We start from the raw sequence: 72,089 nt of genomic DNA, 5'->3' as shown, positions 1-72,089 counted from the left end.
CGTGGCCAGGGAGTGACAGCACCTAGCGAGGGAGTGACAGCATGTGGCGAGGGAGTGACAGCACATTAATTCCATAGCGTCTGGTTCATAGGAAAAGGTCAGAAATTTATGGAAACACCACCGAAATGGTTCGGGAACAGCACGGGGAGGATGTCTGGATGCATCTTGGACTCCCAGGTCACTGCTGGGAACGATGCTGTCCAAGTAGTACGCCACTTTTACAGACTGATAATGATACGCACAAAACCGAAACATTCTTTCCTGTATATTTATTTGTATATAAAGTGCAAGTGCTGCCAAAAATTACAAGGAAGAGGCTCCGATACAACCTGTATATCACATAAAGGAGGGCCTCATTCATATCGTGGTACAATAGTTCAGGTAGTGGGACTCCTACACTCATAAAGCCTATGCACTAAGTGAAAGGGCTGCCAAAAATTACAAGGAACCGGCGCTCCAATACACCCTTTGTTACACATAAAGGAGGGCATCATACACAGCCTTGAAAAATTATGATTGATGGCCTGCTGGTGACCCTTAAAAACATTTGGAGCAAGGGCCTGCTGATCTGACTATCTAAAACATTATGGGTGAGGGCCTGCTGCCGCTTTGGTGACTTTAGATAACCTGGGGCCGATCGCACGTCCCCGTGACAGTGACGATCCATTCAGACGTCTGGCCTATCAACTTTCGATGCTAATGTCAGCGCAAACCATGGTGACTATGGGTAACAGGGAATCAGGGTTCGATTCCGGAGAGGGAGCCTGAGAAATGGCTACAGCTACCACACCCAAGCAAGGCCTCATGCGCGCAAATTACCTATTAGGTATAATTAGGTGAGGGCCTGCAGGTGAGCAAACCCTGTAAAAGATTTTAGGTGTGGGCCTGCTGGGGAGCTGACCCTCCAAAAAATTATATGCGAGGGCCTTCAGGTGAGCTGACCCTGTAAAAGATTGAAGGTAAAGGCCTGCTGGTGAGCCGACCCTGAAAAAAATTATATGCGAGGTGCTGCTGGTGAGCTAACCCTGTAATACATTATATGCGAGGGCCTGCTGGTGAGCTGGCCCACTAAAAAATTATATACATGGGCCTGCTGTTGAGCTGACCTTGTAAAACATTTTAGGTGAGGGCCTGCTGGTGAGCTGACCCTCTAAAAAATTATATGCATGGGCCTGCTGTTGAGCTGACCTTGTAAAACATTTTAGGTGAGGGCCTGCTGGTGAGCTGAGCCTCTAAAAAATTATATGCATGGGCCTGCTGGTGAGCTGACCTTGTAAAACATTTTAGGTGAGGGCCTGCAGGTGAGCTGACACTGTGAAACATTATATGCGAGGGCCTTCTGTTGAGTTGACCCTGTAAAAAATTATGTGCGAGGGCCTGCAGCTGAGCTGACCCTGTAAAAAATTATATGCGAGGGCCTGCTGGTGAGCTATGTGAGGGCATTATATGCTATGAATAAGCATGTTGATATGATGGAAGTGGAGGAGGAGGATAAGAAAAGGAAGATTGAACCATATACCCTTGTTTGTGGTGGAAGGGTTGCATGGGAATACAGTGTATTCAGTACATTATAAACAACACATTTAAAGTGCCTTCATGTTCAGCCGCATTTCTCTGGTGGAGTCGAGAGGTCATGGTCATTCCAGGCCTTGTTCATTTTTATAAGAGTCAACCTGTCAGCATTTTCAGTTGACAGGCGGATACGCTTATCTGTTATTGCCACCAGCAGCACTAAATACCCGCTCAGACAAAACGCTGCGGCAGGGCAGGCCAGCACCTCCAAGGAGTAGAGAGCCAGTTTGTGCCACGTGTCCAGCTTGGACACCCAGTAGTTGTAAGACACTGAGGGATCACTGAGGATGCTGCCACGGTCTGCTACGTACTCCTTCACCATCTTCCAAAACTTTTACCTCCTTGTGACACTAGGCCGCGCATCAGGGTGAGGGTGCTGGCGGGGTGTCAAGAAACTGTCCCAGGCTTTGGAGAGTGTTGCCCTGCCTCTGTTGGATCTGCTGTGTGTTCCCCTTGTCTCCCCTCCTCGGTTGGCCAAGGAACTACGGACTCTGCCGCCAGCGTTGTCAGATGGAAAGTTTTGGAGCAATTTTTCAACAAGGATCTTCTGGTATTGCACCGTTTTGCTCGTCCTCTCCACCACAGGAGTGAGAGATGAGAAGTTCTCTTTGTAGCGGGGGTCGAGAAGGGTGAACAACCTGTAATCCGTGTTGTCCAAAATGCGTATAACGCACGGATCAAGGGAAAGGCAGCCTAACATGAAGTCAGCCATGTGTGCCACAGTACCAATAGGCAAGACTTCGCTGTCCTCATCAGGAGGATCACTCTCAATCTCCTCATCCTATTCCTCCTCTTCTGCCCATGCACGCTGAACAGATGGAATTAAACTTCCATGGGTACTACCCTCTGTAGATGAGGCAACCGTCTCCTGCACCTCCTCTTCTTCATCGACCATTTCGAGCGGATAAGACGAACTGAGGGTGGTCTGGCTATCACCCTGTGTAATGTCTTCACCCATTTCCACCTCTCCCACATGCAAAGCGTTGTCCTTAATTGTGAGCAGCGGGCATTTAAGTAGACACAGAAGTGGGATTGTTACGCTGATAATAGCGTTATCGCCGCTCACCATCTGTGTTGATTCCTCAAAGTTTCTTATAACCTCACAGAGGTCAGACATCCATGCCCACTCCTCACTTGTGAAGAACGGGAGCTGACTGGAAAGGCAACGACCATGTTGCAGGACGGCCACGTATATCAGGCTGCGGAAGGCCCTAAATGGCAACATTTCTAGAGCCAGTAATTTGGAAAGGTGCGCATTTAGTGCTATGGCTTGTGGGTGTGTGGCTGGGTATTTGCGCTTGAGTTCAAATGCCTGGGGTAAGGACTAGGGATGAGCGAACTCGAACTGTATAGTTCGGGTTCGTACCGAATTTTGGGGTGTCCGTGACACGGACCCGAACCCGGACATTTTCGTAAAAGTCCGGGTTCGGGTTCGGTGTTCGTCGCTTTCTTCGCGCTTTTGTGACGCTTTCTTGGCGCTTTTTGAAAGGCTGCAAAGCAGCCAATCAACAAGCGTCATACTACTTGCCCCAAGAGGCCATCACAGCCATGCCTACTATTGGCATGGCTGTGATTGGCCAGAGCACCATGTGACCCAGCCTCTATTTAAGCTGGAGTCACATAGCGCCGCCCGTCACTCTGCTCTGATTAGCGTAGGGAGAGGTTGCGGCTGCGACAGTAGGGCGAGATTAGGCAGATTAACTCCTCCAAAGGACTTGATTAACTGATCGATCTGCAGCTGTGGATCATTGAGCTGCTGATCCTCAATTGCTCACTGTTTTTAGGCTGCACAGACCGTTTGTCAGTCACATTTTTCTGGGGTGATCGGCGGCCATTTTGTGTCTTGTGGTGCGCCAGCACAATCTGCGACCAAGTGCATTTAACCCTCAATGGTGTGGTTGTTTTTTGGCTAAAGCCTACATCAGGGTGAAGCTGTCACACCAAGTGCATTTAACCAGCAATAGTCTGTTCATTTTTTGGCCATATACAAAATCAGGGGCAAGCTGCGCCTGTCACCAAGTGCATTTAACCCTCAATGGTGTGGTTGTTTTTTGGCTAAAGCCTACATCAGGGTGAAGCTGTCACACCAAGTGCATTTAACCAGCAATAGTCTGTTCATTTTTTGGCCATATACTAAATCAGGGGCAAGCTGCGCCCATCACCAAGTGCATTTAACCAGCAATAGTCTGTTTATTTTTTGGCCATATCCCAGTCTAATTCTGTCACTAAACCCATACCGGTCACCCAGCGCCTAAATACTAGGCCTCAAATTTATATCCAGCTAAATCTGTCCCTAGTGCTGTAGCTGGGCGAGTTATTTAGTGTCCGTTCAAGCACATTTCTTGTTCTGGGTTGAAATACAATTCCCAATTTAGCAATTTCATAATTTAGTGGTTTCTGCTATATCAGAGCTATTTGAAATCTATCCCTAAAGGGGTATATAATATTCAAGGTGCACATTGGGTCATTCAGAATAACTTCACACACACCCGCTACTGTGTATTTCCAAGTCTAATTCTGGCACTAAACCCATACCTGTCACCCAGCGCCTAAATACTAGGCCTCAAATTTATATCCCGCTAAATCTCTCGTTACCGCTGTCCTGTTGTGGCTGGGAAAGTTATTTAGTGTCCGTCAAAGCACATTTTTTGTTCTGGGTTGAAATACAATTCCCAATTTAGCAATTTCATAATTTAGTCGTTTCTGCTATATCAGAGCTATTTGAAATCTATCCCTAAAAGGGTAGATCATATTGAAGGTGCACATAGGGTCATTCAGAATAACTTCACACACACCCGCTTCTGTGCATTTCCAAGTCTAATTCTGTCACTAAATCCATACCGGTCACCCAGCGCCTAAATACTAGGCCTCAAATTTATATCCAGCTAAATCTGTCCCTAGTGCTGTAGCTGGGCGAGTTATTTAGTGTCCGTTCAAGCACATTTCTTGTTCTGGGTTGAAATACAATTCCCAATTTAGCAATTTCATAATTTAGTGGTTTCTGCTATATCAGAGCTATTTGAAATCTATCCCTAAAAGGGTATATAATATTCAAGGTGCACATTGGGTCATTCAGAATAACTTCACACACACCCGCTACTGTGTATTTCCAAGTCTAATTCTGGCACTAAACCCATACCTGTCACGCAGCGCCTAAATACTAGGCCTCAAATTTATATCCCGCTAAATCTGTCCTTAGTGCTGTAGCTGGGCGAGTTATTTAGTGTCCGTTCAAGCACATTTCTTGTTCTGGGTTGAAATACAATTCCCAATTTAGCAATTTCATAATTTAGTGGTTTCTGCTATATCAGAGCTATTTGAAATCTATCCCTAAAAGGGTATATAATATTCAAGGTGCACATAGGGTCATTCAGAATAACTTCACACACACCCGCTTCTGTGCATTTCCAAGTCTAATTCTGGCACTAAACCCATACCTGTCACCCAGCGCCTAAATACTAGGCCTCAAATTTATATCCCGCTAAATCTCTCGTTACCGCTGTCCTGTTGTGGCTGGGAAAGTTATTTAGTGTCCGTCAAAGCACATTTTTTGTTCTGGGTTGAAATACAATTCCCAATTTAGCAATTTCATAATTTAGTGGTTTCTGCTATATCAGAGCTATTTGAAATCTATCCCTAAAAGGGTATATAATATTCAAGGTGCACATTGGGTCATTCAGAATAACTTCACACACACGCTTCTGTGCATTTCCAAGTCTAATTCTGTCACTAAATCCATACCGGTGACCCAGCGCCTAAATACTAGGCCTCAAATTTATATCCCGCTGAATTTGAATACAATACATTGGGCCAAATAATATATTTGTTGTTGTGGTGAACCATAACAATGAGAAAAACATCTAGTAAGGGACGCGGACGTGGACATGGTCGTGGTGGTGTTAGTGGACCCTCTGGTGCTGGGAGAGGACGTGGCCGTTCTGCCACATCCACACGTCCTAGTGTACCAACTACCTCAGGTCCCAGTAGCCGCCAGAATTTACAGCGATATATGGTGGGGCCCAATGCCGTTCTAAGGATGGTAAGGCCTGAGCAGGTACAGGCATTAGTCAATTGGGTGGCCGACAGTGGATCCAGCACGTTCACATTATCTCCCACCCAGTCTTCTGCAGAAAGCGCACAGATGGCGCCTGAAAACCAACCCCATCAGTCTGTCACATCACCCCCATGCATACCAGGGAAACTGTCTCAGCCTCAAGTTATGCAGCAGTCTCTTATGCTGTTTGAAGACTCCGCTGGCAGGGTTTCCCAAGGGCATCCACCTAGCCCTTCCCCAGCGGTGAAAGACATAGAATGCACTGACGCACAACCACTTATGTTTCCTGATGATGAGGACATGGGAATACCACCTCAGCATGTCTCTGATGATGACGAAACACAGGTGCCAACTGCTGCGTCTTTCTGCAGTGTGCAGACTGAACAGGAGGTCAGGGATCAAGACTGGGTGGAAGACGATGCAGGGGACGATGAGGTCCTAGACCCCACATGGAATGAAGGTCGTGCCACTGACTTTCACAGTTCGGAGGAAGAGGCAGTGGTGAGACCGAGCCAACAGCGTAGCAAAAGAGGGAGCAGTGGGCAAAAGCAGAACACCCGCCGCCAAGAGACTCCGCCTGCTACTGACCGCCGCCATCTGGGACCGAGCACCCCAAAGGCAGCTTCAAGGAGTTCCCTGGCATGGCACTTCTTCAAACAATGTGCTGACGACAAGACCCGAGTGGTTTGCACGCTGTGCCATCAGAGCCTGAAGCGAGGAATTAACGTTCTGAACCTGAGCACAACCTGCATGACCAGGCACCTGCATGCAAAGCATGAACTGCAGTGGAGTAAACACCTTAAAACCAAGGAAGTCACTCAGGCTCCCCCTGCTACCTCTTCTGCTGCTGCCGCCTCGGCCTATTCTGCTGCTGCCGCCTCGGCCTCTTCCTCCGCCTCTGGAGGAACGTTGGCACCTGCCGCCCAGCAAACAGGGGATGTACCACCAACACCACCACCACCACCTCCGTCACCAAGCGTCTCAACCATGTCACACGCCAGCGTTCAGCTCTCCATCTCACAAACATTTGATAGAAAGCGTAAATTCCCACCTAGCCACCCTCGATCCCTGGCCCTGAATGCCAGCATTTCGAAACTACTGGCCTATGAAATGCTGTCATTTAGGCTGGTGGACACAGACAGCTTCAAACAGCTCATGTCGCTTGCTGTCCCACAGTATGTTGTTCCCAGCCGCCACTACTTCTCCAAGAGAGCCGTGCCTTCCCTGCACAACCAAGTATCCCATAAAATCAAGTGTGCACTGCGCAACGCCATCTGTGGCAAGGTCCACCTAACCACAGATACGTGGACCAGTAAGCACGGCCAGGGACGCTATATCTCCCTAACTGCACACTGGGTAAATGTAGTGGCAGCTGGGCCCCAGGCGGAGAGCTGTTTGGCGCACGTCCTTCCGCCGCCAAGGATCGCAGGGCAACATTCTTTGCCTCCTGTTGCCACCTCCTCCTTCTCGGCTTCCTCCTCCTCTTCTTCCACCTGCTCATCCAGTCAGCCACACACCTTCACCACCAACTTCAGCACAGCCCGGGGTAAACGTCAGCAGGCCATTCTGAAACTCATATGTTTGGGGGACAGGCCCCACACCGCACAGGAGTTGTGGCGGGGTATAGAACAACAGACCGACGAGTGGTTGCTGCCGGTGAGCCTCAAGCCCGGCCTGGTGGTGTGTGATAATGGGCGAAATCTCGTTGCAGCTCTGGGACTAGCCAATTTGACGCACATCCCTTGCTTGGCGCATGTGCTGAATTTGGTGGTGCAGAAGTTCATTCACAACTACCCCGACATGTCAGAGCTGCTGCATAAAGTGCGGGCCGTCTGTTCGCGCTTCCGGCGTTCACATCCTGCTGCTGCTCGCCTGTCTGCGCTACAGCGTAACTTCGGCCTTCCCGCTCACCGCCTCATATGCGACGTGCCCACCAGGTGGAACTCCACCTTGCACATGCTGGACAGACTGTGCGAGCAGCAGCAGGCCATAGTGGAGTTTCAGCTGCAGCACGCACGGGTCAGTCGCACTACAGAACAGCACCACTTCACCACCAATGACTGGGCCTCCATGCGAGACCTGTGTGCCCTGTTGCGCTGTTTCGAGTACTCCACCAACATGGCCAGTGGCGATGACACCGTTATCAGCGTTACAATACCACTTCTATGTCTCCTTGAGAAAACACTTAGGGCGATGATGGAAGAGGAGGTGGCCCAGGAGGAGGAGGAGGAGGAGGAGGAAGAGGGGTCATTTTTAGCACTTTCAGGCCAGTCTCTTCGAAGTGACTCAGAGGGAGGTTTTTGGCAACAGCAGAGGCCAGGTACAAATGTGGCCAGCCAGGGCCCACTACTGGAGGACGAGGAGGACGAGGATGAGGAGGAGGTGGAGGAGGATGAGGATGAAGCATGGTCACAGCGGGGTGGCACCCAACGCAGCTCGGGTCCATCACTGGTGCGTGGCTGGGGGGAAAGGCAGGACGATGACGATACGCCTCCCACAGAGGACAGCTTGTCCTTATCCCTGGGCAGCCTGGCACACATGAGCGACTACATGCTGCAGTGCCTGCGCAACGACAGCAGAGTTGCCCACATTTTAACCTGTGCGGACTACTGGGTTGCCACCCTGCTGGATCCACGCTACAAAGACAATGTGCCCACCTTACTTCCTGCACTGGAGCGTGATAGGAAGATGCGCGAGTACAAGCGCACGTTGGTAGACGCGCTACTGAGAGCATTCCCAAATGTCACAGGGGAACAAGTGGAAGCCCAAGGCCAAGGCAGAGGAGGAGCAAGAGGTCGCCAAGGCAGCTGTGTCACGGCCAGCTCCTCTGAGGGCAGGGTTAGCATGGCAGAGATGTGGAAAACTTTTGTCAACACGCCACAGCTAACTGCACCACCACCTGATACGCAACGTGTTAGCAGGAGGCAACATTTCACTAACATGGTGGAACAGTACGTGTGCACACCCCTCCACGTACTGACTGATGGTTCGGCCCCATTCAACTTCTGGGTCTCTAAATTGTCCACGTGGCCAGAGCTAGCCTTTTATGCCTTGGAGGTGCTGGCCTGCCCGGCGGCCAGCGTTTTGTCTGAACGTGTATTCAGCACGGCAGGGGGCGTCATTACAGACAAACGCAGCCGCCTGTCTACAGCCAATGTGGACAAGCTGACGTTCATAAAAATGAACCAGGCATGGATCCCACAGGACCTGTCCGTCCCTTGTCCAGATTAGACATTAACTACCTCCCCATAACCATATATTATTGGACTCCAGGGCACTTCCTCATTCAATCCTATTTTTATTTTCATTTTACCATTATATTGCGATGCTACCCAAAGTTGAATGAACCTCTCCTCTGCCTGTGTGCTAGGCCTAAATATATGCCAATGGACTGTTGCAGTGGTGGCTGACATGAAGCCTGATTCTCTGCTATGACATGCAGACTAATTCTCTGCTGACATGAAGCCAGATTGTCTGTTACGGGACCTCCCTCCTCTGCCTGGGTGCTGGGCCTAAATATATGACAATGGACTGTTGCAGTGGTGGCTGACATGAAGCCTGATTCTCTGCTATGACATGCAGACTGATTCTCTGCTGTCATGAAGCCAGATTGTCTGTTACGGGACCTCTCTCCTCTGCCTGGGTGCTGGGCCTAAATTTATGACAATGGACTGTTGCAGTGGTGGGTGACGTGAAGCCTCATTCTCTGCTATGACATGCAGACTGATTCTCTGCTGACATGAAGCCAGATTGTCTGTTACGGGACCTCTCTCCTCTGCCTGTGTGCTAGGCCTAAATATATGCCAATGGACTGTTGCAGTGGTGGCTGACGTGAAGCCTGATTCTCTGCTATGACATGCAGACTGATTCTCTGCTGTCATGAAGCCAGATTGTCTGTTACGGGACCTCTCTGCTCTGCCTGTGTGCTAGGCCTAAATATATGCCAATGGACTGTTGCAGTGGTGGGTGACGTGAAGCCTGATTCTCTGCTATGATATGAAGACTGATTCTCTGCTGACATGAAGCCAGATTGTCTGTTACGGGACCTTTCTCCTCTGCCTGGGTTCTGGGCCTAAATTTATGAAAATTGACTCTTACAGTGGTGGGTGACGTGAAGCCTGATTCTCTGCTATGATATGAAGACTGATTCTCTGCTGACATGAAGCCAGATTGTCTGTTACGGGACCTTTCTCCTCTGCCTGGGTTCTGGGCCTAAATTTATGAAAATTGACTCTTACAGTGGTGGCTGACGTGAAGCCTGATTCTCTGCTATGATATGAAGACTGATTCTCTGCTGACATGAAGCCAGATTCTCTGTTACGGGACCTCTCTCCTCTGCCTGGGTGCTGGGCCTAAATTTATGACAATGGACTGTTGCAGTGGTGGCTGACGTGAAGCCTGATTCTCTGCTATGACATGCAGACTGATTCTCTGCTGACATGAAGCCAGATCCTCTGTTACGGGACCTCTCTCCTCTGCCTGTGTGTGTGCTGGGCCTAAATATATGCCAATGGACTGTTGCAGTGGTGGCTGACGTGAAGCCTCATTCTCTGCTATGACATGCAGACTAATTCTCTGCTGACATGAAGACAGATTCTCTGTTACGGGACCTCCCTCCTCTGCCTGGGTGCTGGGCCTAAATATATGCCAATGGACTGTTGCAGTGGTGGCTGACGTGAAGCCTCATTCTCTGCTATGACATGCAGACTAATTCTCTGCTGACATGAAGACAGATTCTCTGTTACGGGACCTCTCTCCTCTGCCTGGGTGCTGGGCCTAAATATATGCCAATGGACTGTTGCAGTGGTGGGTGACGTGAAGCCTGATTCTCTGCTATGACATGCAGACTAATTCTCTGCTGACATGAAGACAGATTCTCTGTTACGGGACCTCTCTCCTCTGCCTGGGTGCTGGGCCTAAATTTATGCCAATGGACTGTTGCAGTGGTGGGTGACGTGAAGCCTCATTCTCTGCTATGACATGCAGACTAATTCTCTGCTGACATGAAGCCAGATTGTCTGTTACGGGACCTCTCTCCTCTGCCTGTGTGTGTGCTGGGCCTAAATATATGCCAATGGACTGTTGCAGTGGTGGCTGACGTGAAGCCTCATTCTCTGCTATGACATGCAGACTAATTCTCTGCTGACATGAAGCCAGATCCTCTGTTACGGGACCTCTCTCCTCTGCCTGGGTGCTGGGCCTAAATATATGCCAATGGACTGTTGCAGTGGTGGCTGACGTGAAGCCTGATTCTCTGCTATGACATGCAGACTAATTCTCTGCTGACATGAAGACAGATTCTCTGTTACGGGACCTCTCTCCTCTGCCTGTGTGTGTGCTGGGCCTAAATATATGCCAATGGACTGTTGCAGTGGTGGCTGACGTGAAGCCTCATTCTCTGCTATGACATGCAGACTAATTCTCTGCTGACATGAAGACAGATTCTCTGTTACGGGACCTCCCTCCTCTGCCTGGGTGCTGGGCCTAAATATATGCCAATGGACTGTTGCAGTGGTGGCTGACGTGAAGCCTCATTCTCTGCTATGACATGCAGACTGATTCTCTGCTGACATGAAGCCAGATCGTCTGTTACGGGACCTCTCTGCTCTGCCTGTGTGCTAGGCCTAAATATATGCCAATGGACTGTTGCAGTGGTGGGTGACGTGAAGCCTCATTCTCTGCTATGACATGCAGACTGATTCTCTGCTGTCATGAAGCCAGATTGTCTGTTACGGGACCTCTCTGCTCTGCCTGTGTGTGTGCTGGGCCTAAATATATGACAATGGACTGTTGCAGTGGTGGGTGACGTGAAGCCTCATTCTCTGCTATGACATGCAGACTAATTCTCTGCTGACATGAAGCCAGATTCTCTGTTACGGGACCTCTCTCCTCTGCCTGGGTGCTGGGCCTAAATATATGCCAATGGACTGTTGCAGTGGTGGCTGACGTGAAGCCTGATTCTCTGCTATGACATGCAGACTGATTCTCTGCTGACATGAAGCCAGATTCTCTGTTACGGGACCTCTCTCCTCTGCCTGTGTGTGTGCTGGGCCTAAATATATGCCAATGGACTGTTGCAGTGGTGGCTGACGTGAAGCCTCATTCTCTGCTATGACATGCAGACTAATTCTCTGCTGACATGAAGACAGATTCTCTGTTACGGGACCTCCCTCCTCTGCCTGGGTGCTGGGCCTAAATATATGCCAATGGACTGTTGCAGTGGTGGCTGACGTGAAGCCTCATTCTCTGCTATGACATGCAGACTAATTCTCTGCTGACATGAAGACAGATTCTCTGTTACGGGACCTCTCTCCTCTGCCTGGGTGCCGGGGCCTAAATATCTGAGAATGGACTGTTCCAGTGGTGGGTGACGTGAAGCCAGATTCTCTGCTATGGGACCTCTCTCCAATTGATTTTGGTTAATTTTTATTTATTTAATTTTTATTTTAATTCATTTCCCTATCCACATTTGTTTGCAGGGGATTTACCTACATGTTGCTGCCTTTTGCAGCCCTCTAGCTCTTTCCTGGGCTGTTTTACAGCCTTTTTAGTGCCGAAAAGTTCGGGTCCCCATTGACTTCAATGGGGTTCGGGTTCGGGACGAAGTTCGGATCGGGTTCGGATCCCGAACCCGAACATTTCCGGGATGTTCGGCCGAACTTCTCGAACCCGAACATCCAGGTGTTCGCTCAACTCTAGTAAGGACATTTGTATGCTGCGCTGGGACACAGAAGTGGATGTGGTCGCTGATGGTGCTTGCAAAGGTCCAGGTGCAGGGCCTATGTCTTGGACTTGGCCAGCACGTAACACAGGGGAAAAGGAGGCAGTGGTGTGACCCACAGACACTTATTGTGGAACCAGGCGTTCGGCCCACCTATTATGGTGCTTTGATGCCATGTGGCGGATCATGTTGGTGGTGATGAGGTTGATAGTGTTCACGCCGCTGCTCATTTTTGTATGGCACAGGTTGCAGATTACAATTGTTTTGTCGTCCAAACTTTCCTCAAAAAAGCGCCAGACTGCGGAACACCTACCACTTGGCAAGGGAGATTTCCTCAAGGGTGTGCTCTGGGGAACAGACTTCCCTTTGGCCACCCCACTGCCTCTTCCAGCCTGTTGCGGTGCAGCAGATCCCTCCCCCTCTGTACTGCTGTCCTCGCTCGGCTTTCCACCTTCCCAGGTTGGGTCAGTAACTTCATCGTCCACCACCTCCTCTTCCACTTCCTTACTCTGCTCATCCTCCTGACTTGTTGACCTAACAGCTACCTCAGTTATTGACAACTGTGTCTCATCCTCTTCATCAACCTCTTGAGACAGTAATTGCCGTCGAGTTATTGGCAACTGTGTCTCATCATCATCATCCACCTCATTAAACTGTAATTGCCATTCCCCACCGTCATCTTCTTGTGATTGTGGATGCTCAAGAGTTTGGGAATCAGGGCACAAGATCTGTCCATTTTCAAGCGTGCTTGGCGAGAGGGCCAAATCAAGGAATGGCGCAGAAAATAGCTCCTCGGAATATCCAAGTGTGGGATCACTTGTTTGCCCAGACTCTCCATGGTGGGAGGGTGAGGATTGTGCTTAGCAGACTCTTGGCTGCTGAGACTGGACTTGGTGGAAGACAGGATGGTGCTTAACTGACTGGAAGCATTATCTGCTGCAATCCAACCGACCACCTGGTCGCACTGGTCTGACATCGAGAACGCTATCCTGCGGCGACCTGCAAACTAGGACATGAAGCTGGGTCTCGTGGATGAGTGTGTTTCTTGTGCTCTGGCAGCAGACACAGTGTCACCGTGCCCAGGGCCACGACCTCTGTGTGCACCATCAGCAGCGCGGCCACTTCCCCGTCCCTTACTGCTCGCCTTGAGCATATTAAAAGTTATATACGATTGAAAGTCTGTCACACGTACAGTAGCGTATGATTTGTAAGTGTATGCGCAAACATATTTAAAAAGGTATTTGGGATGTGGACACGTCACACAGGAGATATCCCGCAGATAATGTCAATGCTGTCACCAGCGGCTAATGAAAAATTACAGGGAATGTCACAGTGTCACAGGTAATTGGGATGAGGAAACGTTATACAGGAGAGGTACCACCGGTAATGTCACTGTCCGCAGCGTCTACGCAAAAAAAGTACACTGTATATCATAAATAAATTTGAAGCGCACACGTTACACTGCAGATGTGGCCTTGGTTAGGTCACTGTCAGAAGCGGACACTGTCTGTGGAAAAAGTGCACTGTATGTGAGATACTTTTTATGAAGCGCACATTAAACAGTAGATGTGGCACTGGTAAGGTCACTGTCCGAAGCGGACACAGTCTATTGAAAATGTGCACTGTATGTCACAGATATTTTTGGGATGTGCACACTTTACACTGGAGATATGGCACAGCTAATGTCACTGTCCACAGCGGACACCGTCTACGGAAAAAGTACACTGGATGTCACTGATATTTTTCGGATGTGCACACTTTACACAGGAGATGTGGCGCAGCTAATGTCACTGTCCGCAGAGACCTATTAGACAAGAAAAAAGCAGCTAAGTAAAGAAAAACGAGTGGCCATCATTACTTTAAGAAATGAAGGTCAGTCAGTCCGAAAAATTGGGAAAACTTTGAAAGTGTCCCCAAGTGCAGTCACAAAAACCATCAAGCGCTACAAAGAAACTGGCTCACATGCGGACCGCCCCAGGAAAGGAAGACCAAGAGTCACCTCTGCTGCGGAGGAGAAGTTCATCCGAGTCACCAGCCTCAGAAATCGCAGGTTAACAGCAGCTCAGATTAGAGACCAGGTCAATGCCACCCAGAGTTCTAGCAGCAGACACATCTCTAGAACAACTGTTAGGAGGAGACTGTGTGAATCAGGCCTTCATGGTAGAATATCTGCTAGGAAACCACTGCTAAGGACAGGCAACAAGCAGAAGAGACTTGTTTGGGCTAAAGAACACAAGGAATGGACATTACACCAGTGGAAATCTGTGCTTTGGTCTGATGAGTCCAAATGTGAGATCTTTGGTTCCAACCACCGTGTCTTTGTGCGACACAGAAAAGATGAACGGATGGACTCTACATGCCTGGTTCCCACCGTGAAGCATGGAGGAGGAGGTGTGATGGTGTGGTGGTGCTTTGCTGGTGACACTGTTGGGGGTTTATTCAAAATTGAAGGCATACTGAACCAGCATGGCTACCACAGCATCTTGCAGCGGCATGCTATTCCATCCGGTTTGCGTTTAGTTGGACCATCATTTATTTTTCAACAGGACAATGACCCCAAACACACCTCCAGGCTGTGTAAGGGCTATTTGACCATGAAGGAGAGTGATGGGGTGCTGCGCCAGATGACCCTGCCTCCACAGTCACCGGACCTGAACCCAATCGAGATGGTTTGGGGTGAGCTGGACCGCAGAGTGAAGGCAAAAGGGCCAACAAGTGCTAAGCATCTCTGGGAACTCCTTCAAGACTGTTGGAAGACCATTTCAGGTGACTACCTCTTGAAGCTCATCAAGAGAATGCCAAGAGTGTGCAAAGCAGTATTCAAAGCAAAAGGTGGCTACTTTGAAGAACCTAGAATATGACATATTTTCAGTTGCTTCACACTTTTTTGTTATGTATATAATTCCACATGTGTTAATTCATAGTTTTGATGCCTTCAGTGTGAATCTACAATTGTCATAGTCATGGAAATAAAGAAAACTCTTTGAATGAGAAGGTGCGTCCAGACTTTTGGTCTGTACTGTACATGCATGCTCGACCACACAGAGGACGAGGTGTGAAACGTGAAGGCTGAAATAGTCACAGAACTGAAATCTCTTCCGCTAGATGAACAGCCAGTGTCAAAGACAAACCTAATGTGGAACTTCTGGAAATAACGAGCGCTGCAGATGTGAGACTCCTCCTGCCCAATCTAGGCAGCCTTTCTAGCTTAGGACAGATATAGGATTATCCCCTCCAGGTTTATAGATTTATCAAAGATGGTGAAAAGGAAAACTGGCTTAGTGGTCGTAGCTCTAAAAAATTAAAGGTGGAATCCGATTGGTTGCTGGGGGCAAATAAGCCAGTTTTTCTTTACACCAGTTTTGATAAATATCCCCCACTGACAGTGGATTCCCTTCCATGCATCTACTACCCTTTCAGTAAGACGACAGGCTTCGAGGACATGCTCGATTAACTAAACTAAACATGTTCTGCTCTTCCTCCTCAGCTCCTTTCTTTCTCAGCCCCTGCCCTTCTTTCTCAGCCCTGCCCTTCTTTCTCAGCCCCTGCACTTCTTTCTCAGCATCTGCCCTCCCCTCCTCCATAGCCCCTGCCCTCCCATCCTCAGATGCTCTTTCTCAGCCTCTGCTGTCCCTCCTCAGCCGCTTTCTTTCTCAGGCCCTGCCCTTCTTTCTCAGCCCCTGCGCTCCCTCCTCAGCCCCTGCCCTTCTTTAACCCCTAGCCCTCTTTCTCGGCCCCCGCCCTTCCTCCTAAGCTGCTTTTTGTTTCAGCCCCTGCCCTCCTTCTTCAGCTTTCTTTATCAGCCCCTGCCATCCCTCATCTGCTGCCTTTCTCATCCCCTGCCCTCCCTCCTCATCTGCTGCCTTTCTCATCCCCTGCCCTCCCTCCTCATCTGCTGCCTTTCTCATCCCCTGCCCTCCCTCCTCATCTGCTGCCTTTCTCATCCCCTGCCCTCCCTCCTCATCTGCTGCCTTTCTCATCCCCTGCCCTCCCTCCTCATCTGCTGCCTTTCTCATCCCCTGCCCTCCCTCCTCATCTGCTGCCTTTCTCATCCCCTGCCCTCCCTCCTCATCTGCTGCCTTTCTCATCCCCTGCCCTCCCTCCTCATCTGCTGCCTTTCTCATCCCCTGCCCTCCCTCCTCATCTGCTGCCTTTCTCATCCCCTGCCCTCCCTCCTCATCTGCTGCCTTTCTCATCCCCTGCCCTCCCTCATCTGCTGCCTTTCTCATCCCCTGCCCTCCCTCCTCATCTGCTGCCTTTCTCATCCCCTGCCCTCCCTCCTCAACTGCTGCCTTTCTCATCCCCTGCCCTCCCTCCTCATCTGCTGCCTTTCTCATCCCCTGCCCTCCCTCCTCATCTGCTGCCTTTCTCATCCCCTGCCCTCCCTCCTCATCTGCTGCCTTCTCATCCCCTGCCCTCCCTCCTCAACTGCTGCCTTTCTCATCCCCTGCCCTCCCTCCTCATCTGCTGCCTTTCTCATCCCCTGCCCTTCCATCCTCATCTGCTGCCTTTCTCATCCCCTGCCCTCCCTCCTCATCTGCTGCCTTTCTCATCCCCTGCCCTCCCTCCTCATCTGCTGCTTTTCTCATCCCCTGCCCTTCCATCCTCATCTGCTGCCTTTCTCATCCCCTGCCCTTCCATCTCAGACCCTGCCCTTCCATCTCAGACCCTGCCCTTCCATCTCAGACCCTGCCCTTCCATCTCAGACCCTGCCCTTCCATCTCAGACCCTGCCCTTCCATCTCAGACCCTGCCCTTCCATCTCAGACCCTGCCCTTCCATCTCAGACCCTGCACTTCTTTCTCAGCCCCTGCACTTCTTTCTCAGCATCTGCCCTCCCCTCCTCCATAGCCCCTGCCCTCCCATCCTCAGATGCTCTTTCTCAGCCTCTGCTGTCCCTCCTCAGCCGCTTTCTTTCTCAGGCCCTGCCCTTCTTTCTCAGCCCCTGCGCTCCCTCCTCAGCCCCTGCCCTTCTTTAACCCCTAGCCCTCTTTCTCGGCCCCCGCCCTTCCTCCTAAGCTGCTTTTTGTTTCAGCCCCTGCCCTCCTTCTTCAGCTTTCTTTATCAGCCCCTGCCCTCCCTCCTCATCTGCTGCCTTTCTCATCCCTATCCCTCCCCTCCTCATCTGCTGCCTTTCTCATCCCCTGCCCTCCCTCCTCATCTGCTGCCTTTCTCATCCCCTGCCCTCCCTCCTCATCTGCTGCCTTTCTCATCCCCTGCCCTCCCTCCTCATCTGCTGCCTTTCTCATCCCCTGCCCTCCCTCCTCATCTGCTGCCTTTCTCATCCCCTGCCCTCCCTCCTCATCTGCTGCCTTTCTCATCCCCTGCCCTCCCTCCTCATCTGCTGCCTTTCTCATCCCCTGCCCTCCCTCCTCATCTGCTGCCTTTCTCATCCCCTGCCCTCCCTCCTCATCTGCTGCCTTTCTCATCCCCTGCCCTCCCTCCTCATCTGCTGCCTTCTCATCCCCTGCCCTCCCTCCTCATCTGCTGCCTTTCTCATCCCCTGCCCTCCCTCCTCATCTGCTGCCTTTCTCATCCCCTGCCCTCCCTCCTCATCTGCTGCCTTTCTCATCCCCTGCCCTCCCTCCTCATCTGCTGCCTTTCTCATCCCCTGCCCTCCCTCCTCATCTGCTGCCTTTCTCATCCCCTGCCCTCCCTCCTCATCTGCTGCCTTTCTCATCCCCTGCCCTCCCTCCTCATCTGCTGCCTTTCTCATCCCCTGCCCTTCCATCCTCATCTGCTGCCTTTCTCATCCCCTGCCCTTCCATCCTCATATGCTGCCTTTCTCATCCCCTGCCCTTCCATCCTCATCTGCTGCCTTTCTCATCCCCTGCCCTTCCATCTCAGACCCTGCCTTTCCATCTCAGACCCTGCCCTTCCATCTCAGACCCTGCCCTTCCATCTCAGACCCTGCCCTTCCATCTCAGACCCTGCCCTTCCATCTCAGACCCTGCCCTTCCATCTCAGACCCTGCCCTTCCATCTCAGACCCTGCCCTTCCATCTCAGACCCTGCCCTTCCATCTCAGACCCTGCCCTTCCATCTCAGACCCTGCCCTTCCATCTCAGACCCTGCCCTTCCATCTCAGACCCTGCCCTTCCATCTCAGACCCTGCCCTTCCATCTCAGACCCTGCCCTTCCATCTCAGACCCTGCCCTTTCATCTCAGACCCTGCCCTTCCATCTCAGACCCTGCCCTTCCATCTCAGACCCTGCCCTTCCATCTCAGACCCTGCCCTTCCATCTCAGACCCTGCCCTTCCATCTCAGACCCTGCCCTTCTGTTAGCTTCTAACCTTGCATGTTTATTTTATGCTGAACTCTTGTAGAGACATCTGGTGGTAAGTAGAGGGTGCCACTTTAACAGCAGGTGGAAGCTGCAGACAGAGAAGACACGCACGCGCCCGATCTGTCGGGTTAGGCTTTTATTTCATTAGATTGGATATAACAGAGGATTTTAGTGTTAACAATGACAGTAGTGCACAAACAGGGGTTCAGCTGCCACTCAGGTGCGTGTTCCAGGACACCGCACACACCATTCATACCCTGGCAAGCTCTGGTATACCAGCTCATCACATAGACCAGTCATACATCAGTGTGTTCCAGAACTAGGGTATATCGGCGTTTCACGCACAACAGCTTCTATATGACACACGTCTGATCGCTCACATACATGGTCTAAGCAAACATGGGAGAGAGGGTCAGCTGGATCAGAAACCGTTTCCAAACCTCAATCTCACAATGTATTAAATTATATAAAGAGAAAAGGTGCAATAAATACAACTACAACTGTAAATAACCTTATGGGGCTCTCATATGTTACCCTCTGCCGCGGGAACCTTCCGCTGGCAGAATTCTAGAGGCGTAGAGTTATAGTACACGCAGCATGAACAGAGACAGGGGTTTGCTTCGATGTAGTGTTATCACACACGGAGCAGCAGCTACATGGTTTAATGCCGCGTTATCCTCCAACCACGGCGAGGTGACTGCACGCTGGGGGTGTTAATGACGCACCACCACTGTACCAAGGTGCAAACCCAGGTCACAGCTGCATGGGTTCACACCAAGTAGAGTGGGGTCACATCACAAATGTCTTGATGCTAAGAACGGCAAGGTCAGGATCAGCACCAGTAAGGGACTCATTGGGACTGCAGAATGAAGTCAGATTTTGGTCATCACTGGCAGGTTCCCACATCAGGCCACGATTGAAATCTGCTATGCTACTGGCTTCTAAGATGCGGAGCAATATAGCCCCCATTCTGCTCTGCATGGCGTGCTGAAGAACTACATGTCATGCACCAGAAGAGGGACTGCTCTGCGCCAGGCCAGAGGTCATCGATGGAAGGTGGACACTGTGCTATCACAACTACGAGGTCATGACTGCTCCAATAGATGCCACGTGGGAGCAGTCCAGAACACGGAGTTTTCAGGCTGCACACGCGTGATATTAATGTGTTAGACGTTACACCACACAGACACATTATATACACAAGCACAATAACAACCTCCCAAAGACAAGGTCCCGGCAGATTTCTGTCGCCTTATTGCTCTTCAGAAGGCCTCATACAGGGTCCTGGTATTCCAGAGGTAACCCCATCACTAGAGTGTCTTTCTGCCCTTCCAATAGCGGGATACAAGACTAAAGAACATACATGCTGCACCCAGCAGACCGCGCAGGGCGGGCGCAGATGTCACTGGAGAGTCAAGGTGTCTGTCCTCCAGGACGCTTGGTTTTGAAGGAGCCGATCAGGGACTGCACTCCTCTTCGGACACTGGAGCCGACGCGGCGGGCAACTGAGTCAGGAGGAGCGGGCAGACAGGAGACGCTCTGAGGCCGCGCGTCCAAGCACTTCTGATATCGCAGCTGAGGAAAACGGAGAGAAGGTTAGAGATAAGCGGGAGGGAGCAGAGACCGACCCTGGGGAGGCAGAAATGATGAGGACTGTAATCCTATAATGATTACTACAAGGCAGGACCGGGGACAGCCAGAAATGATGAGGACTGTAATCCTATAATGATTACTACAAGGCAGGAGCAGCGACAGCCAGAAATGATGAGGATTGTAATCCTATAATGATTACTACAAGGCAGGAGCGGGGACAGCCAGAAATGATGAGGATTGTAATCCTATAATGATTACTACAAGGCAGGAGCGGGGACAGCAGCAGATACAGCCAGAAATGATGAGGATTATAATCCTATAATGATTACTACAAGGCAGGAGCGGGGACAGCAGCTGTATATAACATTTACATCACAATACCCTAATGATAGTGGATGTGATATACGTTGTGTTATATTCCCCATCTTGTATGTATTTTAAAGTAGGCCGAAAGAGGTTCCTGGAGAGGACACGGGTCACATCATCTCTTCTCTGTAGATGTACCAGTCCGAGCAGAGTCGTTCTGATCTCCTTACAGATTTATGACTGCCACCCAATACACAGCAAGGAAGGCCCGGTATGAAGCTGTCCGTCAAAGCATCAATGATATACCCAAAATCTAAAGAGCAGGACGGCGATTGTATGATACAAAGGTAACACATGTTATATGAAAATAAAATCACATATATATATTAGCAGCATTACATTCACAGGGATAATACCCTCAGGACTGCCCCTCCGGATACAGGATTACTCCCATAGGCAAAGGATATCCGTAAACGTCAGCCATAAATAAAGTGCAGACAGTTCCACAAGACGAACCAGTACACATAGTAAAATATACAGTCCTGAATCCCGACACGTGTTTCGCGGTCGTTTTCTCAAGGTATCCCGTTATTGTCTCCTATGTGTACTGGTTCGTCTTGTGGCGCTGTGTGCACTTTATTTATGGCTGAGGTTTACGGATATCCTTTGCCTATGGGAGTAATCCTGTATCCGGAGCGGCAGTCCTGAGGGTATTATCCCTGTGAATGTAATGCTGCTAATATATATATATATGCGATTTTATTTTCATATAACATGTGTTACCTTTGTATCATACAATCGCCGTCCTGCTGTTTAGATTTATGACTGTGATAAGGATAGACACATCTGGTACTAATTACCCCTGTGGTTTAATGTCTATTGATGAAGCAGGAAATCTGTGATGGGTATGTATAATGGACATTACCTTTTTAGTATAAGATAATCAATAGGACGTATGTATTGTTTTATATTGTTGACCATTATGAAAGACGTCAATGCATCTATTATCTTATACATTTCTCACTAGGAACGCATGTACTCCTAAAGCGTAGACTGTGTTAATGAGTCCTGGTTCAGGGAAGATGGCGTTATTTTAACTAACAATCAACCAAGCGTTGGAGTAACCGAGGAGACACAAACATCTGTGATAGCACAAGGTCCATTATATTCTTATCTGTACATCAATTTGAGAGTATGGAAAAAGTCAAATGGTGCCCAAATGTCTGTATATATTATGTGTATAGAATGTAAAAGAAATCAGACCTGGACAGTTAACCCTTAATAGTGATGATGCTAGTAGCTTATGCAATAGTGCCACCTAGGTATGAATAGGTAACATTACAACAACAGCTCAAATGCATTGTGGGTGATGCAGTGACATCACAGTCATTATCATATGTACACGCCCTATGATTACTACAAGGCAGGAGCGGGGGCAGCAGCGGATACAGCCAGAAATGATGAGGATTGTAATGCTACATGATTACTACAGTGGATTAAAGAGGATCTTTCACAGCTCCTGACATTAGCATATAAAGACCTGGCTATGTTTTTTATAAATTTTTATTGTTTTCATCAAAGTTCACCAGGAAGAAAAGGAGATTATTCCGGATATAATAACCCTCGTGTGGAGGGATGTGGCCCTTCAGCCCTTCTCTAGCACACCATTCTGAATACTGAAAAGCTTGCCTGAGGGACACACGGTCAGCTTGTGGCGTACGTCTGCTAATAAACGCCTTCCATCTACGGAAGAAACCAGCCGTCTTTTTATCTTTTTGTGTCTAGACATGTAATGTGTCATCAGATACCAGTGGAACAGTTGGCTTCAACCAATGTAAGAGACCCCTTCGTGTCTACCAACAAGGCCGCTATCAGAGGGGGTTTATGATACTCAGTAAGGATATGGAAGAGTATCGCCTCCGGAGAGAAGGATATCCCTTGCCCCTGTGTATCAGAAATCCAATCTACCACTTCTCTCCAAAATGTCTGCATCTGAGGCATTGCCAAATGCAATGGGGCAGGTCGGCCTCTGTCGGCCCACATTTCGGGCGTGCATCTAGATGACTGGGGTTCCTAGAAACGCTGGGTATGTTAAAGGGATATAAATGAAAACGGGATTTCCTCCACCTGTCCCTGCTCTACACGACCTACTCCAATCCTTTAAGACAGGCATGCTCAACCTGCGGTCCTCCAGCTGTTGCAAAACTACAACTCCCAGCATACCCAGAGAGCCTACTGCTGTCAGCCTACAGCAGGGCATGGTGGGAGTTGTAGTTTTACAACAGCTGGAGGGTCGCAGGTTAGGCATCTCTGCTTTAAGATGTCTGCTGTTCTGGATACTTTGTGAACAGGATAGTCTTGGGTATTTCCAGTTTCCCTAAGTGACTGAGTAGTGACCTCACCAGGGAAGTGGTGCTGCCCTCTGATGGACATCTCCTCCGCGTCGCCATCCTGCACCTCCTATCACTTAATCCAGCTGTTTTACGGACTTCGCTCCATGCTATCACGGTATCTCCTGTAATTACTGAGGACTGCGATGGTACCAGTGACCATGGGGGTGCTAGAGTAATAATCCAATCTAAGCCGTGTCTATATAAACAGGCTGAGCGTTGGCACGTTTAGTCCCCCCTTGCCTCTACACAACATAAGTTTAGTCAGGGCTAAAGACAAAAAGCTGAGTGAAGCGCGTTAATACCCCGGTGCGCTAACACCACTGCTAGTGTCTGGAGAGGATAGCGTAGCTCCAGGGAACATAGGGGACACCGAAGATTCTGCCATCTCTTTAGCTATAGTTTTTGTAGGGCATATCAATGACATGAGTTATCACTTATTATTATTTTTTTTCCGAATGGGCTGCTCCGTTTCCTCGCTGTGCCCCCCGTTCTGGTTTCCCACCCTGTATGTAAATCCATATTATCGGTACAGGGAGGAGGAGACGGCTATGTTTCTCAGCTTTTCTCTCTCTGCTGCGATTGGCCAGCTCACACCCCTGGAGAAGGACACGCCCCCTGAGAAACTCGGCCGTCTCCTCCTCCCTGTACCGATGGTATGGATTTACAGAACGGGGGGCACAGCGAGGGAGCGGAGCAGCCCATCGGAAAAAATAAATAGAAAATAAGCAGCATCACATGTCATCAATATGGCCTCCACTGCCAGTGATGACTATGGGGGAGATGGCTGGGACGTGACAGCAGCCATCATCCCGTCTCATGACCTCCTCTTACCATGCAGGCAGCTTGAACAGCCTCCGACAGATGAGCAGCGTTGGGTTCGCACCAGAACATGTGACAGATGAAGATTCCCGGGGCTTCTGCCATGATGAAAGCAAATGTGTGGACGTCACGTCCGACCCCCATGAAAGAAAGGAATCGGACGCGGCATTCACTGAGAGTCGCCTCCGTCTGAAAGAAAATGCACACTATGTAAGAACTCCCGCAGTGACTGGTGGAGTCATGTGACCTACGTCTAAGGATCCTGACACGTCTCAGGGCGACACCATCATATCCGTGGTGTGACAGGTAGCTCCGACCCGATATACAGTCCAATTACCCGTATACTCCTCATTAACCCCTTAATGACAGCCCATTGTTTTTTAATGGAGGGTGGTCCAGCTGCTCGCTCAGCAGCGACATCTTCTGGTGGACAGAGGAAGGCCCCTTATGAGCGAGCAGTTACAGATTCCTATTCCATAGCAGGGACCAAAGGGAACCCCTCAGACTGGGTCACCGACCAGGGGACCTCTCCACCGTTCACCTGGGCACATACGTGTAGAAAGGCATCGCTGCCATCTCCTCTAAATGTCTGATAGGACGTGTCCCTATCTTGGTGGGACGGAGGCAAGAGGACCCCTATTCTGGAGATAGGATGGTGCAACCATCTAAGGTACTATCCTGTCAGATGCCATAATGTTTATGATGACATTACCCCTTTAAGGACAACGGGCAGGATACATATTGAGATGCTGGTGGAGGGTCCAGCTACCACCTACGAGTCCCCATCTGTGAGCCGGCAGCCAGAACTGTCTGCAGTAGAACACCCATCATCTTCTCAATCTGGCCACACTAGGCAGCTCTCTAAAAGCCTCCTGTCTGGGCGTTTCTACAATGGCAAATCTCAGACGCACTTATTAGACTGAAGGCATACACGAGGCTGGAGTGACATGAGCCTCCATGCATTAGACGGGCAACAGCCATCGAATACACTGGTGACCAGAGAGCTGGGAGAGGCGTTACCTGCTGGTGTAAGACGGTTACGGTCGCTGAGGCCACATTAACAATGACGGGGGTCCAGTCCGCACGGTCGGTGCTCATTGCAGTCTGCAGGGTGTTGTTTATCAGGTCCATTCCTACAGGAACAGAGGTACGCTGTCAATAGCCCCTGCCCCCGGGATGATGGATATGTTCAGTACACCCCCTGCCCCCGGGATGATGGATATGTTCAGTACACCCCCTGCCCCCGGGATGATGAATGTGATCAGTACACCCCCTGCCCCCGGGAAGATGGGTATGGTCAGTACACCCCCTGCTCCGGGATGATAAGTATGGTCAGTACACCCCCTGCCCCCGGGATGATGATATGTGTCAGTCAGTACACCCCCTGCCCCCGGGATGATGTATGGTCAGTACACCCCTGCCCCCGGATGATGGGTATGGTCAGTACACCCCCTGCCCGGGATGATATATGGTCAGTACACCCCCTGCCCCCGGGATGATGGGTATGGTCAGTACACCTCCTGCCCGGGATGATGTATGTCAGTACACCCCCTGCCCCCGGGATGATGGGTATGGTCAGTACACCTCCTGCCCCCGGGATGATGGTATGGTCAGTACACTCCCCTGCCCGATGAGAAGATGGTCAGTACACCCCCTGCCCGGGATGATGTATGGTCAGTACACCCCTGCCCACGGGATGATGGTATCAGTACACCCCCTGCCCCGGGATGATATATGGTCAGTACACCCCCTGACCCCGGGAATGGTATGGTCAGTATACCCCCTGCCCGGGATGATGTATGGTCAGTAACCCCCTGCCCCCGGGAAGATGGTATGGTCAGTACACCCCTGCTCCGGGATGATAAGTATGGTCAGTACACCCCCTGCTCCGGGATGATAAGTATGGTCCAGTACACCCCCTGCTCCGGGATGATAGTATGGTCAGTACACCCCTGCTACCGGATGATAAGTATGGTCAGTACACCCCTGCTCCGGATGATAAGTATGGTCAGTACACCCCCTGCCCCCGGGAAGATGGGTATGGTCAGTACACCCCCTGCTCCGGGATGATAAGTATGGTCAGTACACCCCTGCCCCCGGAAGATGGGTATGGTCAGTACACCCCTGCTCCGGGATGATAAGTATATGGTCAGTACACCCCCTGCTCCGGGATGATAAGTTATGTCAGTACACCCCCTGCTCGGGATGATAAGTATGGTCAGTACACCCCCTGCTCCGGGATGATAAGTATGGTCAGTACACCCCCTGCTCCGGGATGATAAGTATGGTCAGTACACCCCCTGCTCCGGGATGATAAGTATGGTCAGTACAACCCCCTGCTCCGGGATGATAAGTATGGTCAGTACACCCCCTGCTCCGGGATGATAAGTATGGTCAGTACACCGAAAAACAAAAGGGTGGTCCCTAGAGGGAGATAGTGTACGAGCACTCTCCCAAGGTATACTGCTCTGTAACAAAGAATGTATAGAAAGAGTGAGGGGCAGGTAACGTTTTAAAACTAAAGAGTTTATTTGAACTATTTTAAGATGAGCCCCTACCAAACAAACAAGACAAACGACAATTAACAGTGTGGGATCCACATTAGTGAATCACCGTTGTACGAACCGCTGGTAATATTACAGTACCCGCGGGACCGAACAAAAAAAGCAGCACCATATGCAGTCTTTTGGTGGGGTACCGCAGACTAATGAAAATGCCAGAGGCAAATAAAAGGGTGGATCTTACCGGTGGTGCCAGTTGGGACTTTGTAGTCCAAATCCTGGAGGATGAGGGGCTTCTCGGGTCCGAAAAACACGTCCTCTTTTGATTTCACCTGGTGCCAGGGGCTGCAGGGAGAAACTATCCCTGTTTTTGCCCTACTTGGCCTGTAAAACCCTAGGTGCCTCCTAATACGGGGTCCTTTCCCCGCAAGGGGTGGCCTCGTCCGGAACCTAACCCTAATAAGTGAACCCTAATTGGCCCTATAGGGACAGCGTAAATTGGCCCCAAAGGGTGATGATGGCTGGTAGGGTAGAAAGATAACTAGATTCTGATAGATTTATTCTGCGTCCCTACGCGTTTCATCTAATAGAGAATAAATCAGAACAAAAAAATAAATAATAAAAAAATGTGCCTCCACTTCATAAAGAATGAGGACCCCCCGACTCATCAGGGGACAGGGGTCGTGGGTGGAGGATTCGGTCTATACCCTTGTCCTATTGTGATAAATAATGGGAAAGGGGTCAGCCAAAAAAGAATTGCGCAGACCTGACTAGACCAGTGTGGTCCCAAATCAGTCCGGATACCTGTGGTGTAATAGTAAAACAAAATCCATTCAGATATTGAACCCACCAGAAGCAGTGTATTTATAACATGAAAACAGGGAGGTGTACTTACTATTAAGGTCATGGAAACCGTGTTGCTGGTGCCATGAGAAGCGGGAGTGTGGTCTGACGCCCGCATGTGATGTCAGCGTCTGTCAGCGCTGATAAGTGCGCCAATGCGTTTAAATGGAAGAGGGGTATGTGGTGCGCATGCTTCTGGTGGGTTCAATATCTGAATGGATTTTGTTTTACTATTACACCACAGGTATCCGGACTGATTTGGGACCACACTGGTCTAGTCAGATCTGCGCAATTCTTTTTTGGCTGACCCCTTTCCCATTATTTATCACAATAGGACAAGGGTATAGACCGAATCCTCCACCCACGACCCCTGTCCCCTGATGAGTCGGGGGGTCCTCATTCTTTATGAAGTGGAGGCACATTTTTTTATTATTTTTTTGTTCTGATTTATTCTCTATTAGATGAAACGCGTAGGGACGCAGAATAAATCTATCAGAATCTAGTTATCTTTCTACCCTACCAGCCATCATCACCCTTTGGGGCCAATTTACGCTGTCCCTATAGGGCCAATTAGGGTTCACTTATTAGGGTTAGGTTCCGGACGAGGCCACCCCTTGCGGGGAAAGGACCCCGTATTAGGAGGCACCTAGGGTTTTACAGGCCAAGTAGGGCAAAAACAGGGATAGTTTCTCCCTGCAGCCCCTGGCACCAGGTGAAATCAAAAAGAGGACGTGTTTTTCGGACCCGAGAAGCCCCTCATCCTCCAGGATTTTGGACTACAAAGTCCCAACTGGCACCACCGGTAAGATCCACCCTTTTATTTGCCTCTGGCATTTTCATTAGTCTGCGGTACCCCACCAAAAGACTGCATATGGTGCTGCTTTTTTTGTTCGGTCCCGCGGTACTGTAATATTACCAGCGGTTTCGTACAACGGTGATTCACTAATGTGGATCCCACACTGTTAATTGTCGTTTGTCTTGTTTGTTTGGTAGGGGCTCATTCTTAAAATAGTTCAAATAAACTCTTTAGTTTTAAAACGTTACTGCCCCTCACTCTTTCTATGGTCAGTACACCCCCTGCCCCCCGGGATGATGGGTATGGTCAGCACACCTCCTGCCCCCGGGATGATGAATGTGATCAGTACACCCCCTGCCCCCGGGAAGATGGGTATGGTCAGTACAGCCCCTGCCCCCGGGATGATGGGTATGGTCAGTACACCCCCTGCCCCCGGGATGAAGGGTATGGTCAGTACACCCCCTGCTCCGGGATGAAGGGTATGGTCAGTACACCCCCTGCCCCCGGGATGATGGGTATGGTCAGTACACCCCCTGCCCCCGGGATGATGGGTATGGTCAGTACACCTCCTGCCCCCGGGATGATGAATGTGATCAGTACACCCCCTGCCCCCGGGAAGATGGGTATGGTCAGTACAGCCCCTGCCCCCGGGATGATGGGTATGGTCAGTACACCCCCTGCCCCCGGGATGAAGGGTATGGTCAGTACACCCCCTGCCCCCGGGATGATGGATATGGTCAGTACACCCCCTGCACCCGGGATGATGGATATGGTCAGTACACCCCCTGCCCCCGGGATGATGGGTATGGTCAGTAGAACCCCCCTGCCCCCGGGATGATGGATATGGTCAGTACACCCCCCTGCCCCCGGAAAAATGGGTATGGTCAGTACACCCCCTGCCCCCGGGATGATGGGTATGGTCAGTACACCCCCTGCCCCCGGGATGATGGGTATGGTCAGTACACCCCCTGCCCCCGGGATGATGGGTATGGTCAGTAAACCCCCTGCCCCGGGATGATGGGTATGGTCAGTACACCCCCTGCCCCCGGGATGATGGGTATGGTCAGTACACCCCCTGCCCCGGGATGATGGGTATGGTCAGTAAACCCCCTGCCCCCCGGGATGATGGGTATGGTCAGTAAACCCCCTGCCCCCCGGGATGATGGGTATGGTCAGTACACCCCCTTCCCTCGGGATGATGGGTATGGTCAGTAAACCCCCTGCCCCCGGGATGATGAACGGTATGGTCAGTAAACCCCCTGCCCCCGGGATGATGGGTATGGTCAGTAAACCCCCTGCCCCGGGATGATGTGATCAGTACACCCCCCTGCCCCCAGGATGAAGGGTATGGCCAGTACACCCCCTGCCTCTGGGATGATGGGTATGGTCAGTAAACCCCCTGCCCCCGGGATGATGTGATTCAGTACACCCCCTGCCCCGGGAGATGGGTATTGGTCAGTACACCCACTGCCCCCGGGATGATGGGTATGGTCAGTACACCCCCTGCCCCCGGGATGATGGGTATGGTCAGTACACCCCCTGCCCCCGGGATGATGGATATGGTCAGTACACCCCTGCCCCCGGGATGATGGGTATGGTCAGTACACCCCCTGCCCCCGGGATGATGGGTATGGTCAGTACACCTCCTGCCCCCGGGATGATGGGTATGGTCAGTACACCTCTGCCCCCGGGATGATGGGTATGGTCAGTACACCCCCTTCCCTCGGGATGATGGGTATGGTCAGTAAACCCCCTGCCCCCGGGATGATGAAGGGTATGGTCAGTAAACCCCCTGCCCCCGGGATGATGTGATCAGTACACCCCCTGCCCCCAGGATGAAGGGTATGGCCAGTACACCCCCCTGCCTCTGGGATGATGGGTATGGTCAGTAAACCCCCTGCCCCCGGGATGATGTGATCAGTACACCCCTGCCCCTGGGATGATGGATATGGTCAGTACACCCCCTGCCCCCAGTATGAAGGGTATGGCCAGTACACCCCCTGCCTCTGGGATGATGGGTATGGTCAGTAAACCCCCTGCCCCCGGGATGATGTGATCAGTACACCCCAGCCCCTGGGATGATGGATATGGTCAGTACACCCCCTGCCCCCAGTATGAAGGGTATGGCCAGTACACCCCCTGCCTCTGGGATGATGGGTATGGTCAGTAAACCCCCTGCCCCCGGGATGATGTGATCAGTACACCCCCTGCCCCTGGGATGATGGATATGGTCAGTACACCCCCTGCCCCCAGTATGAAGGGTATGGTCAGTACACCCCCTGCCTCTGGGATGATGGATATGTTCAGTACACCCCCTGCCCCCAGGATGATGGGTATGGTCAGTACACCTCCTGCCCCCGGGATGATGGGTATGGTCAGTACACCCCCTGCCCCCGGGATGATGGGTATAGTCAGTACACCCCCTGCCCCCAGGATGATGGATGTGGTCAGTACACCCCCTGCCCACGGGATGATGGATGTGGTCAGTACACCCCTGCCCCCAGGATGATGGAAACGGTCAGTAGGTTCCCTGCCCTCAGGATGATGGATATGGTCAGTATACCACCTTCCCTCGGGTTGATATCATTACACCCCCTGTAGAGCTGCTCCCGAGACTTCCAAGCCGAGTTGTGATTTCCAGTAGCTGTGCAGCTCTTACAAGAGCTAGTAGTGATATAGCTGTTCCCTACAACACGAGACGAGGCTGCGAGTTGAGGGTAAGAAGAACAACATTTATTGGTGCCACCCTTGGCCTTATATACCAGTCTCCATGGAAGGGGCCCTCCCCCGTGGACCTGATGGAGAACTGCGTGACAACAACACAGACTAATGGAAATAATCACAAAGTCCGGGACAGTCCCACACAATGTCTCCCCCCTGACTGGGAGATAATCAGGATAGACACTGTAGTAACCTAATCATCTCCAGACAGTAAAACCACACTGTGTATAAAGACCCCCATACAGGACGTACAATGTCTCCCCCCTGACTGGGAGATAATCAGGTTAGACATTGTAGTAACCTAATCATCTCCAGACAGTAAAACCACACTGTGTATAAAGACCCCCATACAGGACGTACAATGTCTCCCCCTGACTGGGAGATAATCAGGTTAGACATTGTAGTAACCTAATCATCTCCAGACAGTAAAACCACACTGTGTATAAAGACCCCCATACAGGACGTACAATGTCTCCCCTCTGACTGGGAGATAATCAGGTTAGACACTGTAGTAACCTAATCATCTCCAGACAGTAAAACCACACTGTGTATAAAGACCCCCATACAGGGCGTACAATGTCTCCCCCCTGACTGAGAGATAATCAGGTTAGATACTGTAGTAACCTCATCATCTCCAGACAGTAAAACCACACTGTGTATAAAGACCCCCATACAGGACGTACAATGTCTCCCCTCTGACTGGGAGATAATTAGGTCAGACACTGTAGGTAACCTAATCATCTCCAGACAGTAAACCACATTGTGTATAAAGACCCCCATACAAGACATACAATGTCCCCCCCCTGACTGGGAGATAATCAGTTCAGACACTGTAGGTAACCTAATCATCTCCAGACCGTAAAACCACATTGTGTATAAAGACCCCCATACAGGACGTACAATGTCTCCCCCCTGACTGGGAGATAATCAGTTCAGACACTGAAGTAACCTAATCATCTCCAGACAGTAAAACCAGACTGTGTATAAAGACCCCCATACAGGACGTACAATGTCTCCCCCCTGACGGAGATATTCAGGTCAGACACTGTAGTAACCTAATCATCTCCAGACAGTAAACCACATTGTGCATAAAGACCCCCATACAGGACGTACAATGTCTCACCCCTGACTGGGAGATAATCAGGTTAGACACTGTAGTAACCTAATCATCTCCAGACAGTAAAACCACATTGTGTATAAAGACCCCCATACAGGACGTACAGTGTCTCCCCCCTGACTGGGAGATAATCAGGTTAGACACGGTAGTAACCTAATCATCTCCAGACAGTAAAGCCACACTGTGTATAAAGACCCCCATACAGGACGTACAATGTCTCCCCCCTGACTGGGGGATAATCAGGTTAGACACTGTAGTAACCTCCTAATCATCTCCAGACAGGAAAACCACACTGTGTACAAAGACCCCCATACAGGACGTACAATGTCTCCCCTCTGACTGGGAGATAATCAGGTTAGACACTGTAGCAACCTAATCATCTCCAGACAGTAAAACCACATTGTGTATAAAGACCCCCATACAGGATGTACAATGTCTCCCCCCTGACTGGGGGATAATCAGGTCAGACACTGTAGTAACCTAATCATCTCCAGACAGTAAACCACATTGTGTATAAAGACCCCCATACAGGACATACAATGTCTCCCCCCTGACTGGGAGATAATCATCTCAACAGACAAACAGAGGGCTTCTGTTACAGGGTCAGTACCCTCCTCCCTCCCCCCGGGATGATGGATGTGTCATGGGGTCCGTATGTTGACAGTAGCCTCCTCCCTGCCCCTGGGATGATGGAGGGATCATGGTGTCAGTATGTGGACAGTACACTCCTCCCTACCCCCGGGATGATGGAGGCATCATGGGGTCCGTATGTGGACAGTACCCTCCTTCCTGCCCCTGGGACGATGGAGGCATCATGGGGTCAGTATGTGGACAGTAGCCTCCTCCCTGCCCCTGGGATGATGAAGGCATCATGGGGTCAGTTTGGGACAGTACCCTCCTGCCTGCCCCCGGTATGATGGCTGCCAGCACTAGGCTTTTAGGTCACAGTAATGGCTCCTGATCCAGGCAGAACTTACCCACGGGTTTATGGACAGAGACGTTCCCCAAGTAGAATACCTGGAAACGCTGAACAAGTTCATTCTTTGGAGCTGGAAACTCAACTGGAAGAAAACGAGAGAACAAACCTGGAATCAGAGGCAGAGCTAATGAGCATTTCCCCTCTGGTCACACATTTCCCCTCTGGTCACACATTTCCCCTCTGGTCACACATTTCCCCTCTGGTCACACATTTCCCCTCTGGTCACACATTTCCCCTCTGGTCACACATTTCCCCTCTGGTCACACATTTCCCCTCTGGTCACACATTTCTTCCTCAGACCACCATTACATGGGTATTCTGGTAATTTGATGTTCTCCCACCAGGTCAAGCCTGCGCTTTGCAGCTCTATTCATCTCCATGGGACCTGATGGAAACAAATGCTGTACTCGGCTATGATATAGAAGTGAATGGAGGGCTACTGTGCATGCTCGACTTGCCACTCCATTCATGTCAGAGCCCAGAGAGGTATGAGTCCCTGGGTAGGAACTACACAGATCGAATAGTTATCCCCATCATGTGGGTGGGGGATGACTTCAAGTTACCAGAATGTCCCTTTAAATCTGTGTACACATCTGCTGCAGACTGAACCTCTTAAATATTTCTGAGGATTTTTATTCCAGGGCACAGAAATGATGCGGGGTGATGACTCTGGGGTCAGCACAAGGACCTCAGACTGACTTAGGGGGTCAAAGATTAGGACCACAACCAGGGATCCTGACCTTGGAAAGGGACGTCCACCAGCCGAGATTGGTCCAGTAACAGCCCGTCCATGAGGGATCGAGTGGTTCTTCTTTCAGCCATTATCTGTATGAAACAATGAGAGTTATAGCGCATTCTGGTGATGAGTGGTGGTCGGAAGACCCTCTGTAGCACACTGACGTACCCGGGAGCAGACGCTGTGCAGACCTGTCGCTATAGCCTTGGCCGGCATCTCACATCGGAACACATGACACTTCAGCAGCTGCGTCAGCTTGTCTCTCGCTACGTAAGCAAAGTCCCTGAGACGAGGAAGAAAGGGGGGGGGGGCTCAATACGGTCAGACACCACTATAATCTACACTACCCCATAGACACATCATCATTCCTCCAGCCCCACACGGCTCCATACCTCTCTCTGTGTCCATCAGCAGCAGAGCAAGAAAAAGCAGAGGGGAAGTGGTTTAGTCAAGAGAAAAGTGATGGTCAAGGGGTTAAAGGAAGAGAGGGGCCCTCACCTGCCATCATCTCGCCCCACGCCCCACACACGGATGCTGACAATGGGCTGTGAGTGCAGCAGTGTCTGTCCAGAGGAGTCATAGAGCTTCAGGGAGTCATCATCCAGCACCAGCAGCATGTCTTTCCCCTGCAGGACACAAGGAAGGACATAAGGGAGTCACCTCCTACAATCAAACATCTAACGCAACGTCTCCTTTCGGGCACCACAGAATCTCTGCGTTTCCTCCAACCTCCACTAGATTTTTGGCCCACAGCATCATCAAGGGCAGTTACTACTACAGTAAAGACCTCACCTACTCAAAGACCCTGGGCCAGAACTTACTTCTGAAACCATCTGGACTGGAGTGCTGAGAAGACTCGAGCTACCTCCGGATGGACAGCACAAAGATCTGTAGAGACCAGAGGCGATTCCATGTGGGCTATACAGAGGGTGAGATCTAAGCTGTCCTTAGGTGGACAGCACGAAGATCTGTGGAGACCAGAGCTGATACCATGTGGGCTGTACAGAGGGTGAGGAGACCTAAGCTGCCCTAGGTGGACAGCACAAAGATCTGTGGAGACCAGAGCCGATTCCATGTGGGCTGTACAGAGGGTGAGGAGACCTAAGCTGCCCTAGGTGGACAGCACGAAGATCTGTGGAGACCAGAGCTGATTCCATGTGGGCTGTACAGAGGGTGAGGAGACCTAAGCTGCCCTAGGTGGACAGCACAAAGATCTGTGGAGACCAGAGCCGATTCCATGTGGGCTGTACAGAGGGTGAGGAGACCTAAGCTGCCCTAGGTGGACAGCACTAAGATCTGTGGAGACCAGCGCTGACTCCATTTGGGCTGTACAGAGGGTGAGGAGATCTAAGCTGTCCTTAGGTGGACAGCACAAAGATCTGTGGAGACCAGAGCTGATTCCATTTGGACTGTACAGAGGGTGAGGAGATCTAAGCTGTCCTTAGGTGGACAGCACTAAGATCTGTGAAGACCAGAGCCGATTCCATGTGGGCTGTACAGAGGGTGAGAAGATCTAAGCTGCCCCTACGTGGATAGCACAAAGATCTGTGGAGTCCAGAGCTGATTCCATGTGGGCTGTACAGAGGGTGAGGAGATCTAAGCTGCCCCTACGTGGATAGCACGAAGATCTGTGGAGACCAGAGCCGATTCCATGTGGTCTGTACAGAGGGTGAGATCTAAGCTGTCCTTAGGTGGACAGCACGAAGATCTGTGGAGACCAGAGCTGATTCCATTTGGACTGTACAGAGGGTGAGGAGATCTAAGCTGTCCTTAGGTGGACAGCACTAAGATCTGTGAAGACCAGAGCCGATTCCATGTGGGCTGTACAGAGGGTGAGAAGATCTAAGCTGCCCCTACGTGGATAGCACAAAGATCTGTGGAGTCCAGAGCTGATTCCATGTGGGCTGTACAGAGGGTGAGGAGATCTAAGCTGCCCCTACGTGGATAGCACGAAGATCTGTGGAGACCAGAGCTGATTCCATTTGGTCTGTACAGAGGGTGAGGAGATCTAAGCTTCCCTAGGTGGACAGCACAAAGATCTGTGGAGACCAGAGCTGGTTCCATGTGGGCTGTACAGAGGGTGAGGAGATCTAAGCTGCCCCTAGGTGGATAGCACGAAGATCTGTGGAGTCCAGAGCGGATTCCATGTGGGCTGTACAGAGGGTGAGGAGATCTAAGCTGCCCTTAGGTGGACAGCACTAAGATCTGTGGAGACCAGAGCTGGTTCCATGTGGGCTGTACAGAGGGTGAGGAGATCTAAGCTTCCCTAGGTGGACAGCACAAAGATCTGTGGAGACCAGAGCCGATTCCATGTGGTCTGTACAGAGGGTGAGATCTAAGCTGTCCTTAGGTGGACAGCACGAAGATCTGTGGAGACCAGAGCTGGTTCCGTGTGGGCTGTACAGAGGGTGAGGAGATCTAAGCTGCCCCTAGGTGGATAGCACGAAGATCTGTGGAGTCCAGAGCGGATTCCATGTGGGCTGTACAGAGGGTGAGGAGATCTAAGCTGCCCTTAGGTGGACAGCACTAAGATCTGTGGAGACCAGAGCTGGTTCCATGTGGGCTGTACAGAGGGTGAGGAGACAGGAGACCTAAGCTGCCCTTAGGTGGACAGCATGAAGGGAGTGGAGACCTGGACAGTATTGAAGATGGAGACCTGAGCTGATTCCATGTGGGCTGTACAGAGGATGAGGAGATCAAAGCTGCCCCTAGGTGGATAGCACGAAGATCTGTGGAGTCCTGAGCTGATTCCATGTGGGCTGTACAGAGGGTGAGGAGACCTAAGCTGCCCCTAGGTGGACAGCATGAAGGGAGAGGAGACCTGGACAGTATTGAGGATGGAGACCTGAACTGCCCTCAGGTGGACATTATGGAGGTCTGAGGAGATGAATATTACAGAGGGTGGCTCTAAAGAGACAGTCACTGAGGTCGGAAGCAGAATGGTTGATATCATTGCTTTTGTCTAATATTACAAAGTGTTTGGTGTGGTAAATGACTTCTGACGGGAGGTGCTGCTGAGGGGACCTACCTGCCTCAGGCTCTGGTTGTGAAGAGACAGCTGTCGAATGCAGCTATTCACGGCCACACTGCTCCGTCCCGGGGCCAAGTCCTCCTCTGTCATTTCAACCCAACCCAGAGAGCACACCGAAAACCTCTGTAAGAGACCATGAGCAAGATTCAGAGACTGTCAAGAGATTCACAGAGGAGGAGACCTCACAACAGTACACGGCAAAAGAAGCTGCGGCACCTGTGATACATACCTGTGGCCCCGAGTCAGAGATCAGAAGTGGCCCTTTCTCTTCTTCTAATGAATGAACAGAGCTGAGGAGTAATAGCATATAATTAATGATCTCAAGACATCACTACATGAGGTCAACCCCAAGACTCGCCCAGAAGTCACAACAAACCCACCCAAACTCTGCTGAGGCCCAGATCTGCCCGAAGGGTAAAAATGAGCTGCGAGACACTTCCAACCTACCACAGTGTGACCTGAACACAAGTGGGGTATAATATAGGGTGTGTGCCCCTCCCACTGCAGGGTAACCCATACACAAGGAGAACGGAATATAGGGTGTGTGCTCCTCCCACTGTAGGATGACCCATACACAAGGAGAACGGAATATAGGGTGTGTGCTCCTCCTACTGCAGGGTGACCCATACACAAGGATAACGGAATATAGGGTGTGTGCTCCTCCTACTGCAGGGTGACCCATACACAATGATAACGGAATATAGGGTGTGTGCTCCTCCTACTGCAGGGTGACCCATACACAAGGATAACGGAATATAGGGTGTGTGCTCCTCCTACTGCAGGGTGACCCATACACAAGGAGAACGGAATATAGGGTGTGTGCTCCTCCCACTGCAGGGTGACCCATACACAAGAACGGAATATAGGGTGTGTGCTCCTCCTACTGCAGGGTGACCCATACACAAGAATATAATAATAGGAATGTACTCCTATTACTAGAGGGTGATCCATACACAATGAGGATAGACTATAGGGTGTGTGCTCCTCCCACTGCAGGGTGACCCATACACAATGAGGATAGACTATAGGGTGTGTGCTCCTCCCACTGCAGGGTGACCCATACACAATGAGGATAGACTATAGGGTGTGTGCTCCTCCCACTGCAGGGTGAGACAGATAGCAGGTATCCATAGCTATGTCTGGGGCGTCACCTGAGATTTAGGGTGTTGATGTGGCAGGTGACGTCTTCGGCCTCATGGTGACTGATGTCTGATAACTCCTCCTGCGAGATCTCCTGGAGAAGAACACAGAATATTTCCTGTTATTTGGACCACCAATGCAAGCTGCTGCCAGCGCCTCTTATGAGCTGCTGGCGGCTCCTCCTACACCCACATGACAACAGATAAAATAAGGAACACGAGTCACCTATAACCTGACCAAAACTACATGGACTGCTGGAGTGCGTCAAGAAGCCGGAAGCACCTAATGGAAGAAATCTACAGGGAGGCGTCAAGGTGACTACGCGTTTCAGAAGGTCCTCAGTCCAGGAATGAAAAGAACATCAGGGACATAAGGGCAAAATGAGAACTCACTGGAGAGGATTACGTCTACAGCAGACACGCCATCACACTGACGCCACGAGGGGGGGTTGGGAGCATTATGTGGTCACGTGTTTCAGGATGTAAAAATGTGGATTATTGCAGTCCTGGTTAGTGCTCTAGTAGAGCAGGTATTTTGGGTCAGGTTACATATTGGTGCTGTAGGTGTCTCTGTAAATGTGGATTGCAGTCCTGGTTAGTGCTCTAGTAGTGCAGGTATTTTTGGTCAGGTTAGATATTGGTGCTGTAGGTGTCTCTGTAAATGTGGATTATTGCAGTCCTGGTTAGTGCTCTAGTAGAGCAGGTATTTTTGGTCAGGTTACATATTGGTGCTGTAGGTGTCTCTGTAAATGTGGATTATTGCAGTTCTGGTTAGTGCTCTAGTAGAGCAGGTATTTAGGGTCAGGTTAGATATTGGTGCTGTAGGTGTCTCTGTAAATGTGGATTATTGCAGTCCTGGTTAGTGACGGTATTTTTGGTCAGGTTAGATATTGGTGCTGTAGGTGTCTTTGTAAATGTGGATTATTGCAGTTCTGGTTAGTGCTCTAGTAGTGCAGGTATTTTTGGTCAGGTTACATATTGGTGCTGTAGGTGTCTCTGTAAATGTGGATTATTGCAGTTCTGGTTAGTGCTCTAGTAGAGCAGGTATTTTTGGTCAGGTTGACTATTGGTGCTGTAAGTGTCTCTGTAAATGTGGATTGCAGTCCTGGTTAGTGCTCTAGTAGTGCAGGTATTTTTGGTCAGGTTGACTATTGGTGCTGTAAGTGTCTCTGTAAATGTGGATTATTGCAGACCTGGTTAGTGCTCTAGTAGTGCAGGTATTTTTGGTCAGGTTACATATTGGTGCTGTAGGTGTCTCTGTAAATGTGGATTGCAGTTCTGGTTAGTGCTCTAGTAGTGCAGGTATTTTTGGTCAGGTTACATATTGGTGCTGTAGGTGTCTCTGTAAATGTGGATTGCAGTCCTGGTTAGTGCTCTAGTAGAGCAGGTATTTAGGGTCAGGTTAGATATTGGTGCTGTAGGTGTCTCTGTAAATGTGGATTGCAGTCCTGGTTAGTGCTCTAGTAGAGCAGGTATTTAGGGTCAGGTTACATATTGGTGCTGTAGGTGTCTCTGTATATGTGGATTATTGCAGTCCTGGTTAGTGCTCTAGTAGAGCAGGTATTTTTGGTCAGGTTACATATTGGTGCTGTAGGTGTCTCTGTAAATGTGGATTATTGCAGTCCTGGTTAGTGCTCTAGTAGTGCAGGTATTTAGGGTCAGGTTACATATTGGTGCTGTAGGTGTCTCTGTAAATGTGGATTATTGCAGTTCTGGTTAGTGCTCTAGTAGAGCAGGTATTTAGGGTCAGGTTAGATATTGGTGCTGTAGGTGTCTCTGTAAATGTAGATTATTGCAGTTCTGGTTAGTGCTCTAGTAGTGCAGGTATTTTTGGTCAGGTTACATATTGGTGCTGTAGGTGTCTCTGTAAATGTGGATTATTGCAGTCCTGGTTAGTGCTCTAGTAGTGCAGGTATTTTTGGTCAGGTTACATATTGGTGCTGTAGGTGTCTCTGTAAATGTGGATTATTGCAATTCTGGTTAGTGCTCTAGTAGTGCAGGTATTTTTGGTCAGGTTACATATTGGTGCTGTAGGTGTCTCTGTAAATGTGGATTGCAGTCCTGGTTAGTGCTCTAGTAGTGCAGGTATTTTTGGTCAGGTTACATATTGGTGCTGTAGGTGTCTCTGTAAATGTGGATTATTGCAGTCCTGGTTAGTGCTCTAGTAGTGCAGGTATTTTTGGTCAGGTTAGATATTGGTGCTGTAGGTGTCTCTGTAAATGTGGATTATTGCAGTCCTGGTTAGTGCTCTAGTAGAGCAGGTATTTAGGGTCAGGTTAGATATTGGTGCTGTAGGTGTCTCTGTAAATGTGGATTATTGCAGTCCTGGTTAGTGCTCTAGTAGTGCAGGTATTTTTGGTCAGGTTAGATATTGGTGCTGTAGGTGTCTCTGTAAATGTGGATTATTGCAGTTCTGGTTAGTGCTCTAGTAGTGCAGGTATTTTGGTCAGGTTACATATTGGTGCTGTAGGTGTCTCTGTAAATGTGGATTGCAGTCCTGGTTAGTGCTCTAGTAGAGCAGGTATTTAGGGTCAGGTTAGATATTGGTGCTGTAGGTGTCTCTGTAAATGTGGATTATTGCAGTCCTGGTTAGTGCTGTAGTAGTGCAGGTATTTTGGGTCAGGTTGACTATTGGTGCTGTAGGTGTCTCTGTAAATGTGGATTATTGCAGTTCTGGTTAGTGCTCTAGAAGAGCAGGTATTTTTGGTCAGGTTACATATTGGTGCTGTAGGTGTCTCTGTAAATGTGGATTATTGCAGTTCTGGTTAGTGCTCTAGTAGAGCAGGTATTTTGGTCAGGTTACAGATTGGTGCTGTAGGTGTCTCTGTAAATGTGGATTATTGCAGTCCTGGTTAGTGCTCTAGTAGTGCAGGTATTTTTGGTCAGGTTAGATATTGGTGCTGTAGGTGTCTCTGTAAATGTGGATTATTGCAGTTCTGGTTAGTGCTCTAGTAGTGCAGGTATTTTTGGTCAGGTTACATATTGGTGCTGTAGGTGTCTCTGTAAATGTGGATTATTGCAGTTCTGGTTAGTGCTCTAGTAGAGCAGGTATTTTTAGTCAGGTTGACTATTGGTGCTGTAAGTGTCTCTGTAAATGTGGATTGCAGTCCTGGTTAGTGCTCTAGTAGTGCAGGTATTTTTGGTCAGGTTGACTATTGGTGCTGTAAGTGTCTCTGTAAATGTGGATTATTGCAGACCTGGTTAGTGCTCTAGTAGTGCAGGTATTTTTGGTCAGGTTACATATTGGTGCTGTAGGTGTCTCTGTAAATGTGGATTGCAGTTCTGGTTAGTGCTCTAGTAGTGCAGGTATTTTTGGTCAGGTTACATATTGGTGCTGTAGGTGTCTCTGTAAATGTGGATTGCAGTCCTGGTTAGTGCTCTAGTAGAGCAGGTATTTAGGGTCAGGTTAGATATTGGTGCTGTAGGTGTCTCTGTAAATGTGGATTGCAGTCCTGGTTAGTGCTCTAGTAGAGCAGGTATTTAGGGTCAGGTTAGATATTGGTGCTGTAGGTGTCTCTGTAAATGTGGATTATTGCAGTCCTGGTTAGTGCTCTAGTAGTGCAGGTATTTTTGGTCAGGTTACATATTGGTGCTGTAGGTGTCTCTGTATATGTGGATTATTGCAGTCCTGGTTAGTGCTCTAGTAGAGCAGGTATTTTGGTCAGGTTACATATTGGTGCTGTAGGTGTCTCTGTAAATGTGGATTATTGCAGTCTGGTTAGTGCTCTAGTAGTAGCAGGTATTTAGGGTCAGGTTACATATTGGTGCTGTAGGTGTCTCTGTAAATGTGGATTATTGCAGTTCTGGTTAGTGCTCTAGTAGAGCAGGTATTTAGGGTCAGGTTAGATATTGGTGCTGTAGGTGTCTCTGTAAATGTAGATTATTGCAGTCTGGTTAGTGCTCTAGTAGTGCAGGTATTTTTGGTCAGGTTACATATTGGTGCTGTAGGTGTCTCTGTAAATGTGGATTATTGCAGTCCTGGTTAGTGCTCTAGTAGGCAGGTATTTTTGGTCAGGTTACATATTGGTGCTGTAGGTGTCTCTGTAAATGTGGATTATTGCAATTCTGGTTAGTGCTCTAGTAGTGCAGGTATTTTGGTCAGGTTACATATTGGTGCTGTAGGTGTCTCTGTAAATGTGGATTGCAGTCCTGGTTAGTGCTCTAGTAGTGCAGGTATTTTTGGTCAGGTTACATATTGGTGCTGTAGGTGTCTCTGTAAATGTGGATTATTGCAGTCCTGGTTAGTGCTCTAGTAGAGCAGGTATTTTTGGTCAGGTTAGATATTGGTGCTGTAGGTGTCTCTGTAAATGTGGATTATTGCAGTCCTGGTTAGTGCTCTAGTAGAGCAGGTATTTAGGGTCAGGTTAGATATTGGTGCTGTAGGTGTCTCTGTAAATGTGGATTATTGCAGTCCTGGTTAGTGCTCTAGTAGTGCAGGTATTTTTGGTCAGGTTAGATATTGGTGCTGTAGGTGTCTCTGTAAATGTGGATTATTGCAGTTCTGGTTAGTGCTCTAGTAGTGCAGGTATTTTTGGTCAGGTTACATATTGGTGCTGTAGGTGTCTCTGTAAATGTGGATTGCAGTCCTGGTTAGTGCTCTAGTAGAGCAGGTATTTAGGGTCAGGTTAGATATTGGTGCTGTAGGTGTCTCTGTAAATGTGGATTATTGCAGTCCTGGTTAGTGCTGTAGTAGTGCAGGTATTTTGGGTCAGGTTGACTATTGGTGCTGTAGGTGTCTCTGTAAATGTGGATTATTGCAGTTCTGGTTAGTGCTCTAGAAGAGCAGGTATTTTTGGTCAGGTTACATATTGGTGCTGTAGGTGTCTCTGTAAATGTGGATTATTGCAGTTCTGGTTAGTGCTCTAGTAGAGCAGGTATTTTTGGTCAGGTTACATATTGGTGCTGTAGGTGTCTCTGTAAATGTGGATTATTGCAGTCCTGGTTAGTGCTCTAGTAGTGCAGGTATTTTGGGTCAGGTTACATATTGGTGCTGTAGGTGTCTCTGTAAATGTGGATTATTGCAGTTCTGGTTAGTGCTCTAGTAGAGCAGGTATTTTTGGTCAGGTTACATATTGGTGCTATAGGTGTCTCTGTAAATGTGGATTATTGCAGTTCTGGTTAGTGCTCTAGTAGAGCAGGTATTTTTGGTCAGGTTACATATTGGTGCTGTAGGTGTCTCTGTAAATGTGGATTGCAGTCCTGGTTAGTGCTCTAGTAGTGCAGGTATTTTTGGTCAGGTTGACTATTGGTGCTGTAAGTGTCTCTGTAAATGTGGATTATTGCAGACCTGGTTAGTGCTCTAGTAGTGCAGGTATTTTTGGTCAGGTTACAGATTGGTGCTGTAGGTGTCTCTGTATATGTGGATTATTGCAGTCCTGGTTAGTGCTCTAGTAGAGCAGGTATTTTTGGTCAGGTTACATATTGGTGCTGTAGGTGTCTCTGTAAATGTGGATTATTGCAGTCCTGGTTAGTGCTCTAGTAGTGCAGGTATTTAGGGTCAGGTTACATATTGGTGCTGTAGGTGTCTCTGTAAATGTGGATTATTGCAGTTCTGGTTAGTGCTCTAGTAGAGCAGGTATTTAGGGTCAGGTTAGATATTGGTGCTGTAGGTGTCTCTGTAAATGTAGATTATTGCAGTTCTGGTTAGTGCTCTAGTAGTGCAGGTATTTTTGGTCAGGTTACATATTGGTGCTGTAGGTGTCTCTGTAAATGTGGATTATTGCAGTCCTGGTTAGTGCTCTAGTAGTGCAGGTATTTTTGGTCAGGTTACATATTGGTGCTGTAGGTGTCTCTGTAAATGTGGATTATTGCAATTCTGGTTAGTGCTCTAGTAGTGCAGGTATTTTTGGTCAGGTTACATATTGGTGCTGTAGGTGTCTCTGTAAATGTGGATTGCAGTCCTGGTTAGTGCTCTAGTAGTGCAGGTATTTTTGGTCAGGTTACATATTGGTGCTGTAGGTGTCTCTGTAAATGTGGATTATTGCAGTTCTGGTTAGTGCTCTAGTAGAGCAGGTATTTTTGGTCAGGTTACAGATTGGTGCTGTAGGTGTCTCTGTAAATGTGGATTATTGCAGTCCTGGTTAGTGCTCTAGTAGTGCAGGTATTTTTGGTCAGGTTACATATTGGTGCTGTAGGTGTCTCTGTAAATGTAGATTATTGCAGTTCTGGTTAGTGCTCTAGTAGAGCAGGTATTTTTGGTCAGGTTACATATTGGTGCTGTAGGTGTCTCTGTAAATGTGGATTATTGCAGTACTGGTTAGTGCTCTAGTAGTGCAGGTATTTTTGGTCAGGTTACATATTGGTGCTGTAGGTGTCTCTGTAAATGTGGATTATTGCAGTTCTGGTTAGTGCTCTAGTAGAGCAGGTATTTTTGGTCAGGTTACATATTGGTGCTGTAGGTGTCTCTGTAAATGTGGATTATTGCAGTCCTGGTTAGTGCTCTAGTAGTGCAGGTATTTTTGGTCAGGTTACATATTGGTGCTATAGGTGTCTCTGTAAATGTGGATTATTGCAGTCCTGGTTAGTGCTCTAGTAGAGCAGGTATTTTGGGTCAGGTTACATATTGGTGCTGTAGGTGTCTCTGTAAATGTGGATTGCAGTCCTGGTTAGTGCTCTAGTAGTGCAGGTATTTTTGGTCAGGTTACATATTGGTGCTGTAGGTGTCTCTGTAAATGTGGATTATTGCAGTTCTGGTTAGTGCTCTAGTAGTGCAGGTATTTAGGGTCAGGTTACATATTGGTGCTGTAGGTGTCTCTGTAAATGTGGATTATTGCAGTCCTGGTTAGTGCTCTAGTAGAGCAGGTATTTTGGGTCAGGTTACATATTGGTGCTGTAGGTGTCTCTGTAAATGTGGATTATTGCAGTCCTGGTTAGTGACGGTATTTTTGGTCAGGTTACATATTGGTGCTGTAGGTGTCTCTGTAAATGTAGATTATTGCAGTTCTGGTTAGTGCTCTAGTAGAGCAGGTATTTTTGGTCAGGTTACATATTGGTGCTGTAGGTGTCTCTGTAAATGTGGATTATTGCAGTTCTGGTTAGTGCTCTAGTAGTGCAGGTATTTTGGGTCAGGTTACATATTGGTGCTGTAGGTGTCTCTGTAAATGTGGATTATTGCAGTCCTGGTTAGTGCTCTAGTAGAGCAGGTATTTTTGGTCAGGTTACATACTGGTGCTGTAGGTGTCTCTGTAAATGTGGATTATTGCAGTACTGGTTAGTGCTCTAGTAGTGCAGGTATTTTTGGTCAGGTTACATATTGGTGCTGTAGGTGTCTCTGTAAATGTGGATTGCAGTCCTGGTTAGTGCTCTAGTAGTGCAGGTATTTTTGGTCAGGTTACATATTGGTGCTATAGGTGTCTCTGTAAATGTGGATTGCAGTCCTGGTTAGTGCTCTAGTAGTGCAGGTATTTTTGGTCAGGTTACATATTGGTGCTGTAGGTGTCTCTGTAAATGTAGATTATTGCAGTTCTGGTTAGTGCTCTAGTAGAGCAGGTATTTTTGGTCAGGTTACATATTGGTGCTGTAGGTGTCTCTGTAAATGTGGATTATTGCAGTCCTGGTTAGTGCTCTAGTAGTGCAGGTATCTTTGGCCAGGTCACATATTGGTGCTGTAGGTGTCTCTGTAAATGTGGATTATTGCAGTTCTGGTTAGTGCTCTAGTAGTGCAGGTATTTTTTGGTCAGGTTACATATTGGTGCTGTAGGTGTCTCTGTAAATGTGGATTATTGCAGTCCTGGTTAGTGCTCTAGTAGTGCAGGTATTTTTGGTCAAGTTACATATTGGTGCTGTAGGTGTCTCTGTAAATGTGGATTATTGCAGTCCTGGTTAGTGCTCTAGTAGTGCAGGTATTTTTGGTCAGGTTACATATTGGTGCTGTAGGTGTCTCTGTAAATGTGGATTATTGCAGTCCTGGTTAGTGCTGTAGTAGTGCAGGTATTTTTGGTCAGGTTACATATTGGTGCTGTAGGTGTCTCTGTAAATGTGGATTATTGCAGTCCTGGTTAGTGCTCTAGCAGTGCAGGTATTTTGGGTCAGGTTGACTATTGGTGCTGTAGGTGTCTCTGTAAATGTGGATTATTGCAGTTCTGGTTAGTGCTCTAGTAGTGCAGGTATTTCTGGTCAGGTTACATATTGGTGCTGTAGGTGTCTCTGTAAATGTGGATTATTGCAGTCCTGGTTAGTGCTCTAGTAGTCCAGGTATTTTGGGTCAGGTTGACTATTGGTGCTGTAGGTGTCTCTGTAAATGTGGATTATTGCAGTCCTGGTTAGTGCTCTAGTAGTCCAGGTATTTTGGGTCAGGTTGACTATTGGTGCTGTAGGTGTCTCTGGTATATCGTTTCGTTGTCTTTTATTTCCCTTTATTTATGTGGCTTTCAGGATAACGTGCATACGTATGTATACCTCCGTGGGGGTCTGCTCGGTGGACGGAGAGTACATCCTTGGCTCCTCACTGCCCAGATCTGACGGTGGCTCCCACTGCGTGGTTCCAGTGGGTACATGCCAGTAGTAAGTTCCTGAGGTGTCCTGCACACGCATCCAACCAGAAGGCAAATCGGAGTCCGTGTCCAGAGAGTTACGTTGCCAGAAGCAATCTATAAAGAATGGGTATATCTGTCACATGGAGCAGAGGAGTCAGCGAGCCAACTCACATGAATCACTCCACCCTCCACACCTCCAGTCAAGACAAATGAGCTCCTAGACCACAGTGCTACATCAGACCTTACCACCACGAACACTTGGCGTAAGTGGAAGGGAACTACCATTCATGGACAGAGTAGAGATCAAAATGAAAGGAACCCCCGCCCCATTTAAGTAACGCCCCCAGCTACATGGCATTAACGAGAGGGCTGCACATCATACCTGTGTCATCAGGGGAACCATAGGATGGGCTTCCTTGGGAAAGCGTTGCCCAGCTGGAGTCCTCATCACTTCCACCAGTATTTCGCATGCCAAAAAGGAGACTGGCACTGCGCCCATTCTCTCTGCCCTTTCCATTTTCCTGCATAACCTCAGAACTGAGCTCCGAGGTCTCAGTAGTAATGGGGTCAGTGACCTCGCTCTGGGCAGGAGTCAGATCATCCTCCTCGTCATCTCCATCCTGGATGAGCAGTGGAGGAGACGAGTTCATGCTGCTGCGGTTCACACAGTTCAGTGCGGACACTTCCAGCTCCTCAGTTCTCCTCTCTTCTTTCTCTTGGTTGCAGTTGGTCCAGTCTTTGTTCATGCACTCAGGATCAGGGTTGCAGTTCTGGTCTTCCTTCTCATGTTCGGCAGCTTTACGTAGCTGGTTCTGCCCTTCCTTAAGCCATTTTGGGTTGGTGCGGTCTGATGGGGCCCCACACCCCAGCTCTGCAGTCATTAACCCCATGGCGCTCTGCAGATCAGTGTGGGCATAGATCTGACGACTCTTGGAAGACAGGAGGTCGTTGTGAGAGGTGAGGAGGCTGAGGGTGAGGGCCGACATGGAGCTCTTCTCAGTCAGTGGTCCTGACATAGTCACTAGGAAACTAAGAGGAACCAAAGAGTAGATAACGGGAAGATGAGCCTCCTGAACAAACCACAACCAGTTACAAATATACAAGCGGTCAGAACCAAGATCCGTCTACTGGTCATTATACTGAGGACTAGAACCAGAGGTCAGCATTGAGATCTGTCTACTGGTCATTATACTGAGGACTAGAGCCAGAGGTCAGAACCAAGATCCGTCTACTAGACATTATACTGAGAACCAGAGGTCAGAACCAAGATCTGTCTACTGGTCATTATACTCAGGACCAGAACCAGAGGTCAGCACCGAGATCCGTCTACTGGTCATTATATTTAGGACCAGAACCAGAGGTCAGCTCCGAGATCAGTCTACTGGTCATCACATGTCCGCACTCTTCTCGTCCTGTATGTCAGAGGATGTCTGTACATATGATGTAGGACACCTCCCTAGTCAGGAATAATCACCGTCTGTTCACACAAGGCTGGTATTTCTACCTTCTGACCAGTGCCGCCGTCTGTCACCTGACTCCTCCTTACCTGGGATATCTGTAGGACGGCAATCATTCTCCGTCAAGACCGATCCTGCAATCAGATGAAGAAGATTACAGATCAGTGTATATAATGTATAGGAAACAACATCAGGTCATAAGACTTAAAAACATATTATAATACACAGTGTAGTCCCATTATTCTGCAGCTAATCTCCAAACTAACCGCTGGGTGCAGCACAGACAGCAGCTAGACGGGCTGGGGGGGGGGGGGGACTCCATAAGGTCCTGGTTGGTTGTCACAGGTATCTGGAGCCATGCTGACTGAGGTGCTTCCTAAAGCTGCTGGAGATGGGGATCCATAGAGCAAAAGATGACCATCGGTCCCACATCTGCTGGAGCGGGTGTGGGGGATCCATAGGGAGAACAGGACCATCGAGGAGGTCCCACATCTGCTGGAGCGGGTGTGGGGGATGGGATCCATAGGGAGAACAGGACCATCGAGGAAGTCCCACATCTGCTGGAGCGGGTGTGGATCCATAGAGAGAACAGGACCATCAAGGTGGTTCCAGAGCTACTGGAGGAGGCATGGGGGAGGATCAATAGAGCAGACATGACCATTAAGGTGGTCCTACATCTGCAGGAGGGGACATAGAGGCATCCACAGAGCGAACACAACATCAAGGTGGCCCCACAGATTATCAATTGGGTTCAAGTCTGGGAAATTAGCGGGCCAGGGTAGTACTTGGTCTTAGTCTTGGTCATGCTCTTCCAACCAATGGTGGGCATTTCTAGCTGTGTGATATGTCGCATTGTCTTGCTGAAAGATCCCATTAACCCCAGGGGAGACCATCGAGGTGGTCCCACAGCAGCTGGAGGGGCCATGGCGGAGGATCTATAGAGCGAACACAACCATCGAGGTGGTCCTAAAGCTACTGGAGGGAGTGGGAGAGGATCCATAAAGCAATCCTCTCCCATTGTATTGTCTCAATGAAAGATCCCATCCACCCCAGGGGAGACCATCGGCATATATGGGTGTACATGATCTGCAAGGATGGATTCATACCCAAATCGGTGTAAAGTGCCCACATGGATGAATGGCTCAGAGAAAGCCAGGAAGACCTTCCCCAGACCATAACGCTGCCATCACCAGCTTGTGTTCCTCCAGCAATGGTTGCAGGGTGCTTGTCCTCTGATCTTTTGCGCCTGACATGCCAACGCCCATTTGTTCCACGAAGCAGTAAACGTGACTCATCAGAGAAGACCGTTTACCAATCAGTGGAGGTCCATTTCCAATACTGACGCAAAAACGTAAGCTTTGTTATCGGCGGTGCAGAGACCGTCTGTCTGTCTCAGAGCTCCATACGCAGTAGGGTTCTCTGAACTGTTGTGTCACACGCAGGTCTGGTGAGCTGCTCCACAGTAGGCCGTCTGTCCGCCCTTGCATGGCCGATCTTCACCTGTCACCTCATTAGCACATGGTCTCCGCAGTTTCCATGTCACTTACGCTGGGTTCAGACCTGGGCGTTCGCGATGGAGCGCTCTGTATGCGCAATTGTACCGGCGTTTGCAATCGCGCATACAGAGACAAGCGAACGCCCATTGTCGCGCGTTCCCGAAAGTCTATGTACGGGAACGCGCGACAAGACGCCCCAAAGAAGCTCATGTACTTCTTGGGGCGTCGGGCGTTTTACAGCGCGATCCTACGCGCTGTACAACGCCCAGGTGGGAACCATGCCGATAGGGAAGCATTGGTTTCTCCTTGTGGAGCGTTTTACAGCGCGTAGGAACGCGCTGTAAAACTTTCAGGTGTGAACCCAGCCTTATTCACAATGTCGCCATTTGTCCGCTCATCATACACTTTCACCACAGTGGCACATGAACAGTTCACACTGCGCAGCGTCAGAAATACCACCACAAAGGGTCCGAAAGCCGATTCCCCATTTCTCATAAATCACCCCTTTTACCCAAGACATCAACGATGGATATGTGTGCAGACAGCCCATCACACCTTATATACCCACCGAGGGATATGTGTGCAGACAGCCTATCACACCTTATATACCACCGAGGGATATGTGTGCAGACAGCCTATCACACCTTATATACCACCGAGGGATATGTGTGCAGACAGCCTATCACACCTTATATACCCACCGAGGGATATGTGTGCAGACAGCCTATCACACCTTATATACCACCGAGGGATATGTGTGCAGACAGCCTATCACACATCTTATATACCCACCGAGGGATATGTGTACAGACAGCCTATCACACCCCGTATATACCACCGAGGGATATGTGTGCAGACAGCCTACCACACCCTGTATATACCCACCAAGGAATGTGTGTGCAGACAGCCTATAACCCCCCCCCCCCCGTATATACCACCGAGGGATATGTGTGCAGACAGCCTATCACACCCCGTATATACCGAGGGATATGTGTGCAGACAGCCTACCACACCCTGTATATACCACCGAGGGATAAGTGTGCAGACAGCCTATAACCCCCCCGTATATACCACCGAGGGATATGTGTGCAGACAGCCTATCACACCTTATATACCCACTGAGGCGTATTTGTGCAGACAGCCTATCACACACCTTATATACCCACTGAGGCGTATTTGTGCAGACAGCCTATAACCCCCCCCCCCCGTATATACCACCGAGGGATATGTGTGCAGACAGCCTATAACCCCCCCCCCGTATATACCACCGAGGGATATGTGTGCAGACAGCCTATAACCCCCCTGTATATACCACCGAGGGATATGTGTGCAGACAGCTTATCACACCTTATATACCCACTAAGAGATATGTGTGCAGACAGCCTATCACCCCCCCCCCCCGTATATACCACCGAGGGATATGTGTGCAGACAGCCTATCACACACCTTATATACCCACTGAGGGATATGTGTGCAGACAGCCTATCACACCTTATATACCCACCGAGGAATATGTGTGCAGACAGCCTATCACACCCCTTATATACCCACCGAGGGATATGTGTGCAGACAGCCTACCACACCCTATATATACCACCGAGGGATAAGTGTGCAGACAGCCTATAAACCCCCCCCCCGTATATACCACCGAGGGATATGTGTGCAGACAGCCTATCACACCTTATATACCCACTGAGGCGTATTTGTGCAGACAGCCTATCACACCCTATATATCCACCGAGGGATGTGTGTGCAGACAGCGTATCACACCACATATATACCACTGAGGGATATGTGTGCAGACAGCCTATCACACCTTATATACCCACTAAAGGATGTGTGTGCAGACAGCCCATCACACCACTGATATACCACCGAGGGATGTGTGTGCAGACAGCCTATAACCCCCCCCCCGTATATACCACTGAGGGATATGTGTGCAGACAGCCTATCACCCCCCCCCCGTATATACCACTGAGGGATATGTGTGCAGACAGCCTATAACCCCCCTGTATATACCACCGAGGGATATGTGTGCAGACAGCCTATCACACCTTATATACCCACCAAGGAATGTGTGTGCAGACAGCCTATAACCCCCCCCCCCCTGTATATACCACCGAGGGATATGTGTGCAGACAGCCTATCACACCCATTATATACCCACTAAGGAATATGTGTGCAGACAGCCTATAACCCCCTCCCCCCCGTATATACCACCGAGGGATATGTGTGCAGACAGCCTACCACACCCTGTATATACCACCGAGGGATATGTGTGCAGACAGCCTATCACACCTTATATACCCACTGAGGCGTATTTGTGCAGACAGCCTATCACACACCTTATATACCCACTGAGGCGTATTTGTGCAGACAGCCTATCACACACCTTATATACCCACCGAGGGATATGTGTGCAGACAGCCTATCACACACCTTATATACCCACCGAGGGATGTGTGTGCAGACAGCCTATCACACACCTTATATACCCACTGAGGCGTATTTGTGCAGACAGCCTATCACACCCTATATATCCACCGAGGGATATGTGTGCAGACAGCCTATAACCCCCCCCCCGTATATACCACCGAGGGATATGTGTGCAGACAGCCTATAACCCCCCCGTATATACCACCGAGGGATGTGTGTGCAGACAGCCTATAACCCCCCCGTATATACCACCGAGGGATGTGTGTGCAGACAGCCTATAACCCCCCCGTATATACCACCGAGGGATGTGTGTGCAGACAGCCTATAACCCCCCTGTATATACCACCGAGGGATATGTGTGCAGACAGCCTATCACACCTTATATACCCACTAAGAGATATGTGTGCAGACAGCCTATCACACCTTATATACCCACTAAGAGATATGTGTGCAGACAGCCTATCACACCTTATATACCCACTAAGGAATGTGTGTGCAGACAGCCTATAACACCCCCCCCCCCCCCCCCCGTATATACCACCAAGGGATATGTGTGCAAACAGCCTATCTCACCTTATATACCCACCGAGGGATATGTGTGCAGACAGCGTATCACACCACATATATACCACTGAGGGATATGTGTGCAGACAGCCTATCACACCTTATATACCCACTAAAGGATGTGTGTGCAGACAGCCCATCACACCACTGATATACCACCGAGGGATGTGTGTGCAGACAGCCTATAACCCCCCCCCCCGTATATACCACCGAGGGATGTGTGTGCAGACAGCCTATAACCCCCCCGTATATACCACCGAGGGATGTGTGTGCAGACAGCCTATAACCCCCCTGTATATACCACCGAGGGATATGTGTGCAGACAGCCTATCACACCTTATATACCCACTAAGAGATATGTGTGCAGACAGCCTATCACACCTTATATACCCACTAAGAGATATGTGTGCAGACAGCCTATCACACCTTATATACCCACTAAGGAATGTGTGTGCAGACAGCCTATAACACCCCCCCCCCCCCCCCCGTATATACCACCAAGGGATATGTGTGCAAACAGCCTATCTCACCTTATATACCCACCGAGGGATATGTGTGCAGACAGCGTATCACACCACATATATACCACTGAGGGATATGTGTGCAGACAGCCTATCACACCTTATATACCCACTAAAGGATGTGTGTGCAGACAGCCCATCACACCACTGATATACCACCGAGGGATGTGTGTGCAGACAGCCTATAACCCCCCCCCCCGTATATACCACTGAGGGATATGTGTGCAGACAGCCTATAACCCCCCTGTATATACCACCGAGGGATATGTGTGCAGACAGCCTATCACACCTTATATACCCACCAAGGAATGTGTGTGCAGACAGCCTATAACCCCCCCCCCGTATATACCACCGAGGGATATGTGTGCAGACAGCCTATCACACCCATTATATACCCACTAAGGAATATGTGTGCAGACAGCCTATAACCCCCTCCCCCCCGTATATACCACCGAGGGATATGTGTGCAGACAGCCTATCACACCTTATAGACCCACTGAGGCGTATTTGTGCAGACAGCCTATCACACACCTTATATACCCACTGAGGCGTATTTGTGCAGACAGCCTATCACACACCTTATATACCCACCGAGGGATATGTGTGCAGACAGCCTATCACACACCTTATATACCCACCGAGGGATATGTGTGCAGACAGCCTATCACACACCTTATATACCCACCGAGGGATATGTGTGCAGACAGCCTATCACACACCTTATATACCCACTGAGGCGTATTTGTGCAGACAGCCTATCACACCCTATATATCCACCGAGGGATATGTGTGCAGACAGCCTATAACCCCCCCCGTATATACCACCGAGGGATATGTGTGCAGACAGCCTATAACCCCCCCGTATCTACCACCGAGGGATGTGTGTGCAGACAGCCTATAACCCCCCCGTATATACCACCGAGGGATGTGTGTGCAGACAGCCTATAACCCCCCTGTATATACCACCGAGGGATATGTGTGCAGACAGCCTATCACACCTTATATACCCACTAAGAGATATGTGTGCAGACAGCCTATCACACCTTATATACCCACTAAGAGATATGTGTGCAGACAGCCTATCACACCTTATATACCCACTAAGGAATGTGTGTGCAGACAGCCTATAACACCCCCCCCCCCCCGTATATACCACCAAGGGATATGTGTGCAAACAGCCTATCTCACCTTATATACCCACCGAGGGATATGTGTGCAGACAGCCTATCACACCTTATATACCCACCGAGGGATATGTGTGCAAACACCCTGTCACACCTTATATACCACGAGGGATATGTGTGCAGACAGCCTATCACACCTTATATACCCACCGAGGGATATGTGTGCAGACAGCCTATCACACCTTATATACCCACCGAGGGATATGTGTGCAGACAGCCTATCACACCTTATATACCCACCGAGGGATATGTGTGCAGACAGCCTATCACACCTTATATACCCACCGAGGGATATGTGTGCAGACAGCCTATCACACCTTATATACCCACCGAGGGATATGTGTGCAGACAGCCTATCACACCTTATATACCCACCGAGGGATATGTGTGCAAACACCCTGTCACACCTTATATACCCACTGAGGGATATGTGTGCAGACAGCCTATCACACATCTTATATACCCACCGAGGGATGTGTGTGCAGACAGTTTATCACACACCTTATATACCCACTGAGGGATATGTGTGCAGACAGCCTATCACACCTTATATACCACGAGGGATATGTGTGCAGAGAGCCTATCACACCCCTTATATACCCACTGAGGGATATATATACAGACAGCCTATCACACCCCTTATATACCCACTGAGGGATATGTGTGTGGACAGTCTATCACACCTTATATACCACGAGGGATATGTGTGCAGACAGCCTATCACACCTTATATACCCACCGAGGGATATGTGTGCAGACAGCCTATCACACCTTATATACCCACCGAGGGATATGTGTGCAGACAGCCTATCACACATCTTATATACCCACCGAGGGATGTGTGTGCAGACAGTCTATCACACACCTTATATACCCACTGAGGGATGTGTGTGCAGACAGTCTATCACACCTTATATACCACGAGGGATATGTGTGCAAACAGCCTATCACACCTTATAAACCCACTGAGGGATATGTGTGCAGACAGACTATCACACCTTATATACCCACCGAGGGATATGTGTGCAGACAGACTATCACACCTTATATACCCACCGAGGGATATGTGTGCAGACAGACTATCACACCTTATATACCCACCGAGGGATATGTGTGCAGACAGACTATCACACCTTATATACCCACCGAGGGATATGTGTGCAGACAGCCTATCACACACCTTGTATACCCACTGAGGGATATATGTGCAGACAGCCTATCACACACCTTATATACCCACTGAGGGATATATGTGCAGACAGCCTATCACACATCTTATATACCCACTGAGGGATATGTGTGCAGACAGCCTATCACACACCTTATATACCCACTGAGGGATATGCGTGCAGACAGCCTATCACACATCTTATATACACACTGAGGGATATATATACAGACAGCCTATCACACCCCTTATATACCCACTGAGGGATATGTGTGCAGACAGCCTATCACACCTTATATACTCACCAAGCTAGGTTAGGACACTGGACTTCCTGCCAACATCGAGAGTAGCAAGTGGTCAAAATAATGAGAGCGTTTTGTGTATGTATCTACTGCTGTGGGTTTCTACTCACTTATCTCTCTCTCTATAGATGTGTATATATGCATGTTCCGCGATCACTCAAAAACATAACCATCCATTTCAACGACACTTGGTGTACACATCCCTTGCTACCTGGAGAGACATCTTGTGGGGGTCCTCCGCCCGTACACAGCAGCTGCATGGAGTCTGTTTGCTCCGAATGCTTTTGCTGCACACATTTTGCTCTGTAACTCAAAAACTCATCGATCAGTTCCTACTAAACTTGGTCCACATATCACTTACTATCTGGGAAAGAACACTGTGGAGGCGAGATGCCGGTACACAATGAGTCTGGGTCTGTTCTTTATGCGCGACCAAACAACTGGACCGATCTTAACCACAAAAATGGCATTAGCCAATACAAGCCTGCAAGTCTTTCTCTTTAAATGCCATACACACGGTCACATGACCCTTATCAGCCAATAGAAGCTCGCAGGCCCTTAGTCTCCACATACACACAGTTTTACTCCAGGTTTCCATAACAATCCAGCCATTTTTCTTCACTGCTGTAGGTCAGCTTTAGGCTAGGACTACAGGACGACAATAAGTCGCACGACACACCGGGCACAACTACACTGCTACATGGGTCGCACCAATGTCGCACAACAATTCTTATAATGATAGGCTATGGTGTAGCAGTGCGCCACGTGACATCCTGCGACAGCCACAGAAAAATCCACTACATACTGTAACGACACACAGAAACATTAAATGAAATAGATGAAATCTACCCGTGCGAAGCCGCGTCCCTCTGCTAGTATACATGTATATAGTCTGCTCTGTGTGTGTACACTATGGGGATCATTTATCAAACTGCTGTAAAGTAGAACCGGCCGAGTCGCCCACAGCAACCAATCAGATTCCAGCTTTCATTCTGGACAGCTTCTTTGGAAAATTAAAGCTGGATTCTGATTGGCTGCTGTGGGCGACTCGGGCAGTTCTGCTTTACAGCAGTTTGATAAGTGACCCCCATATATATAGCGCTCGATGTACATATACGCTTTTTATATAGACCCCAATAAATGTTAGGTTTACGTAAACACGATTTTTAGGCCTATAGAACCTGGGAGGGCAGATAATGAAGTATCGGATAGATATGTGGACGGCTGTATATATTCACCTATATATTAGCGCACCCCTACATCTGCCTGGGACAAGGAGGAGTGGACTGGTTTTAGGCGACAGGCGCACGATGCCGGAGACGCACACCTCATCATAAATAAGGGCGCAAATTACGACAGCACAAAATGAGAAACAAAGAGCAGCGAAATAAGCCTTGTAAACGACCCTGGAGTGCGCCACTGTGGGCGGGGTCCTTTACAGACGGTTTTGTGACCTTTCCCAGGCTGATGCGCATCAACAACTCTTCATCTGAGGTCCTCAGAGCTCTGCTTTCTCCCTGCCACACAGTCCACAGACAGATCAGACGGGTCCTTACACCAGTCGCCGGCTCACACCGCCACACTGTCTGCTCATCCTAAGGCCTCTTTCACACGGGCGAGTTTGCGTGAGGTGAACGCCTTGCGCCCGCACTGAATCAGGACCCATTCATTTCTATGGGGCTGTGCACATGAGCAGTGATTTTCACGCATCACTTGTGCTTTGTGTCAAAATCGCAGCAAGCCCTATATTGTGCGTTTTTCACACAACGCAGGCCCCATAGAAGTGAATGGGGCTGCGTGAAAATCGCAAGCATCCGCAATCAAATGCGGATGCGGTGCAATTTTCACACACAGTTGCTAAAAGACAATCGGGATGGGGACACGCTCATTATTATTTTCCCGTTTAACATGGTTATAAGGGAAAATAATAGCATTCTGAAAACAGAATAGGGCAGGAGGGGTTAAAAAAATAAATAACTCGCCTTAATCCACTTGTTCGCGCAGCCGGCTTCTCTTCTGTCTTCTTTGCTGTGCAGTAGGAAAAGGACCTGTGGTGACGTCACTGCGCTCATCACATGGTCCGTCACCATGGTGATGGACCATGTGATGAGCGCAGTGACGTCACCACAGGTCCTTTACCCCGGTCCTGAAGACAGAAGAGATGCCGGCTGCGCGAACAGATGGATTAAGGCGAGTTAAAAAAATATATATAATTATTATTTTTTTAACCCCTCCAGCGCTATTGTGCTATGCATTCTGTATTCAGAAGGCTATTATTTTCCCTTATAACCATGTTCTACAGAACACTGATCCCAAACCTGAACTTCTGTGAAGACCTCTGGGTTCGGGGACCAAACATGCCCATTTTTCTTACGCTCGTGCAAAACGCATTAAAATGTTTTGCACTCGCGCGGAAAGAAAAACGCACATTTTCCCGCAACGTACCCGCATCTTATCAGGGCCAAATCCATGACGCCCGTGTGAAAGAGGCCTAAGGGCACCTGCGCATGGTGCGGAGTATGCTGAAACAGCGCAGCGCACGGAGCAGCACCTCTCACGGAGGCTTCACTAACTGCCGAGGTGCAGTGCGGCTTCAGAAATCTACAGAATGTCAACCGGTGTGTGGTTTTCTTGTGCAGATTTAACCCTTTTAACCAAAAGCATATAAAAACACACAAAAATCAGCATACATGGAGGTATGTATAAATATATGGAGGAAAATATATAGGGGGGTGTATACATATACAGCACACACACGGGGGGTGTACACATATACAGCAGGCACACGGGGGGGTGTACACATATACAGCAGACACACGGGGGGGTGTATACATATACAGCAGACACACGGGGGGGTGTATACATATACAGCAGACACACGGGGGGGTGTATACATATACAGCAGACACACGGGGGGGTGTATACATATACAGCAGACACACGGGGGGGTGTATACATATACAGCAGACACACGGGGGGGTGTATACATATACAGCAGACACACGGGGGGGTGTATACATATACAGCAGGCACACGGGGGGGTGTATACATATACAGCAGGCACACGGGGGGGTGTATACATATACAGCAGACACACGGGGGGGTGTATACATATACAGCAGACACACGGGGGGTGTATACATATACAGCAGACACACGGGGGGGTATATACATATACAGCAGGCACACGGGGGGGTGTATACATATACAGCAGGCACACGGGGGGGTGTATACATATACAGCAGACACACGGGGGGGGTGTATACATATACAGCAGACACACGGGGGGGTGTATACATATACAGCAGACACACGGGGGGGTGTATACATATACAGCAGACACACGGGGGGGTGTATACATATACAGCAGACACACGGGGGGTGTATACATAGACAGCAGACACATGGGGGTGTGTATACATAGACAGCAGACACATAGGGGTGTGTATACATAGACAGCAGACACATAGGGGTGTGTATACATAGACAGCAGACACATAGGGGTGTGTATACATATACAGCAGACACATAGAGGTGTGTATACATATACAGCAGACACATAGAGGTGTGTATACATATACAGCAGACACATAGGGGTGTGTATACATATACAGCAGACACATAGGGGTGTGTATACATATACAGCAGACACACAGGGGTGTGTATACATATACAGCAGATATACACAGCTCTGGAAGCCATTGATGTGTAGAATTTACTGCTCACCTCAGCACTTCCGCTTCTCCGGTCCCGTTATCCACACGGTCGCCGCCCTGACGGTCTACGCCGCACTTCCGGTCCCTGATGGCGCATTTCCGGTTATCGACCTGCGGCCGCCATATTGGGAAGGGCAGAGAAGTGAACTGTCTCAGAAGGGAGGTTGTCGGCTCTGCCTCATCTGTGCATCACTGACCCCACAGATGACCTGCATACGAGCTATACCTGACACCATATATATAACGTATACTCCTCAGTATCTACCTCCTCCGCCCCCTATATCCCTCACATTATCCCTATATAATGTATACTCCTCAGTATCTACCTCTGCCCCTATATCCCTCACATTATCCCTATATAATGTATATTCCTCAGTATCTACCTCCTCCGCCCCTATATCCCTCACATTATCCCTATATAATGTATACTCCTCAGTATCTACCTCCTCCGCCCCTATATCCCTCACATTATCCCTATATAATGTATACTCCTCAGTATCTAACGCCTCCACCCCTATATCCCTCACACTATCCCTATATAATGTATACTCCTCAGTATTTACCTCCTCCGCCCCTATATCCCTCACATTATCCCTATATAATGTATACTCCTCAGTATCTACCTCCTCCGCCCCTATATCCCTCACAATATCCCTATATAATGTATAATCCTCAGTATCTACCTCCTCTGCCCCTATATCCCTCACATTATCCCTATATAACATAATTTCCTCAGTATCTACCTCCTCTGCCCCTATATCCCTCACATTATCCCTATATAACGTATATTCCTCAGTATCTACCTCCTCTGCCCCTATATCCCTCACATTATCCCTATATAATGTATACTCCTCAGTATCTACCTCCTCCGCCCCTATGTCCCTCACATTATCCCTATATAATGTATACTCCTCAGTATCTACCTCCACCGCCCCTATATCCCTCACATTATCCCTATATAATGTATACTCCTCAGTATCTAACGCCTCCACCCCTATATCCCTCACATTATCCCTATATAATGTATACTCCTCAGTATCTACCTCCTCCGCCCCTATATCCCTCACATTATCCCTATATAATGTATACTCCTCAGTATCTACCTCCTCCGCCCCTATATCCCTCACATTATACCTATATAATGTATAATCCTCAGTATCTACCTCCTCTGCCCCTATATCCCTCACATTATCCCTATATAATGTATACTCCTCAGTATCTACCTCCTCCGCCCCTATATCCCTCACATTATCCCTATATAACATAATTTCCTCAGTATCTACCTCCTCTGCCCCTATATCCCTCACATTATCCCTATATAACGTATATTCCTCAGTATCTACCTCCTCCGCCCCTATGTCCCTCACATTATCCCTATATAATGTATACTCCTCAGTATCTACCTCCTCCGCCCCTATGTCCCTAACATTATCCCTATATAATGTATACTCTTCAGTATCTACCTCCTCCGCCCCTATATCCCTCACATTATCCCTATATAATGTATATTCCTTAGTATCTACCTCCTCCGCCCCTATATCCCTTACATTATCCCTATATAATGTATACTCCTCAGTATCTACCTCCTCCGCCCCTTTATCCATCACATTATCCCTATATAATGTATACTCCTCAGTATCTACCTCCTCCGCCCCTATATCCATCACATTATCCCTATATAATTTATACTCCTCAGTATCTACCTCCTCTGCCCCTATATCCCTCACATTATCCCTATATAATGTATACTCCTCAGTATCTACCTCCTCCGCCCCTATATCCCTCACATTATCTCTATATAACGTATACTCCTCAGTATCTACCTCCTCCGCCCCTATATCCATCACATTATCCCTATATAATGTATACTCCTCAGTATCTACCTCCTCCTCCCCTATATCCCTCACATTACCCCTATATAACGTATATTCCTTAGTATCTACCTCCGCCCCATACCCCTCACATTATCCCTATATAATGTATATTCCTCAGTATCTACCTCCTCCGCCCCTATATCCATCACATTATCCCTATATAATGTATATTCCTCAGTATCTACCTCCTCCGCCCCTATATCCCTCACATTATCCCTATATAATGTATACTCCTCAGTATCTACCTCCTCCGCCCCTATATCCCTCACATTATCCCTATATAATGTATACTCCTCAGTATCTACCTCCTCCGCCCCTATATCCCTCACATTATCCCTATATAACGTATACTCCTCAGTATCTACCTCCTCCACCCCTATATCCCTCACATTATCACTATATAATGTATACTCCTCAGTATCTACCTCCTCCGCCCCTATATCCCACACATTATCCCTATATAATGTATACTCCTCAGTATCTACCTCCTCCGCCCCTATATCCCTCACATTATCCCTATATAATGTATATTCCTCAGTATCTACCTCCTCACACTACATCCCTGACATTATCCCTATATAATGTATACTCCTCAGTATCTACCTCCTCTGCCCCTATATCCCTCACATTATCCCTATATAATGTATACTCCTCAGTATCTACCTCCTCTGCCCCTATATCCCTCACATTATCCCTATATAATGTATACTCCTCAGTATCTACCTCCTCCGCCCCTATATCCCTCACATTATTCCTATATAATGTATACTCCTCAGTATCTACCTCCTCTGCCCCTATATCCCTCACATTATCCCTATATAATGTATACTCCTCAGTATCTACCTCCTCCGCCCCTATATCCCACACATTATCCCTATATAATGTATACTCCTCAGTATCTACCTCCTCCGCCCCTATATCCCTCACATTATCCCTATATAATGTATACTCCTCAGTATCTACCTCCTCTGCCCCTATATCCCTCACATTATCCCTATATAATGTATACTCCTCAGTATCTACCTCCTCCGCCCCTATATCCCACACATTATCCCTATATAATGTATACTCCTTAGTATCTACCTCCTCCGCCCCTATGTCCCTCACATTATCCCTATATAACGTATACTCCTCAGTATCTACCTCCTCCGCCCCTATATCCCTCACATTATCCCTATATAATGTATATTCCTCAGTATCTACCTCCTCCGCCCCTATATCCCTCACATTATCCCTATATAACGTATATTCCTCAGTATCTACCTCCACTGCCCCTATATCCCTCACATTATCCCTATATAACATATATTCTTCAGTATCTACCTCCTCCGCCCCTATATCCCTCACATTATCCCTATATAACGTATACTCCTTAGTATATACCTCCTCCGCCCCTATATCCCTCACATTATCTCTATATACTGTATACTCCTCAGTATCTACCTCCTCCGCCCCTATATCCCTCACATTATCCCTATATAACGTATACTCCTCAGTATCTACCCCCTCCGCCCCTATATCCCTCACATTATCCCTATATAATGTATACTCCTCAGTATCTACCTCCTCCGCCCCTATATCCCTCACATTATCCCTATATAATGTATACTCCTTAGTATCTACTTCCTGCGCCCCTATATCCCTCACATTATCCCTATATAATGTATACTCCTCAGTATCTACCTCCTCCGCCCCTATACCCCTCACATTATCCCTATATAACGTATACTCCTCAGTATCTACCTCCTCCGCCCCTATATCCCTCACATTATCCCTATATAATGTATATTCCTCAGTATCTACCTCCTATGTCCCTCACATTATCCCTATATAACGTATATTCCTCAGTATCTAACTCCACTGCCCCTATATCCCTCACATTATCCCTATATAATGTATACTACTCAGTATCTACCTCCTCCGCCCCTATATCCCTCACATTATCCCTATATAATGTAGACTCCTCAGTATCTACCTCCTCTGCCCCTATATCCCTCACATTATCCCTATATAATGTATACTGCTCAGTATATACCTCCTCCGCCCCTATATCCCTCACATTATCCCTATATAACGTATACTCCTCAGTATCTACCTCCTCCGCCCCTATATTCCTCACATTATCCCTATATAATGTATATTCCTCAGTATCTACCTCCTCCGCCCCATATCCCTCACATTATCCCTATATAATGTATATTCCTCAGTATATACCTCCTCCGCCCCTATATCCCTCACATTATCCCTATATACTGTATACTCCTCAGTATCTACCTCCTCCGCCCCTATATCCCTCACATTATCCCTATATAACGTATACTCCTCAGTATCTACCTCCTCCGCCCCATATCCCTCACATTATCCCTATATAACGTATACTCCTCAGTATCTACCTCCTCCGCCCCTATATCCCTCACATTATCCCTATATAATGTATACTCCTCAGTATCTACCTCCCCCGCCCCTATATCCCTCACATTATCCCTATATAATGTATATTCCTTAGTATCTACCTCCTCCGCCCCTATATCCCTCACATTATCCCTATATAATGTATATTCCTCAGTATCTACCTCCTCCGCCCCTATATCCCTCACATTATCCCTATATAACGTATACTTCTCAGTATCTACCTCCTCCGCCCCTATATCCCTCACATTATCCCTATATAATGTATACTCCTCAGTATCTACCTCCTCCGCCCCCTATATCCTTCACATTATTCCTATATAATGTATATTCCTCAGTATCTACCTCCTCCGCCCCTATATCCCTCACATTATCCCTATATAATGTATACTCCTCAGTATCTACCTCCTCCCCCTATATCCCTCACATTATCCCTATATAATGTATATTCCCTCAGTATCTACCTCCTCCCCCTATATCCCTCACATTATCCCTATATAATGTATACTCCTCAGTATCTACCTCCTCCCCTATATTCCTCACATTATCCCTATATAATGTATATTCCTCAGTATCTACCTCCTCCGCCCCTATATCCTTCACATTATCCCTATATAACGTATACTCCTCAGTATCTACCTCCTCCGCCCCTATATCCCTCACATTATCCCTATATAATGTATACTCCTCAGTATCTACCTCCTCCGCCCCATATCCCTCACATTATCCCTATATAACGTATACTCCTCAGTATCTACCTCCTCCGTCCCTATATCCCTCACATTATCCCTATATAACGTATACTCCTCAGAATCTACCTCCTCTGCCCCTATATCCCTCACATTATCCCTATATAATGTATATTCCTCAGTATCTACCTCCTCCGCCCCTTTATCCCTCACTTTATCCCTATATAATGTATACTCCTCAGTATCTACCTCCTCCGCCCCTATATCCCTCACATTATCCCTATATAATGTATATTCCTCAGTATCTACCTCCTCTGCCCCTATATCGCTCACATTATCCCTATATAATGTATACTCCTCAGTATCTACCTCCTCCCCCTATATCCCTCACATTATCCCTATATAATGTATATTCCTCAGTATCTACCTCCTCCGCCCCTATATCCATCACATTATCCCTATATAATATATACTTCTCAGTATCTACCTCCTCCTCCCCTATATCCCTCACATTACCCCTATATAACGTATATTCCTTAGTATCTACCTCCTCCGCCCCATACCCCTCACATTATCCCTATATAATGTATACTCCTCAGTATCTACCTCCTCCGCCCCTATATCCATCATATTATCCCTATATAATGTATATTCCTCAGTATCTACCACCTCCGCCCCTATATCCCTCACATTATCCCTATATAATGTATACTCCTCAGTATCTACCTCCTCCGCCCCTATATCCCTCACATTATCCCTATATAATGTATATTCCTCAGTATCTACCTCCTCCCCCTACATCCCTCACATTATCCCTATATAATGTATATTCCTCAGTATCTACCTCCTCCGCCCCTATATCCCTCACATTATTCCTGTATAATGTATACTCCTCAGTATCTAACTCCTCCACCCCTATATCCCTCACATTACCCCTATATAACGTATATTCCTTAGTATCTACCTCCTCCGCCCCTATATCCCTCACATTATCCCTATATAATGTATACTCCTCAGTATCTACCTCCTCCGCCCCTATACCCCTCACATTTTCCCTATATAATGTATACTCTTCAGTATCTACCTTCTCCGCCCCTATATCCCTCACATTATCCCTATATAATGTATACTCCTCAGTATCTACCTCCTCCGCCCCTATATCCCTCACATTATCCCTATATAATGTATATTCCTCAGTATCTACCTCCTCCGCCCCTATATCCCTCACATTATCCCTATATAATGTATACTCCTCAGTATCTACCTCCTCTGCCCCTATATCCCTCACATTACCCCTATATAACGTATATTCCTTAGTATCTACCTCCGCCCCATACCCCTCACATTATCCCTATATAATGTATACTCCTCAGTATCTACCTCCTCCGCCCCTATATCCCTCACATTATCCCTATATAATGTATACTCCTCATTATCTACCTCCTCTGCCCCTATATCCCTCACATTATCCCTATATAATGTATACTCCTCAGTATCTACCTCCTCTGCCCCTACATCCCACACATTATCCCTATATAATGTATACTCCTCAGTATCTACCTCCTCCGCCCCTATATCCCTCACATTATCCCTATATAACGTATACTCCTCAGTATCTACCTCCTCCGCCCCTATATCCCTCACATTATCCCTATATAATGTATATTCCTCAGTATCTACCTCCTTCGCCCCTATATCCCTCACATTATCCCTATATAACGTATATTCCTCAGTATCTACCTCCACTGCCCCTATATCCCTCACATTATCCCTATATAACATATATTCTTCAGTATCTACCTCCTCCGCCCCTATATCCCTCACATTATCCCTATATAACGTATACTCCTCAGTATCTACCTCCTCCGCCCCTATATCCCTCACATTATCCCTATATACTGTATACTTCTCAGTATCTACCTCCTCCGCCCCTATATCCCTCACATTATCCCTATATGACGTATACTCCTCAGTATCTACCTCCTCCGCCCCTATATCCCTCACATTATCCCTATATAATGAATACTCCTCAGTATCTACCTCCTCCGCCCCTATATCCCTCACATTGTCCCTATATAACGTATACTCCTCAGTATCTACCTCCTCCACCCCTATATCCCTCATATTATCCCTATATAATGTATATTCCTCAGTATCTACCTCCTCTGCCCCTATATCCCACACATTATCCCTATATAACGTATACTCCTCAGTATCTACCTCCTCTGCCCCTATATCCCTCACATTATCCCTATATAACGTATACTCCTCAGTATCTACCTCCTCCGCCCCTATATCCCTCACATTATCCCTATATAATGTATACTCATCAGTATCTACCTCCTCCGCCCCTATATCCCTCACATTATCCCTATATAATGTATACTCCTCAGTATCTTCCTCCTCCGCCCCTATATCCCTCACATTATCCCTATATAACGTATACTCCTCAGTATCTACCTCCTCTGCCCCTATATCCCTCACATTATCCCTATATAATGTATATTCCTCAGTATCTACCTCCTCTGCCCCTATATCCCTCACATTATCCCTATATAATGTATACTCCTCAGTATCTACCTCCTCCGCCCCTATATCCCTCTCATTATCCCTATATAATTTTTATTTCTCAGTATATACCTCCTCCGCCCCTATATCCCTCACATTATCCCTATATACTGTATATTCCTCAGTATCTACCTCCTCCGCCCCTATATCCCTCACATTATCCCTATATAACGTATACTCCTCAGTATCTACCTCCTCCGCCCCTATATCCCTCACATTATCCCTATATAATGTATATTCCTCAGTATCTACCTCCTCCGCCCCTATATCCCTCACATTATCCCTATATAACGTATATTCCTCAGTATCTACCTCCACTGCCCCTATATCCCTCACATTATCCCTATATAACATATATTCTTCAGTATCTACCTCCTCCGCCCCTATATCCCTCACATTATCCCTATATAACGTATACTCCTCAGTATCTACCTCCTCCGCCCCTATATCCCTCACATTATCCCTATATAATGTATATTCCTCAGTATCTACCTCCTCTGCCCCTATATCCCTCACATTATCCCTATATAATTGTGACGGTAGTAGAAAATATCCCCGTCAAGCATTCCCTTCTTCCCATAAAAGAAAATCATCCAATATTCCACGAGTAGGAATATCCCTGGAATCGCCGAATAATCCACACATGAGTCAACTTAATGCTGGAACCACGAGACTGACTTTACTGGCGCACAGAACTCACAATTTATGCAGCATAAAGCTCCTCCTCTGGGCCAGACTAGATAATTGAGTTTTAACAATACACACAGCTCAATTGTCTGCTGGCCAGAACATTTACAACTTTTAACATTTTTCAGAAAAGTACTTTACATCCCACATACAAACATAATTTCAACCTCCCTGTTCGGTACCTGAATACATTCATTCTTGACATTGGGAACCGAACAATATAGACCTTAAAATAGCAGGGAGAGAATTAAACTGAAGCATATAGGCAATTGCATCAAAGTCCTTCACAATGGCCCCCCTTTTTCTCCCTGCTCCGGCAACTCGGTTGGACCTTTCCTGGTCCAGTAGGGTTGACGGGTTCAGAGCTTTTAGTCCGAGGTTAAATCCGTTTGGCGTGACAATCCATCGGCATTCCCGTTTTGCTTGCCTGGGCGATAATGAATCGTAAAGTCATAGGGCTGTAAGGCCAAGCTCCAGCGTAGCAAACGGGCGTTGTCCCCTGAAACCCGGTTAAGCCACACCAAGGGGTTGTGATCGGTGATGAGAGTGAACGCCCGGCCATAAAGGTAAGGTGTAAGCTTTTTGAGTGCCCACACCAAGGCCAAACACTCTTTTTCAATGGTGGCATAGCTGACCTCCCTTGGCAACAGCTTCCGACTCAGGTATGCCACCGGGTGCTCACCTCCATCCTCCCCGATCTGGCTTAGTACTGCCCCCAGTCCAAACATTGAAGCGTCTGTGTGGACAATAAATCTTTTGTTAGGATCTGGGGTAACCAACACCGGAGCATTAACCAGAGCAGTCTTTAGTGTTTGGAAAGCCACCTCGCATTCCGGGGACCACAGGACTTGTCGGGGTAGCTTCTTTTTGGTCAAGTCGGTCAGGGGTTTGGCCAGGGCGCTATAGTCGGGTACAAAGCGTCTGTAATAGCCGGCTGTGCCTAAGAAAGCCATGACTTGTGTCTTGGTGTGGGGAGTGGGCCAATTGGCAACGGCCTTCGATCTTAGCCGGCTCCGGCCGTTGCTTACCACATCCTACTCGGTGGCCCAAATATTGCACCTCCGCCATACCCAAGTGACATTTGTCGGGTTTCAGGGTCAGCCCAGCCCCCCTGATCCTATCTAATACTACCCCTATGTGCTCTAGGTGCGCTTCCCAGGTATCGCTGTGGATGACGATGTCATCCAGGTAAGCGCATGCAAAGCTCTGGAGACCCCCAAGTAACTGATCCACCATCCGTTGGAAGGTGGCCGGGGCGTTCTTCATCCCGAATGGCATAACCCGGAATTGGTATAGGCCGAACGGGGTGATGAAGGCCGACTTGGGTATGGCATCTTCTGCTAGGGGAATCTGCCAATATCCCTTGCATAGGTCTATTGTGGTCAGATACTTCCCTGCAGAGATACGGTCAAGCAGCTCGTCCATCCGTGGCATCGGATAGGCGTCCGTAACTGTCTTGTCGTTAAAGCGCCGGTAATCTACACAGAAGCGGGTTGTCCCATCCTTCTTTGGCACTAACACTACCGGCGAGGCCCAAGGACTTTCTGAGGGCTCGATTACGCCTAGCCGAAGCATCTCATCTATTTCCTTCCGCATCCCTTCCCGGACTGCTTCGGGGATACGGTAAGGGGGCTGTCTCAGGGGTGCCTGTCCTGGAGTCTCTACCTTGTGTATGGCTAGGAGTGTGTATCCAGGCTCCTGAGAGAATGTGGCCTGTTTTGTTTCTAGTAAGCGGACAGCTTGAGCCCGCTCTTGCGGCTCCAGCTTTTCACTTAGCTGGACTTTCTTTATCTGGGTCATCCCTTCGTTACTGCCCAATAGGTCGGGAAGGGGTAGGGTCTCTGTGTCTTCTCCTGCTGGTGCACAGATAGCGGCTACCTCCTCTGCCCGTTCCTTATAGGCCTTGAGCATGTTGATGTGAAAAGTTAGTTTCACATCTTCATCCTCGCAGCTGGCTATCGTGTAGGTCGTGTCGCATATCTGTCCTATAACTTTATAGGGGCCCTGCCAGGCGGCCTGGAGCTTGTCTGTTCGGACCGGTCTTAATACCATGACCTTTTGGCCTATCTGAAAGCTCCGGTGCCTAGCCCGTCGGTCATACCATACCTTCTGGCGCTGCTGGGCGGCCCGGAGGTTCTCTCGCACTGTCTGGGCTAATTCCTCCATGCGGTCCCTCAGCTCCAGGACATAAGGTACAACCCGGGTCCCCTCAATCTCTGTCTGCCCCTCCCAGTGATCCTTGATGAGATCTAAGGGCCCCCCTCACCCGCCTCCCATAGAGAAGTTTGAAGGGTGAGAATCCGGTCGATTCCTGCGGCACCTCTCGGTAGGCAAAGAGAAGGTGTGGCAGGAATCGCTCCCAATCCTTGTATGCCCCCGTGAACGACTTTAACATTTGCTTTAGCGTTCCGTTGAAGCGCTCGCACAGGCCGTTAGTCTGGGGATGGTATGGGGAGCTAGGGTGAGAATCCGGTCGATTCCTGCGGCACCTCTCGGTAGGCAAAGAGAAGGTGTGGCAGGAATCGCTCCCAATCCTTGTATGCCCCCGTGAACGACTTTAACATTTGCTTTAGCGTTCCGTTGAAGCGCTCGCACAGGCCGTTAGTCTGGGGATGGTATGGGGAGCTAGTCAGGGATTTAACTCCACAGGTTTTCCATATCTGCTGGGTTACCTCGGCTGTGAATTGGGTACCTTGGTCGGACAGAACCTCCTTGGGAAAGCCTACTCGGGAAAATACTTTAACTAGGGCCTCTGCTACGGTCTCAGCCTGTATGTTAGAGAGAGCTACCGCTTCGGGGTAACGGGTGGCGTAGTCTACTATGGTGAGTATATACCGCTTGCCGGAACGGCTAGGTTGGGCCAGGGGCCCTATAATGTCCACGGCTACCCTTGTGAACGGTTCTTCAATAATGGGCATGGAAACTAGTTTAGCCTTTGGGTGGTCTCCCTTTTTACCTATACGTTGGCATACCTCGCACGTTCGACAATACGCCCTGACGTCGTCGGATACCCCAGGCCAGAAGAAGTTCTGGGTTACCCGATACCCTGTCTTGCGTATTCCCAAATGGCCTGCCAAGGGTACGTCGTGCCCAATCCTCAATAAGTCCTGCCGGTATTTCCGGGGAACTACCATCTGGCGTTTTTGCTTAGGCCCTGGTGCATTACCCCGGGTCTCGGTGAGCCTGTACAAGCGGCCGTTCTCCCAGATAAATTGCTCCTTCTCTAATCCCCCTTGGCCCCTCCTGGCTTTCTCTCGATACTTTCTGAGGGAAGGGTCTCCGGTCACCTCCCGCCCAAAGTCCTCTGGGGTGTCCCAGGGTAGGGGTTCTACAGTCAAGGGTAGGTTGGGTTGGCTTACCTGGGTCTCAGTAGGAAGTGGATGGCTCTCGGCAGCACGACTTTGTGCTCTGGTGGTTACTGCGTGGGCCTCCTGAGCGGGGGTAGAGGCGAACGCCGAAGTCAGGGGGCCAATGTCGTTGCCCAAGATGACTTCAGAAGGTAAGTCTTTCATGACGCCCACATGAACATTGCCAGCTCCCGCCCCCCAGTCTAGGTGTACTTGTGCAGTAGGGATACGGTATACTGCCCCCCCTGCCACTCTCACAGCAATTGATTTCCCCGGTTTCTCTGATGCCTTAATAAGGTGTCTTTGTACCAACGTGATGGTTGCCCCACTGTCTCTCAATCCCCGGGCGGTTTTTCCGTTAACCATGACCAGCTGACAAGGGTGTTTCCTGTTGTCCGTAATAACAGATTGTACCATGAGGGCTTCGTAAAGGGTGCCCAATGGTTCTTCCTGACCCAGTTCCTGGGGATCCCAAGCCGAATCTACACAATGGGCTGCTGCTGGGGGGCGGTACCCAGGTCGAGACCAATTTGACCTGGTGTTGTTGTCCATGGGGCAATTCTGCTTGTAGTGACCCAGCTGTTTGCACCGGAAGCAGCGTTGTTCATTGTCCTCCTGGCGTGGATAGCGAGGGCTAGGTGTCACCGGTCTGTTAGGAGGTTGGTATCTAGCGGCGGGTGGGTATGAGGGCACCGTTGGTCGTGGAGGTTGTACCCGTGGTGTGACCGGGTTAGTCTTGCGAGTATCCGCATATTCATCCGCCAACTTAGCGGCCTCTGGTAGAGTCATGGGCCGGCGATCTCTCACCCAGTCTTTGACATCCGTCTGGATGTGATCGTAAAATTGTTCCCGGAGCATTAGTTGCAAAATGTCCTCTGCGGTGGTGGCCTGGCTGCTGTTGACCCAGTGACAGGCCGACAGGGATAACTGGCATGCCCATTCCACGTAAGAGTCTTTCGTGGTTTTGCGTGAGTCCCTGAATTTTTGTTGGTAGGACTCCGGGGTTACTGCATAACGAGCCAGGAGCACTTTTTTAACCCTGGCGTAGCTATGGATCTCCTGCTCTGGCACGGTCCGGAAAGCATCAGAAGCTTTGCCTGACAGTTTGCCTGACAATATTGCGACCCACTCTCCTCTATCTATTCGGTGCAGGTTACATTGTCGCTCAAAATCTGCCAGGTAATTATCAATTTCACAGTCTTTTTCATCAAAAGCTTTAAAAGCGCTAAACGGAATCTTCCTTGTGTCTGCTGTGCTGTCCTCACTGTTTGGAGAATGTGCGGCTGCTTGTTGGACTGCTGCCAGTTTTAACTGTAGCTCTGCTTCTCTTATTTGTTTAGCCTCCTCCGCTAACAGGTTCATCACTTTCAGCACCACATCCGCCGTTGGGTTCGGACCGAACCATGCTAGCTTCTCTCTCATTGCCTTGTTGGCTGGTGATTCCTCCTCCGGAATCACTGGTGTCCCCATCTCTTGTACTGCTGGCGTTGCTGCAACCAAGTTCTCCTGGTCTAGCTCCATTAATTCTGCTATAATGACCCGCTTGGTTTTGTTGCTAGCAATCCTTCCACGGACTTCCAGTAGTTCTTTC

At 48.8% G+C, this 72,089-nt stretch overlaps 1 protein-coding gene across 2 annotated transcripts; it reads right to left on the bottom strand.

The window, feature by feature from the left end:
• Nucleotides 1–18,750: 18,750 nt before the first annotated feature.
• Nucleotides 18,751–59,026, bottom strand: APBB1 (amyloid beta precursor protein binding family B member 1). 2 transcript variants are annotated; one of them, XM_044284950.1, is made up of 15 exons: nucleotides 58,935–59,026; nucleotides 47,627–47,671; nucleotides 46,463–47,109; nucleotides 46,004–46,194; nucleotides 37,619–37,701; nucleotides 36,697–36,757; nucleotides 36,465–36,590; nucleotides 33,935–34,062; nucleotides 33,829–33,834; nucleotides 33,605–33,719; nucleotides 33,441–33,525; nucleotides 32,699–32,782; nucleotides 24,764–24,876; nucleotides 23,756–23,932; nucleotides 18,751–20,207 (listed from the first exon to the last, which is right to left on the bottom strand). In XM_044284950.1, the coding sequence occupies exons 3-15, from the start codon at nucleotides 47,094–47,096 to the stop codon at nucleotides 20,046–20,048; spliced, it is 1,965 nt and encodes a 654-aa protein (XP_044140885.1). In that variant the 5' UTR covers nucleotides 47,097–47,109; nucleotides 47,627–47,671; nucleotides 58,935–59,026; the 3' UTR covers nucleotides 18,751–20,045. The 2 variants fall into 2 exon arrangements, with proteins under 2 accessions (XP_044140885.1, XP_044140886.1); XM_044284951.1 differs by lacking the exon at nucleotides 33,829–33,834.
• Nucleotides 59,027–72,089: the final 13,063 nt, after the last annotated feature.

Source organism: Bufo gargarizans, chromosome 3, assembly GCF_014858855.1.
Source record: "Bufo gargarizans isolate SCDJY-AF-19 chromosome 3, ASM1485885v1, whole genome shotgun sequence".
Lineage (NCBI taxonomy): Eukaryota > Metazoa > Chordata > Amphibia > Anura > Bufonidae > Bufo > Bufo gargarizans.
This window is presented reverse-complemented; position numbering and strand designations above follow the sequence as displayed.

What these genes read in the sequence shown, in the direction of transcription:
- APBB1 (XM_044284950.1), bottom strand. Translation starts at nt 47,096, where the DNA reads ATGTCAGGACCACTGACTGAGAAGAGCTCCATGTCGGCCCTCACCCTC. An exon ending in TGGTTCCCCTGATGACACAG is followed by an intron (nt 46,195 to 46,462) that starts GTATGATGTGCA and finishes CATTCTTTATAG; the next exon opens with ATTGCTTCTGGCAACGTAAC. An exon ending in ATCAACACCCTAAATCTCAG is followed by an intron (nt 36,758 to 37,618) that starts GTGACGCCCCAG and finishes ATTACTCCTCAG; the next exon opens with CTCTGTTCATTCATTAGAAG.